Source organism: Danio rerio, chromosome 2, assembly GCF_049306965.1.
Source record: "Danio rerio strain Tuebingen ecotype United States chromosome 2, GRCz12tu, whole genome shotgun sequence".
Classification (NCBI taxonomy): Eukaryota; Metazoa; Chordata; class Actinopteri; order Cypriniformes; family Danionidae; genus Danio; species Danio rerio.
In genome coordinates, this window is record NC_133177.1 from 19,149,012 (window position 1) to 19,212,500 (window position 63,489).

Sequence of the window (63,489 nt, forward strand, 5' to 3'; positions counted from 1 at the left end):
TTTACAAACGTTGGTAGCAAATTTTACAATAGATTTGTTAAGCTAACAAAAGATACAGTAAAACAGACCAAATTCTTTGTTGGAGTAGCGCTAAATTTTTAAATGTGCATATCCTGCATACCCTCTTAATCGTCGCTTTGGACAAAAAAGTGTCTGCTAAATGAGTAAATGTAAATGCATTGACAGCTTTGAATAGATGGCTGGTTGAGAGTTCCTTAAAGTTTATCAAGGCCAAAATGCTAAGCAACTAAAATGCTAAGCAACATTGCCTAACAACATGGACAGATGACGCCATTGGTCAATTCTGCTTAGCAAAGTATAGACAACAATGTGACGATATGGTGCAGCTGGCTTTAGTCTCTCTGCCTCATGGGTTTGCAAAACATTTAACCATGAAAATCTAAGAAATTTTTTTTTTTTGTTGTTTATTCAATTTTATTTCCTATTTCTTTTTCTTTTATAGTCATTTAATTCGACTTGAACTGACAACTGGTTACTTTACAAACATTGTATGAGACCAACAGGTTCATTTTAAATAACAGCACAAGTTTCAAGACCAACATTCAAAGACTTGAATTCTGACAGATGTAGAAATGTCTAGTACAAAAGATGTGCTAAATAATCTATTTAATCAGTTTAAAGACTTTTGCCATAACTGTTCAGATGCTGTGTTTGTTTTATTTTCACCCTCTATTTTTCTGGACATCCCAGAGTTGCACAAGGCACACACTGGTGTGAATCTTTGTGTGTGTGTGTGTGTGTGTGTGTGTGTGTGTGTGTGTGTGTGTGTGTGTGTGTGTGTGTGTGTGTGTGTGTGTGTGTGTGATTTAGTAGCAGATATTGTTATCTGCAATGTTTAATCTAGATGTCATCACACTTCTGATATACTCCAAACAAGGATTTCGGTTACTTTGCTGAAGCTTCATCAGTTTGTACTTTACGCTCTTGTATTGAGTAATATTTACAGTGTGCACAAGTCAAATACAGACAAATCCCCTGTTAAAGTGCACACACACAGAGAAACTTCAAAAACCATTGTAAAGAAATCCACTGCAAATTAAATTAATCAACAGCTCTTGTTTCATGTGTATTCAGGTGGGGTTTGGATTGACTGGTGATAAACTGATATGAAATAATGGTGAAGATATAGCAGTAGAGATATTTCTCTAAGCTTCTCTAAGCTTTTCAGTTGATTGACCAGCTGCTTAAATATGGTTTATGCAATAAAATAAATAAATCAAACTAATCAAATCAAATATTAAACTAATTAAATCACATTGGCATTTAGACAAGTGCTGGCTAAATATTTAGATTTCAGTTGCTGAAAGGTTGAAATGTATTTTTAAAAGTATACGAATCAATTTGGGGCAAGTTGTGACATGTTCTAAAGAATTGTTTGGTAAAATTCTTTTTACTAAATCATTATTTAAATCAAATTTAACAGACCCGAGTTAAAATGCATAAACTATTAACAGCTGTTTTTGTTAACTATTTACAATATATAACAAATACAAGCAGATCCCCCCTGAAAAACAAATTATAAGACTGTTCTTTCTCAACTTATGTCATCTCTACTTACATCAAACTAAAAAATAACTGAAACCTGATTACCTTATTAAAAAAAGTTAAATAAATAAAAGAAAAACATTTGTTGCCTTATAACTTTTTCTGTGCATACAATTGTATCCTGCAAAAAACAAGACAAAATGCAGGATTCCACACAATTCCTTTAATGTTTTTACCAATTTAAGTGGATTCAATGTAAAACACTACTGATTTTCCCAAAAACAACTTAAGAATTGTGTTGTTTCATCTCATTTTAAATATAAAATTTGAACAAGCAGCAAACATTTTTGAATGTATTGACAAAGATTTTGAAGTAAATAAAAAATTGTTAAACAGTTTGACATTCTGGAATTTCCACGGCAGAGATTTCTACAGAAACTCTGCAGATTGTCAGCTAGCGTCCTCCCACAAGCAAAGATTGAGAAATCCTGAGCAAACGATGAAGATGATCATGTGTTGTGTTTGCCTGATTCAGCCCACCAGTGCCTCCTATAAAAGGCCCCCTCTCTCTTTTCTCCTCCTGCCAGAAATCGCTGGTGAAGCCCAGTATGAAGGTCCTGCTCATCTCTTTGCTGGGATGTCTGGGTAATTGCTTTCTTCAACATTGCTGTGACTTGCTCTTCTTTGGTTCTTATTTAATTATTGTGTCTAATGTTGTAATTTTGCTTTGCTCAGTTGTGGCACTGCCATCAGCCAGCGCTCAAAAGAAAGTCAAATGGTGTGTGACAACACAAAATGAGCAGAGCAAATGCAGGCATCTCGCCACCAAAGCAGCAGACATTGAGTGTCATCTCCAACCCACTGTCATTGACTGCATGAGGAGCATAGCGGTAAGAAGACATGCTTGTTATTTGACCTCACTCCGCCTCAAATGAGCTGTTTAGTCTAAACTATGATGATTTTAATAAATTGTCTATCACTCACTCACAGGCTGGTGGAACGGATATTGTTACAGTAGATGGAGCAAATGTTTTCACTGGTGGACTAAATAATTATCTGCTCCGTCCAATCATTGCAGAGAAAAAAAAAGGTGAATACTGAATAAGTAGAACACACGCACATCTACAGTTACATATCTACAGTTGAAGTAAGAATTATTAACCCCCTGTATTATTAGCTCCTCTGTTCATTTTTTAACCTAATTTCTGTTTAACAAAGAGAAGATTTTTCACATTTCTTATCATAATAGTTTTAATACGTCATTTCTAATAACTGATTTATTTTATCTTTGCTATGATGACAGTAAATAATATTTGACTATATATTTTTCAAGACACTTCTAAACAGCTTAAAGTGACATTTAAAGGCTTAACTGGGTTAATTAGGTTAGCTCAGCAGGTTAGAGTAATTTAGGTAAGTTAATGAATAATGATGGTTTGTTCTGTAGACTATCAAAAATACCTTAAAAAGGCTAATAGTTTTGACCTTAAAATGGTTTTAAAATTTTTTAACTACTTTTATTCTATAGCCAAAATAAAACAAATAAGACTTTCTTCAAAAGAATAAATATTATCAGACATACTGTGAAAATTTCCTTGTTCCAATAAACATCATTTGGCAAATATTTAAAAAAGAATTTTAAAGAGGGGCTAATAATTTTGACTTCAACCTTATATAGGAACAATTTTAAATCCATTTCAAAATCAAATTTTTTCTAAATTTCATATAATATTACATGATATATTCTATAATAATGCTATAGTTTTTATTATCATGAATTGCTGATGATATTTATTCTAAAATAAAAAATGGCATTAGATATTTTTTTTGGCATTATTTATAAAAAGTTATGTTTTTAGACATTTAATTGAAGACAAAACTATTGTCCCCAAAAGTGCTGTTTAACAGCGAGATTAATTAGACAATAAAATGAATAACTTTTTATAATATTGATCCGATTTATTCATTTAACCTTGGATCGCCACAGCGGAATGAACCGCCAACTTATCCAGCATATGTTTTACATAGCGGATGCCCTTCCAGCTGCAACCCATAACTGGGAAACATTTATACACCCATTCACACACATACACTACAGACAATTTAGCCTATACCCAATTCTACTAATCACCCAATTCAGAGGCGAACGTGCTACCCACTGCATCACCGTGAAGCCAATCTGATGAAACCAGACCAGATGAAACCCATGCGAATGCGAGGAGCACATGCAAACTATACACAGAATCGCCAACTGACCTTCTTGCTGTGAGGCGACAGCACTAGCTCCTACGCCACTGCGTCGCCCCAATCTGATTCAGTTCCCTAAATTTACTCGTATAAATCTTTGTTTACACCAGAAGAATTCTAGTTTGGGTTTATTTTTATATAGTTATTGTCCTAATTAAGCTAGCAAATGTCTCTTTATTTATTTTTTATTTTAAAATGCAACTTTATCCTGCACTTAAAAAAAAAAATTAGTTATGTTTCAGTTTAGCATGAACTGTTCCTGACTTTTCCTTTTCTCCTCCAGAATGCTGTTATGCTGTGGCTGCAGTAAAGGCTGGCTCTGGCTTCAATATCAATGAGCTTAAAGGAAAGAGTTCCTGTCACAGCTGTTATCAGAGGTCTGGAGGCTGGAATACTCCTATTGGAAAACTGATTGCAACCAATAAGATTACATGGGAGGGTCCTAATGAGATGCCTGTCGAGAGGGGTTAGTGTGGCTCCATTAGATTGTTATTACACAGCACTTTGTAATATTAGAATTCAGTGATCTGTTGTTTATAATATTGACCATCATCTAGTGCAAAAAAATATTTATAACAAGAGAAGCCATGGGTTGAAGTAGTCGGTCTAACATTTTATAATATGGAACACATTATTATAAATAACAGATTTTTATTAAAAAAAGAAGTTACTGTTTATTGTTGCACTCTCAGAAATAAAAGTATAAGAGTTGTCACCAGGGCAGTCCCTTTTCAAATGATTATTTTTAGGTAATGTATAACTTTAAGATACCAATATGGAACATTCTGTTAAAAAAGAAGCACCTCAGTGGCAGTTCCCATACTTTTTTTTTTTTTTTTAAGAGAGTGGAAACTAAGGTAGTTGTAGTATTTTAAATATAGGGGTATAGGTTTGAGGTCTGCTTTGTAACTATTATTAAATAGGCAATTTGCTACCCATGCTAATGTACTATTGCTACACTGCTAAAAATATTCTTACTTTAATTACTTTAAAGTAATTTTTTACTTTAAGTTTTGTCTTGTGTCTAGTCCAAATTGAACTGTACTATATTTAGTAAATCTTGATTTTATTTATTACTCCCAAAATCTTTATGTTCATTTGTTGATTGATTGACGGATTGTTGAGCAACTATATAATACATTTTGGATATGCTAAAATGTTTATTATGCTTTTTTGTGTTCTCCAGCTGTGTCAGAATTCTTCTCGAGCAGTTGTGTCCCTGGTGTATCTAAACCCAAATACCCAAACCTGTGCAAAGCCTGTCAGGGTGACTGCAGCTGCTCACACAACGAGAAGTACTTCGGTGATGACGGAGCCTTCCAGTATGAGCCACACTAATACAATCCCTTATATAAGTATACACCAAGTTCAATTTCAAGTAAAAACAAAGAAAAAAACTGTTATAATTTAAAATAGTAAACACACTATAATCAATCTATGAGTACTATACTTGAATTCAGTATTGTGATTAGATTAGACCACTTTTTAATTGATTACACTCAAACTGTAAATGAGTTCACGACTAGTTAATCACTACATTTTTCATTTGGACTGCCACTTTACACTAAAAGTAAACTTATAGTTACTAGTTTAATACTTTTATATGACACTGAACCACAAAACAAGTCTAATGTTGCATGAGTATATTGTATGAGTCAAAATGATCCTTCTTTTATGCCGAAGCAAATCATTAGAATATGAAGTAATTATCATGTTCTATGTCACAGATGTCAAACTCAGTTCCAAAAGGGCCGCAGCTCTGCACAGTTTAGTTCCAACCCTAATTAAACACACCTGATCAAACTAATTGAGACCTTCAGGCTTGTTTGAAACCTACAGGTAAGTGTGTTGGAGCAGGGTTGGAACTAAACTGTGCAGGGCTTCGGCCCTCCAGGAATTGAGTTTGACACCCCTGTTCTATGTGGACAGTTTGTAAATTTCCTGTAAATATATAATATTTTAATTAGTAATGTGCACTGCGAAGCACTTTAAAGCAACTTTAAAGGCAATTTTTTAAATATTTAGATTTCAGTATTTTTGGTTTCTCATAACCGGTTTTGTTTATTCAAGCTAAGTATAATACTCAGGGTACAATGTTGACGATTTTTTCAACATCGGACCAGTGTTTACAATTTTTACTTGCCCTGTCAACATTTTCACTGGCCCTACCAAAAAAAAAAAAAAAAAAAAAATTAATAGCTATTTCTAAGCCAGAAAAAAGTAAAAAAAAATGTGTCAAAATGTTTGTAAATCTAGAATTTATATATTTAAAAAATGTTAATAAATGTATAATGAGCAAAATTCTAAGTGTTTTGAAACAAAAGATGGCTGACCTGCCAAACTGACGGAAAACTGTTCAAAACATTTTTTTTAGTCATGGTGTGTCCTCGTAAATGTCTGTTTCCAAGACGGTAGAAACAAATGTTTTCCTTTAGCGTCATCATTTAATGTTGTCACCATGTTGTTGTCTCTTCGCTGTACTAGTTGAAAAAAATAACGTGCTCACAACACCCAATCAGATAAGAGGAACCGAGAAGGTAGCATTTTAAGGCTTGAAAACACAAACTGTTTCTCGATTTAAAGACTGTATTTGCAAGCAAATGACAAATAGTCACAGATAAATTGAACTTTAGTGACACGGCAGCAATGGCCCGATCTGGCCAAAAATTATCCTGTCTACTGTCCCGAGCATCTCACACACTGGCCCCGGGCCATCAGCCAGTTCAAGTATAATACTTCATTATACTTTTATAGAATTTATACAAAAGACTGAGTATTACTATAGGTCAAGCCAACTTTTGTCAGTGTCTGTCAGCATAAATCAAGGACACTTTATAGTGTGATTTATTAAGAACTACATGTAAAATATGCTGAAACTATAGTTAAAAAAAAAACTACAATGACATTAACTTATTTTCCCCATGTCTTCTATATGGACATTAATATGTCTTACAAATATGAAATATTTTTTCAGGTGCCTGAAAAATGATAATGGACAGGTTGCATTTGTTTGCCACCATGCAATCCCAGGTCGGTCAATATCTTTACCCAAAATCTTAAATGTTTTCTCTGTCTATGTCACAAAGCTGCTGGTTATAATACCAAGGTTTCTGGTTACAAGCTTCTTGTCTGTTGTGAATTTTTAAGAGAGTGAGAGGCAGAACTACGAGCTGTTGTGCATGGACGGCAGCAGGAAAAGTGTGGAGGATTATAAGACATGCAACTTCGCCAGAGAGCCTGCCCGCACTGTCATTGCTCGCACCGATACTGATTTACAATATGTTTATGATGTCCTGAAGCAGATTCCGGTATGCCCTTACAGTGTCACATAAGTAACCTAACTACATTTCTGTTTAAGAACGCCTGTCCCCTTTAGAGATAAACAATGTCAATGTTAGAAACAAAAGGGAGTAAGATTGTTCTAGATCAGTGAAATCCAACTGAATGTTTAAACGTTTTGCTCAACAGGCCTCAGATCTTTTCTCTTCTCAAGCTTTTGGTGGTAAAGACCTGATTTTCTCAGACTCTGCGACTGAGCTGATGCTGCTTCCTAAAAGAACAGACTCCCTCCTCTACCTGAAGGAAGAATATTATGAGGCCATGCAAGCCTTTAAAGGTGACTAGAATTTTATTTATTTTTGTGCCAAATATTCAGATGAACATTGACACCATTGCATTCAAGAGTAACATTTCTTGTAGTTTTCTTATACATTTCTTATACATTTCATTTTAGACTTCTTTGACAAAAAGAAAGTTGACTGATTATTCTGCTTAGCCAATCAAAATAAACAATAAATAATAAACATTGAAAGAAATGACTGCAGGTTGAAGAAAAATACTGCAGAAAAAGTTCTGAGACAGAACTAAAAATGTGTTCAAGTAAAAGTACACATTGTAAAAACTACAGCGTAAAGTACAATTCCTGAGGGAAAAACTACTCAGTTATAGAAATTTGAGTATTTATAATTTGTTATTTACAGCACTGATAACTGCTGCATGTTTATCTTCTCAGATGGGAACCCGTCAGCACCTACAAGTCAAACTAAATTGGCCATGTGTACCATTGGCCATGCAGAGAAAAATAAGTGTGACAGTTTGGATCATGTTAAGAAGTCGTGCATTTTGGAAGCATCTGTGGATGATTGCATCGAGAAAATCAAGGTATTGTTGGGTCACACGCATGAATGCTGAGGCTGTATGTGCTTTGACCCTGTGGTTTAGTACATTCAGAAAATATTCAGGCCTTACGAATAAGATGTATGTATTCTGATTGCATGCATAAAAAAATTTCCATCCCATTGGATTGCATACTTTTACCATGATTGAACTAATAAACTGTACATATGTGATTGATACTTGTTAGTTGAACGTAAATGAAACAAATAACAAAATTTATGTAATAATATATATAAACCCAAAGTGTTTTAAATGCTTTTTATTAATTTGTTTATTGTGTGGAGTATGGAGCTCCGTCAATACAAAGAAACCCAATCTCACAGAATTTAACTAACTGGATCTGGCTTTTTTTCTACAGATGGATATATGTACATCTATCCACATTTTTTAACTGATTAAATCTAATAGTACTCGTAGTCGTAATCTAATAGTAAATCTAATAGTATTTTAACAGATTTAGATAACAACATACATTTAAAAAACTGGCAATTTGAATCAAATCAAAAGGTTAGAATAGTAAATGAAAAACTTAATGGTTTATTTTTTGAGTGCCTTCTATTTGATTTCTACTCTTACTTTAACAGCGCAAAGAAGCAGATTTCTTAGCAGTTGATGGTGGCCAGGTGTATATTGCTGGAAAGTGTGGTCTAGTTCCAGTCATGGCTGAACAATCCAATTCACGTAAGATTGAACATGACCTCATCAGTTCATAAGACATTTATTGCAATATGTTACATGGGTAGAAAATACATTATACAAGTCAAAATTATTTTTGTTTATGCCCAATATCATCAGAATATCAAGTAAATATCATCTTTTATTAAGAATGTTTGTACATTTCCTTCTGTAAATCTGTCAAAACTTAATTATTGATTAGCAATGAGTATTGTTAATTATTTAATTAGGAAAACTGTGATGTCAGTTTTCTCAATTCTTAGATTTTTTTTAACCTTTATATTTCAGATATACAAATAGTTTTATCTCGATCAAATATGATCCCAATCTCAACACACCGAATATCAATGAGAATCTTATTCATTCAGCTTTCATGTGTATAGATATAAATCAGGTGTATGAATCTCAATTTTCAAAAGCTGACTCTTATGGTTTTGTGGTTTACTGTCACCTTTAGAATTGACATTTTTGATGAAACCTAACATTTTATTCACTACTCTTTTGCAGAAAGCTGCTCTAGTGGTTCAGGAGGTAAATATTACTATAATTATTTGGTACTGATCTGCATTCATTCATCCTGTCAGCCATTTTCTGTGATCTAATTTGGTCTTAAGTGTTGTTTACACCGATGACAATGAGAAGAATTCTATAGTTTACAAAAAAAAAAAAAAAAAACAGTTTTAAACATAAAGGAATAGCAGTGTCTACCTTACAGCCATAATAATGATGACTTTTTAGGCTGATGAATGAATTAACATTTTTTGTATTTTGTGATTCATGTTTTTTCCTCCCTGTATATTTCTGCTTTTAAATTGCATAATGGCACATGGATCTTTCTTCCAACAACTTTTAACCTTCAAAAATTGGAAAAAGTTTTTTTTTTTAAATTTAGGTCTCATTAAGTGCTTTGAAATATGATTTTTTTTTTTATTTGATGTTTGAAATAATCTCAACTAAAAAACGAAAACAGGGTGGGACATTGAGTAGCTCCCATTTTAAAAAAGCAGCCAATAGCGTTTTGTTTTTGTCACAGCTCTGCTAGTGAGAGTGGCTGAGCTCAAGCGCATGAAATCAAAAGCAAATGAGAAGTATCTTGAACGTTATGTACTAGATACTAGAGAGCATTTGATTGGTCAAGATTCAAGAAGAAACTGGCTATGCAAAATTATAAGCATCAGGCTATGCGAAAAAAAAAACATTGATCCATTTAGACGGAAGTGACCAACTACAAGCTTTAGCCTTGTCACTGTTTTGAACCACACAAGCTTATAGATATCATTAAAGATTAACATACTGATATTCATTCATTCATTCATTCATTATCTTTTTGGCTTAGTCCCTTTATTAATCAGGGGTCGCCACAGCGGAACGAAATGCCACATACTAATACTAACATCTAAAAAACATTATTTTTACATTACTGGACCTATACAATTTTTAATACTTTATTTATAGTGATATGTTGTCTGGGTTGTTGTATATTATGTTTCAAAAACCTACATTTTCTTTTACTTTACAGACTTATTTCTATTTATATTATTTCTAGTACAATTTATTATTTCAAACTACTTAAATGTCAATAAAAGTCACTTTGTTAAGCTGTAGAACTATAGAGATCAAAGTCCTATAATCCAATTCATTACAGTAAATAAATGGAATCACAAAATATGGAAACTGTGAATTAACATAATTGTTTTACAGTGCAGGGAAATTCTTTTGTTGTAATCTCTTTTTTGAAATCTTTAACTGATGGACAATTATAAAAACTTATATAAATTAGCATTGCTGTTGATGCAATATAATTATAAAATAGCTAATATAATACTGCTAATAAGATAGTTACAATAACATAATTAACAGTTTTAGTTGTTGTGAGCAGTCAATTAAATTTCATTTCTTTGAGTACAGGGACCGCAAGTTACTACGCTGTGGCTGTTGTGCGTAAGGGCTCAGGTTTAACGTGGAATAACCTAGAAGGAAAGAAGTCCTGCCACACTGGCCTGGGTCGCAGTGCTGGTTGGAAAATCCCAGAGTCAGCCATATGTGGCGAAAAAGATAAATGTACCCTTGGTGAGTATTATTAAAGACAGTCAAAGCTAATCTGCCAATTTGGGCCACTTGGAGTTGTCAGATTTCACAGAAAATCATGAGTAGCCTACTACAGATTTTTTTTTTCTCGCTAGACTTCTAACTGTTGAAATATCAAGTATCCTTGATTATCTGATGTTTTTCTTGTACAAGTTTATAGATTATGTTGTACAGATATCATCTTTGGGAACCACAAAAACGTATTTCAACATATGTTTGAGTGCAGTTTCTAGGTAAAATTGATGCTGTTGGGCTATGGGGTCAACATACGGTATTTTATTCCTCATCACACTAATGATATTTACAGGGACATGTTTTTAGCAATTAAAAGATCATTTTCACGCAAACTTTCCCTCCCAGAAATTACTTTGACCAACTTGTGATGTTTGTAATTACTACATAAAAGCTTAATTGTGTCTGTGATTTGTAATCCAATAAGTTTGCCTCACCTGTCTGTCTCCATATGGACAACTTTTCTGGTGTGGTTACATTGCTTGGTAGCGCACTTTGTAGGCCTATGGTAAATTATGGCTCTAGAAAAGAGGTAAAACTATAAGCAAATGCACCTTTCTCTTCAGTTTGAATTTGAACACAATATTGGTTGGGTTTAGGTCAGTGGTTCGCTATACAACAAGGCTTGCATTGTCGTGGAAGTGTTCATGAATCTAGAACATACATACAAATAAATAAATAAATAAAACACTCTTAGAAACATATTTCAGATTCACAAAAAAATGTAGACAACGCCCTCTAGTGGAATTGTAATCTAAAACATGCAACAAAACATACACATGAGCTACATATTTTGTACTCAAAAATGTAAGCTGAGGCAGGTATTTATAATCGGGCTGGAGTTATGATAGTAGTTTTTCTACTAATTAGAATATATATATATATATATATATATATATATATATATATATATATATATATATATATATATATATATTTTTTTTTTTTTTTTTTTTTTTTTTTTCTCTTGTAATCATTATCAATGCTGTCATTGTTTTACTAGCAGAACACTTTGCTCTTTACTTTTTATATGAATTCTTTAGTGCTGGGCAAAGAATCATAATTAATTGCATTAAAAGTTTGTTTTGGCATTATATGTGTGTATATTATAAATGTATTATATACGTAATACAGACACATACATAGAAACAAAACTATGCAAAACAATTTTGTTGCATCAATATTTAAATTTATATATCATTTGTATCATATATATATATATATATATATATATATATATATATATATATACATATATATATATATATATATATATATATATATATATATATATATATATATATATATATATATATATATATATAAATGTAAATAAATATTTTCTCAAATATATGTATGCATGTGTATATAATAAACACAGTACACACATATATTATGTCGAAATAAACTTTTATTTTGGATGCAAATAATCGCTATGAATTTTTACCAAGCATTATTTTTTTATAATCTAGACAATGAAAAAATCCTTAGAAATTACTGAGAATGTTTCATTTATATAGTATGATGTAATATTTTGTGATCAAAGTAATATTTTGAGAGAATTGATTTCTTTAGTGACAGGGAAATAGATCAAACCTAATCATGTTTAGGAGAATCAAGTTTTAGGAGAAATCAAGTTAGACAACTTAGTTGTCTAATTACATTAAAGAGCACATTTCCTGTTCATTTCTCAGACAAGTTCTTTAGCGAAGGCTGCGCTCCTGGTGCTGATCCTACATCAAACATGTGTAAACTGTGTAAAGGCAGTGGGAAGCCTGTTGGAGATGAAAGCAAATGCAAACCCTCTGCTGAGGAGCAGTATTATGGCTATGATGGGGCTTTCAGGTATACTGGACTGTATTCAAGGGAATGTGCTTTTTAGATGTGAACATAATGTAAAGCAGAAAACAATCTTGCTTTTCTTATAGGTGTCTTGCAGAAAAAGCTGGTGATGTTGCTTTTATTAAGCACACTGTGGTCGGGGACTACACAGATGGTTAGTGTGTTTTACTTCAATTAATATTTGACACTTTTTTAAACTGTAAGGTGTTTCAATGGTCTTATCTTTTTCTTTAAAATTCTGTCTGCTTAGGTAAAGGAAAGGACTGGGCAAAGGATTTAAAGTCAGAGGATTTTGAACTTATTTGTCCAAACACACCAGACACAACAATGAAATACACTGACTTTGAAAAGTGTAACCTTGCCCAAGTGCCAGTTCATGCTGTGATTACCCGGGAAGATGCGCGCAGTGCTGTGGTGTCCTTTTTGTCTGACATTCAAGTGAGTTTTTACAGTTCTAAGTATGTTCCTGCTGTTTCAATATTTTGTCAATATTTTGTCAGTATTTGTTTTTAAAGTTGGGTCTTATTTTACCAGTCGTCTGTTTCTACATATTTTTCCCTGTTATATGTCTTACAAATAAAGTTTTAAATCCCATCTCTTATCATATGTTTCAGAGCAAAAATAATGACCTTTTCACCTCCAAAGATGGGAAAAATCTCCTTTTCACTGATGGCACTAAATGCCTTCAAGAGATAAAAGGATCTGTGGATGATTTCCTGACGAAAAAGTACATCGATATGATTGAGAGGACCTACAAGACTAGCCAGAATGTACCAGGTATAAAATGTACCTATAATATCCTACAATGTCTGGTTCAAAATTCTAGGTCAAAACAAGTTTTAGCCATATCTTGTTGTTTTTGACTTACAAAACTGCATCCACTTACAATGCTTTATTGTAATGATTCATTCTTTTAATGTTTTTTTTTTACAGATCTGGTGAAGGCATGCACTTTTGGCAACTGTATTAGCTCCTAGTACCTATCTTACGGTCAACAAACACATCAAACAGTCAGATGTGATCAGGTTTCTGTTTTATCACAAAAGGGGATGAAATGAAATTAAAAAAATATTTCTCAAAATGATGTTTCTGAGATTGTTTTTTAAATGCAAACTATAAAGTAATAAAAGAATAAAAACATGCATGTCTGCATTCTTTTGGGGAGTAGATTGTGGAGTTGCTCAGTTGATTTGTTTTTTTTTTTCAATTCAGGGAATTCAATTGCATTACAAGCTACTGTGAAATCTACAACAATACACAGATTGCATAATACATTCATTCATTTTCATGTCGGCTTAGTCCCTTAATTAATCCGGGGTCGCCACAGCGGAATGAACCGGCAACTTATCCAGCAAGTTTTCACGCAGCGGATGCCCTTCCAGCTGCAACCCATCTCTGGGAAACATCCCCACACACAATCACACACACTCTTATACACTACGGACAATTTAGCCTACCCAATTCACCTGTACCACATGTCTTTGGACTGTGGGGGAAACCGGAGCACCTGGAGGAAACCCACGCGAAAGCAGGGAGAACATGCGAACTCCACACAGAAACGCAAACTGAGCTGAGGTTCATACCAGTGACTTTTTTGCTGTGAATCGAATGTGCTACCCACTGCGCCACTGCCTCGCCCTTGCATAATACAATATAAGAAATAAAAGGGGTGCATGATATTGGAAAAAACTGAAATCGGAATATTTCTTTTTTCTGCGGTATATATATATATAAATAATGTGATATTACTTTAATTTCACAAGATGACTCAAATTTGGATAGAAATCAGAATTTTTACATTGTAATCTAGACACTTCATTTATCAACCTTATCAAATAAGAATAACGTTTCATAATTCTTTAAAAAAAAAAAAAAAAAAACAGGAACCCTTTATTCTTGAGTTCCACTGATGGTTTAATTTGTAGTTTTAGACATAAAACTTCTTAAGAAAATCTCAATTTTTAAGTTTTTTTGCAGGCAGTGTTTTCCGGTGTTACCCAGCTGCCTGTAGGCTACCAGTGGTTATCCAATGTTTATATTCAGTGTGTGTTGCATCTCCATATTGGGCCATTATATATATAAAAGAATAACCCACATATGAATATAAGGAGTAAGTAGACGCGGTGGTGCAGTAGGTAGTCAGTTAGCATTTCTGTGTGGAGTATGCATGTTCTCCTCTTGTTCGTGTGGGTTTCCTCTGGGTGCTCCGGTTTCCCAAAAGACATGCGGTACAGGTGAATTAGGTAGGCTAAATTGTCGGTGGTGTATGAGTGTGAATGGGTGTTTCACAGTGATGGGTTGCTGCTGGAAGGGCATCCGCAGCGTAAAAAAAATAATGTGCTGAATAAGTTGGCAGTTCATTCTGCTGTGGCGACCCCAGAATTATAAAGGGAGTAAGCCGACAAGAAAATGAATGAATGAATATAAGGAATTTTTAAATTTCAGTTTTGATTAGTAAATAGTTAAGACCTGTGTAGTGCTTGATAAAACTATCAGAATATTGACTTACATAAATATTGCATGCACTGTACTGATTCTAATGACACTGATATGGAATGGAAAAAATAGTATCTGCAATGTTTAGGCCATGGTTTTTGAAGAATATTTATTTAATGTTGGATTAATATAAAATTTTCTAGTGTACATAAATACATACTTTAACTTAATGTCATATTTCATGTTTTTTTATTTATTTATTTAAAGCCCTGTTGTAAGCAATATATAAATAGTATAACTATATAATATCGATATCTACACTAGATATGTTCAGCCGTGCTAGTCAAGACCAAAGCCAATGTGAAGATGCTGGACGTTAGCTCTGTGTGTACGGGTGTCGTAACGTGTAAACAAAGAAAACAAACATAAAGGCAGAACATTCCATAGGTAAGATTTAGTTTTTTTTACATTTTGTATGTTGTGAAATTTTGTGCTTTACAAGTAAAATTACTGATGATAATACAGTCACTTACTACACTGATCATAAGGAAACGTAGCAATAACTTAGGCAGTGCTAGTTTTGTTGATTAAAATCAGAAAACAATGTAAATTAAATATGACAAGATGCTGTGGTGCCAGAAGGTTGTATTATTGTCGGCTAAATAAACGAGTCATTCCTACACGAATCACTCCCTCCGTTAGCATTTAGAAGTAAAGGCAGGAGAAGGGGGTGTGTTTTAGGACATGGATTGATCAATATTAACAGGGAGGAAGGATAATAAATTTTCAAGTACACAAACACATGCTCTTTGCACCTGCAATCCCCGAGTGGTCACATATCCATAAATGTTGAAAAGTGATGTCAAATTAGAATTTTAGTAATTAAAAATTTATATTTGCATACTGACCACTGGGAAAACTCCTGATCATAGATATATAAGTATATTTTTCGTGCTCTGGGTGGCCAGTCCTCCACTGCACCTTGGTCCCACGTTCATTTCAAAGGAGCGCTACCCTGTACTAAAATGGTGGCTCAGTTAACGCATTCCTTTCAGTTGACAACAACAGGGTGGCGACATTTAATGTATGTGTAATATCTATGTATGTCTGTTTTTGTATTTTTCTTCTTTATGGTTTAAAGTGGATCACAAATAAATAATGCATTACCGCCACCTACTGCACCAATGGACAATTGACGTCTGAAGCTTCATCTGTTACTGTTCAGCTATTCAACTCTGAAAAATTAAATAAACTCTGAAAATATTAATAGGCTTACAGTTTTGTTCGTATCTTACTGAAATTAAAGAGAGATAGTTCACCCAAAACTGAAAATTTTGTAATCATTTACTCAAACTTCACGTTCTTAATGAGTTTTTTTTATTTATTTCTGTTAAATATAACATAATATAAAGTTAAACAATATAAAGTTAATATTTTGAAGAATGTAGGAAATCCATGGTCGGAAAAACAAATAGTCTTAGTTTCAACATTCTTCCAGATCTTATAAGCTTTTCTCTCCAAATCAATGACATACTGGAACTCTGACGGGCCTTTCGTTTATTTTGACTGTGTATTTGGAAAATGTATACTGCTCTTCCTTCTTCATTAATTCATCCTTTAACTCCTTTCCTTCTTTGACAGTATACTGTTTTGCTGGATTTTCATTTGTTCACTGCAATGTACTGTTCAATCTTCAATCTTATTTAACATATTATCCTCTGCTTTACTCTCACCTGATTCCCGTTCTAACCACTAATTGTGTGAGAAATCTCTAATCTCTAACCCAAAATTTTAACCAGAATGATTATAAATTTTATATGCTGTTTTTACTCATCATCATCATCGTCATCATCATTATTATTATTATTATTATTATTATTATTACTACAACTACTACTACTATTATTATTATTATTATTGTTATTATTATTATTATTATTATTATACTAGGATATATAGTTTTGAAATCTTTTGAATTGAAATCTTTTGAATCAAAAATTTACAAATAATCTCCATACCATAGCCTCATACGCCAGATCATAAACATCACCTTCACATGGATCCATCATCAAACCCAAGAAATACTCACATCTGTACACCATGTAATTGCTGGTTATATATCAGTTTAATAGAGTATTTTTATTTTCTTTTTGTTTGTTTATTTGTTTTTTTCTCTGACAGACTTAAAGTCCCCATGAAATTAAATTAACCATATTGATTTTGTTAGCTCACATAGCTAATTTTGTGGTGAACAACTCATCTGTTCAGGTCATTAAGAAAATAATAATTGTTTGCTCTTCTAATTTAAAATTAAAATCTAAAAATGCACTTTTTCCAGTTATATTGTAAGATTTGGAGGAATTGGACATGGCTAAAAGACTTAATCACGTCCCACCAACTGTCAGTTTGGACAACAAACAGAAACGGTGAGGAGGAGGTGTCAGTTCTCTCCTGAAACCCTTTTCCCAACTTTACTACATTCATTCAGCTCGCAGCAACAAAAACAAGCTATGCCCATGCACGGTTTTCTCATTTAGTATTCTGTTTCTCTAAAAGTGTCAGAATACGAAAAAAAAAATGCTCGCAGCTTCTGATTTATGCAGACTTTAAGTAACTATGAAATGGAAGTAAAGACTGTTCTTTGCTTTCTCTATTGCAATGTACATCAACTTAAAATGGTCCTGAAATTAGAAAAATGTAGAAAGGTGCACATGGTACCTTCCTTTGGAAACCCTATTGGATTATCGGAAGATAGGTGTTGCTAACAAAAAGTAAAAAAGATAGACGAATGTATAAAGGGAGAGCAAAAACGAGACACAAAGGAATTCTATGTGACCAGATGTGAAGAAAAGTAATTTTGGTGGGAGGGAAGGTGGTTTGATTAAAGATTATGCAAATTAATTTTTACTAAATAATGAAAGGCACAGATGCATCGTTTATACCAAGCCCTATTGATAGATAAAATACAAATCAGATTATGTATACATTTTGATTTCATTGCGATTTTAAATCCATTCGCATTAACTTAAACTAAACTACTTCACTTAAAAAGATAGTTCACCCCAATAATTGGAAAAGTCTGTCATAATGACTTGCACTCCAATTTTTTCAAATCTGTTTGCATTTCTCCTGTTGAATAAAAGGTTTTCGCTATTTTAGTTTCACGCATTCGAACAGTATCTCTCGTGTTTCTGGGTGTTAATTCACTGACTTTTCGGGAATATAAAGACCCAGGACGGTTTTACCCTGTGCCGTTTGGGTTAAAATGACATATGGACTGTTGATGGGTTGGTTGTTCTCTTGTATTCAAACCCATTTGTTACCATTAAACATCTCATCATCTCATGTGAATTGTGGGAATGGCAGAACGAGTTAGCAAGAAGCAGTGGTGTAAAGTAACAAATTACAAATTCTCAAATTACTGTAATTGAGTAGTTTTTTCCCTTGAGTACATTTTTGCGGTATCTGTACTTTTACTCCACTACTTTCCTTACACCTACAGTCACTAGCCTACTTTATTATTTCCTCTCAATATGGATTAAAATCAGTCCTGTGATTCCTGTCCAATCAAATTGCACATAGAAAGTAAATCGCCTTACATTAAACTGCCTTAAGAAATGCAGCAAACTGTTTGGAAGCATTAAAAGTGTCCAAAAAGATACTTTACATGCAATGGCCCAGAGACTGTTTGGTCTGAATGTCACTGATAAGAAGATGACGGATGTTTATTTATGATGACCGAAATGGCTTGAAACAATAACTGAATGCACTACAGAATGTTACGTTTACACACACACACATACACACACACACACACGCACAAATTACATTTCAACGCATCAATTTTTTCCAGCATAATACTCACTACTCTTGAGTACTTTTATAAAGGTTACTTTTTACTTATACTTTGAGTAATATTTACAACAGATAACTTTACTCTACTTGCACTATATTTTTGGGCAAGTAATGGTACTTTTACTTGAGTATGATTTTTCAGCATTCTTTTTATCACTGGCAATTAATTTGTCCGGTGCCTGATTTGACAATTTTTTTTCTCATCATAAAGCCAAACTTAATAATTTATGTAAATATAACGATACAGTCAAAAGAAATGACAGGCCTGTCAAATTTTAGTATGTCATTAAAGAATCTCAAAAAACTAAAGAATCTCAAAATGTTTGGAACAACTTATTTATTGAAAAATAAAGGAAAACTAAACACACAATCCTGAGGTGTTCCGATATTTACAACCTTACATTTTATACGTGAATACAGGCCCATAGGGGAGGTTTAAGTGGATCGGAAGACCCACCCCTCACTGACAAAGGTCCAGAATTTGTCCCATACCAAAGCTCATTTATCCCATTTTGACTGCTAAGCCATAATGAATTGTGAAAATAACACATCGAAAAAGTGTTTGAGCCCAAGCCGAATCCTGTTGGCTGTCGGTACAGAATTTGGGATACCGAATTTGGCAATTTTGATGCCAGAATCAGTGTATCAAATTCTGAATGAGAAAGTTGAATGTGCTGGCCAGTTTGTTATTTGTCTCATAAATGATAATGGGCTACACTTTTTTTTTAAAAACAGATTCTTATTTTTTCCAATGATATTTGATGTTATAAATTTCATTCATTTTCTTGTCAGCTTAGTCCCTTTATTAATCCGGGTGTGCCACCATGGAATGAACCGCCAACTTATCCAGAACATGCAAACTCCACACAGAAATGCCAACTGACCCAGCTGAGGCTTGAACAAGCGACCCTCTCGCTGTGAGGCGACAGCACTACCTACGGCACCACCTTTATTAAATTTGTATTTTTAAAATAAGCATATATTTTTGTATATATTATTGTATTATTTCTTTATTCCAAATCTCTTTTTTTGTTACATCAATGTTTTGGAACATCAAAAAGTGTGACCATGCGAAAAGCTGATCCAGAAAAAAAGTGTTTAAAATCCTATTTCGATAGGCTGGCTGCAGGCCTGGAATATGTATTTATTTTCCGTATGCGAGGCTATAATAAATACATTTAGATTATTCGATAGAGACTTTTATTATCGCGCCGTATGATTTCTACCCTTGGCGAATGACCCCGCAGCGCTCAGGTTGATTAACCCGGAAGTACCCACGCATCTCACTGAGCACTCCGTCCGGTTCTGCGGGCTCAAGGGGAGAAGCGCTGAAGCACCATGGCTCTGCTCTAATCGCGTTTATTAAGACAAGTGTGATCAACTTACCGGCAATCCGTCACCATCCGCGCCTTAAACATGGACCTCCAGTCAAGAGGCTCGTCCTGGGGCCATCAGCTCTGTCGGCAGTAACATCTGAAAACTGTATTTATTCTCTTTTTCCCCCATACTGTCACTTTTTCTCGCCTTTGCACGCTACATGGGATTTAAACCTAAAGTGTCAGCCGCTAGCCAACACTTCTCCCTCTGTTTACCCAGATATTCCCGAGGAAACCAAGACGCCCTCCGTTAACAACGAAGAATAGCAAAAAGAAACTTTCCAGAAACACGTTGACGACGTCTCGCCCTCAAGTTTCCCCGTTTGTCTGCGGAGCCGGTGAGTAATCCTACTGCCTATGCTAACTTTGATAGCCGCGTTTAAACCGATAATCGCAGGGGCCAAGCGGGCCTAGATTGACACTGGCGACGGGTTTAATGCTGAGTTGTGTTCGCCTATCAAACTATTTTTTCCGTTAAACGCTCTCCCTTAAGTTGCCACTAATATCTGTGTAGTATTTTCTCCATGTTGGGTGTTATTTCCTCGGTTTTTCGCTATTCCAGTTTCACGCTTTCGTATTGCTCGTGTTTCGGGGTGTCAATCTGCTGACATATCGGGAATATAAATACACGAGACTATTTGACCCCGTAAGGTTTGTGTTAAAATGACATATGAACTGTTGATGAGTCGGTTGTTCTGTTGTATTTAAACGCATTTGTTTCCGTTAAACGTCTTATCATCTCGTGATGAATTGTGGGAATGCCAGCACGAGGACGGTGGAATAAGTTTGTCCGGTGCGTAATTTAACGTTTTTTCCTCATCAAAAAGCCAAACTTTACATTAAGTTGTGTATATATAACGATACAGTCAAAATAAACGACATGCCAGTCAGATTCCAGTGTGTCATTGATTTGGAGAGGGAAGCTAATAAGCTAGTGCGGGCGACTGCACACTTCCCCACACGTTTATTGAGGGCCCAGTTTGTTTTTGCTAAATCTACACATAGTTTCCGACGTGGGTTTATGTGTATAGCGTGTTGTTGATGTGGTTAACTTTTTTGTTCTAAAACGAAAAGCTTGTTTTGGTGGAGACCGCTGAGAGTATGTTAACGTGTCAGTGCCATATGGAGGAGGCTAGCGCTGTTAGCCGCGCCGGCAGAGCATCATGGCTGCGGTGTGACACGTCTGTAGGAGAAGCGCGCTGCTTCATCGCACTTTCGGGAACAGAGCTTGCAGGAAACTTAACATTTTGGAAATTACCCCATAATTTTTTTTTCTTTTTAACTGCATGCACTTTAGTGTTTATGTGGATAACCTGATTAAACATTTTCTGTTTTATGTTATTAACATTATTTTACTACGTTTTTATGTTGGAGTTTCGCTTTCTGCGTTAAATTGAGTATCTGGTCTCTTGTAATATTGTATTTGGTCCTCATATAAATCAGTCTACTGTACTGAATAGTTAAAAGGTTGATAACCACAGATAAGAAGTTTAATGCACACCCAAATCTGTGGAATGACGACCTCAGTTAACATTTACTTTAATGGTGTGGGGGATGGAAGTGAATGAGCGTGCAATGCATCATCGTTAGAGTAATGCTTAAGAAAATCTTTATTCTGTGAACATGAATAACTGACAACCCATTTTAAACAAAGCTTTTGGCTATTTTTAAGCTTGCACGTTTTGTGGATAACACAAAATGCTGGTGTAAATGGGCTTTGAATGGTTTGGTATTGTCTACCTTTGACCACCTCCAGAGGTTGTCAGATGCATTTGATTACAGATTTGTAGTGTCGCTTTTGTAGTGTAAATGCTCATGTGGTCAAAGCATTCAGAAATCCACAAAGCACAGCCTACTTTTCGCCTATTGACTTTTTTGTTACAGGATAGGGTGTAATGTGCTTTAAACTGCTGTCTTCTGAAATTGTAAGTCAATTGACTGAATAAAATGTAAAAGGCAGGACATACTTTGCAGCCTTGATTCTAACACAAATTTAAATAGTGTAGTTTTGCGCTTATTAGAGTAGCAGAAACAGTTGTTTATTTTCATTTTGCATTCATGCAGATGTATTATAGAAACATGGCTTCCTCTACTTTCATCCTTCCATGGCAAGGCGCCACACCAAAATTCACCCCGCCACTACTACGTTACTTCTCATTCAAAACATGTAGTTGTTGTTGGTTTTTGATAGCGGCATATAACCTCATCAAAACGTGTTAAAAGGTGAGTGAATTATAACAGCTCAAACTTTTCTGTAATCATAGGCCCAGTTTACACTAATGCGTTTTAGTTTGAAAACATAAGTTTTGCTATGGATATGCCATCCACACTACGCCAAAGTTTTTGAGTGCCGAAAACGGAGCGTTTTGGAAAAGCTTAAGAGGCCGTTTTCATCCTAAAATGCTGCTGCTTTGTCTCAGTGTTGATGGGGGAAAACAGAAACATCTGAAAACAGAGGCGGGGCTGCAGACATTCGCCTCTCTGATTGAGGCTTTTCCTTAATATTAAGTAGCCTACACACACCGTTCAGTTTTGCATCATCCCCCTGTAAGTTCAGACTACGCAAGTTTGATATAGAAAACAGACCCTTGACAACATGTTGAGAACATGTTGTTTCACTTTCTTAACAATAAAATAAAAACATGAAGGAACTGCTATCCGCTTGTTAAGTGTGACATCACGCGAAGCAGCTTCCGGGTCCAAGCACTCTATTCAGCTGAATGGGGAGACTTGTGAAATGGTAATAATAAAACGTTTACAAAGCGATTTAATACTTTCGAAAATCATGGTCGCAATATATATGTCCATGCCTAATATCCAATGACCAGAAAGTAATAAATTTTTTTTATAAATTGTTAAATTTTGGTATTTGTGATGCAGCAAGCCCAGAGATTGTTGTGTACACTGACTTTTTATAAAATTAACTTTAATGTGTGATGTGGATAAAAAGTGATCATAAACTAATGATTACTCAACTCAAATGAGTGGCGGCTTGGACCCGGAAACAGCATTACATATGTCACCAACACGTCACCACTTAACAAGTGGATTATCATTTTGATATTAACAACTTAACAGACAGCAGAAATGTCGTGGGATTGTGCTGCATATAAGAGCGTCATTTTCACTGTATTCATAACAAAACGGAGCCTAACATTACTGCCTCCTTTGATTTTCATTGAAATTACGAAACATACCCCCTCTTTTGCTGAATATCAGTTTTCATAATCAATAATGGCCATTATAAAAGTATAATGTACAATAAATTTATACATTATAGGAAATAAAGGCAAGCAATCAATCAATTTACAGAATGTACATGGTTACATTAATTATTAACTTATCTTTGCGCTCAGCCAAAACACATTACCCGAGAACAAGTAATAGATTTAAAAGACCAGAGTCGGGGAATATGTTGTTAGATAAAGACAACAAGATAAGTTAAATATCACGTTTAGCAAATATAGTGAGATGAGATCCAGCGGGAGACCCTTGATGAACACTCCGATGAGCACAGCTCTTATCTGGGTAGATAAACTGCAGCGCATGCCTGTGTGTGTGTGTGTGTGTGTGTGTGTGTGTGTGTGTGTGTGTGTGTGTGTGTGTGTGTGTGTGTGTGTGTGTGTGTGTGTGTGTGTGTGTGTGTGTGTGGTCACGTGATGTGCGTTTCAGTCGTTTTGGTGTGGACGGAGAGCTGTTCAGAAACGCTGGGTGAAAAGCTAGTGTTTACGCGGATCGTTGTCATTCTAAAACACCGTTATATAACTAAAACGCACCAGTGTAAACGAGGCCATAGTAGTGCTGTGCATGATTTGTTTACCCCTTAAGGTGACATGCTGACTGACAGGTGCGTGATGCGTGAGGCTAGCAAACATGGCGTTGCTTTCAGTTAACATATCTGCAGTTTGCATAATTATACTTTATAGATAATAGATAATGCTTTATAATTCTTTCAGATTTATAGATGACTTTATCTTGCTGAAGTTTATAGTCGTTTCACTTTACTTCAGGGAGCATTAATGCCGCTGTAGGTCTGTTGGAGACATTCATAAATATATCTAGCAAACCTAATACTTGTTGGAGAAATACTCACTACATACACACTCTAAATCGCACTTCAGCAACGTTTATTTGAGAGCGCACAAGGGCGTGCAAGAAGTTTTGTACAAAAAGAGAGAAAATCAGCATGCAAGCAAAGAGACTCGCAATACATATGTGATCTCGACTTGTAATACTGCACTCACGACATTTGTCATTGAAATAACGCCACAGGTAGTTTGGTGGATCTGTGTAAAAGGCCCAACAGTCTGCCACCACAGCTGAAAAAAATCCTAGAGGAAACACTGAGAAATGTAAATACTTCTCTAAGTTTAAGTCTTTACCCACTCTCACAGCATTTTAATAAAAAATGCTTTTATTTCTTGTTTTACTTAAAGTGTATTTTTGGGATTTTTGCCTTTTTAAAACAGTTTATTATTTAGGCAGGAAGTGAAGGTAAAGAAAGGTGCAGATAAGATTAGGAAAGGTCCTCAAGCTGGGACTCAAACTTGAAATGGATGCAGCTCAGAAGCGCTTGATGTCGGAGCACTGCCTACTAAGCTATCACCGCCTAGGCCTTGCTTTAAAATACTTATGAATTTATGCTGTGCAAAGTTTACAAATTTGAAAATGCAATTTTTGTATTGTAGTGTGACTTCTGGAAATTGAAGCTTTCAAAAACAATCACTTATTTTTTAGCTATGATCCATTCAATCCAGAGTAAGATGACGAATGACATTGTACCACTGCCATTTTTCTTCTCACCAGCTTGATAATGTTAGACTTATTAGCTTGTACATGCTTAAGATTGTGTGTTTACACTGATGACTAGGGCTGGGATGATACAGTAATTAATGAAAATTGCAATTGGCGCATCTCTATTCTTAATTGTCATTGATTGGCCACTGATTACACACAACAGATATGATTGTGATTGGCTCATCACTTTGCTTTTTACAGACAACTTACATGGACAGTGAAACCAAAACATCTGAAAGTTGTTAAGCAGAGGATGCTTCTATGAGCAGATATAAGAGCTACCTGCTTAAGCATCAGCTGATAGAAAATGTTGCTGTTGCTTCTGTCTGTCACCTGGAATGGAGTATGAAGCTGTGGTTTTAAGGATGTGTGTGTTTGTTCTGAAGTCAGCACTTTTCCAAAACTAATGGAATTTTGAAGCTAGAATAATTAGCATTTTTAATGGACAGTACTTTTTTTTGTTTGATATTTAACAATACCCATTAGGTACAACCAGGTGAAAAAAAATGTTTAGGGATGTGCCGGACAAGTTGACTACAAGTAGACAACACAAGATATTATTCAAATCCCTATCAAATTGAGGTTAAATTTAACAGATAAATTAAAATGCTTAAAGTAATCCATAATCCACAGTATCTGAATGTAAAACTACTTTTTACCTCTGATCTTGAATGCATCTTCATGCAGGGTCCCCGCGGGTCCTTAAAAAGTCTTAATGTCTTAAATAAAATTTTCGATTTTTAAGGTCTGAAAATGTCTTAAATTCTGTAATTTTCCATAAGGAGGTCTTAAATTTCATGTGGGATCTTAAATATCATGTCCGACTCGTCTTATGGCGGCAAATCAATGGCAATATAAATCGAGCGCAGCTGTGATGTTTGCGCGCGAGGAGAAGTGAACCGTGAGCAGATTACAGGTCTACAAGCGAGAAAACTACAGCTTGTGAGCGCACAGGGGATCTTCGAGCGCGCTCAACTGATTTAGCGCGAGAAAACAAGTCCCGCGCGTGCACATCATCATCTGTGCGCACGATGTGGTCATGCCTACAGCGCGCGCGCGACCAGTTCTCTCCGCTCGCTCGCTGGTTCTTCTCTCTGCTCGCGCGAAACATTTTGGATTTTTGTGAGTCCTAGGGCGGGACTTGGTTTACTTGTTATCTCTAACGCTATTGGCTACTCTACCTTTCCAGAAGTTAGCCGGGATTGGACGCAGGTAAGCTAGTTTCCCCGTTAAATAAAAATATACAGGATATCTTATCATAATGTCACAGTGTGAAACTAATAGACTTACTTTCTTAGTAATAATAGGTGACGACTTACTTTCAATAATGAGATATTTTTTGTAATAATTAATCTCATAATAATGCCTATTCTTACCATCATGACCAAGTCATATAATAACATATCAAAATAATGAGATATATTCTTGTAACAAACTTTATTACTTGGGAGAGAAAGAGAGAGTTATACCATGTGTCAAAAGATCTCTCCATTAAACGGAAATTGGGGAAAATATACATGGGCTAATAATTCAGGACGAATAATTCAGACTTTAAATGTGTGTTTTGAACCATTTGATGAAGTTTAGCACCTACATTTAAACTGAACTCAAACCAAACGTGTTTTTTTTCTTTTTTTTTTCTAAGACTCATTGTCCTTGACTCATTTTCTATGAAGAACAAGTCAGAATAAATTGGATGGACAATAGTATACAAAATAGGCTATACATGCATGCAGTGCATAAAGTACAAAGGTTTATAGTAAATATATAGTAAATAAATAATTAAAAATAAATAGCTTAAAGAGAGTAATAATATGGACCTTAAAATGGGTTTTAAAAAATTAAAACAGCTTTTATTCTTGCCGAAATAAAACAAGAAAAAAGTGGGCTACTAATTTTGACTTCAACTGCATATGTGACCTTTAAGATGTGGGCCTGTCGTATAGAAAGTGGTATTTGTATGCCTCTGAAGTGGAATGATGTAATGGATAGTGAGTAAAGCCAAACTAATATTGTAGAAATTAAATTGTTGCTCAATAGGTGGCGATAAACACCCATCTGAATGTCTGTCACTGTATTTTTTATGTTTAATTGGGCTAATCATTTTTGATTGAAGTCTTTATATGCAGGTTATTCAATCATTAACTAAAAATAAGATAGAAATATATATATATATATAATATATATAGATATATATATTTTACACTGACCTATATTACAAACAATGTTAACAATTATAATAATATACAAAGCTGCACTGCACATATACTATGCATTGTATGGAAAGATCTAAAACGCAAATAAACTCTTCTGAAGACAATATTTCCTAGAAAGATCATGCCCAAGTGTAATAATGAGCACTGCTGTTGTGGTTAATAATGAAGTAAAATACAACAAACCAGACAAGTGCTGCACGGACAAATCAAATGGGTTCAGAAAGTCATGTTACAAGAATGCAAGTCATTATTTTTGAAGATTAATTTTTATTATTTGACTGTTTCTCGAGATTGAATCCTCATAAAGTTCTCAGAAAGTTTCTTATGATTATGACTTGCAAATTGTATATATATATTTAACGGCGTGATCTTTTAACCTGCGTCCAATCCCGGCTAACTTCCGGAAAGGCAGAGTAGCCAATAGTGTTAGAGATAACAAGTAAACCAAGTCAATCAAGTAATCTGTTCACGGTTCACTTCTCCTCGCGCGCAAACATCACCGCTGCGCTCTATTTATATTGGCATTGATTTGCCACCATACTTCACCACATCATTCTGTGTTGACACACTGAACATTTTCCTGTTTTTTTTTTTTTTTTGATTAGGTAAAGTCTTAAATTTTCATTTTAGAGGACTTAAAAAGGTCTTAAAATGTCTTAAATTTCCTGTTAAAAAATGTGCAGATACCCTGTCATGTCAGTTGCATATATTCTGAATTAGACGGAAACAGAAATATTAAGTCTCGAAGCTTTCTTAAGAGATGACTGTGGAGGGTCCATAAATGATGATGAGGTTATCTCTGCTGGAAAGAGCCGTCTATTCTGCAGGATTATTAGTGGCACAAGCCCTGGATGGCAGTGTTGCGGTGCCCTCACCGGTTCAGACCATAGAATGTAAAAGATATGGACGTAGTTTCCATGATGTCACCCATAGGTTTATGAAGAACTCAAAAGAAGCTCTTAACATAAGTACATAATTAACATAAGTACGTAATTAACATACGTAATTAACAAGAAGCTCCATAACATTATAAATGATCTTAAATAAAACAAATACATTTAAAGAGATAGTGAAGTATGTAATCACACTTACCTGGGAAACGGAGGCCTCTTGAATGGTTTGCAAGCACAATTACTTAATTAATACATAGCATGCCATGTCATCTGATATTTGTAAGAAATAATTTCAAAAGGCAATTGACTTTGTAAAGCCCCATAAAACAACACAAAAATGTGATGAATATGCCAGCGTTCAGCGGCTTATCAGCCGGAATAAGCTTAGGTGACTTGATGGCAAACAGCGAGACCTAGCTGTCACTCAAGTGATCACGCCCTTAGTTATGCAAACTTAAAATAACCTAATATAAAGGAAACTCATGAGTTATAAAGAAAATTCACCTCCTCACAGTTGGCCATTTTAACAGTGGGCTCATATAAATATGCTCCATATGGAGCCATGACTAGCGGAATTTTGTTAAATTGCAGTTTCAGTTACTTTCCTATTGGCTTCTCGATAGAGAGCAGGAGGTTGCCGCTTGGTTCACACTCTGCATTAATGTGTGTCATCCAGGTTGAATGGGACCTGCTCTTTACTCTTGTTACGCCTATCCAGGTGCTGTCAGAAATCGGCTTGCTTTTTTGCATGCCAGTGGATATCCTGCTGACTGAGTGCATTTAAAGTGTAGAAATCACCTCGGGTTATGTCTTTACCGGGCCACGTTGGCATGTTAATTTCACCGAACAAAAACATCTGCGCAAGTTAAATTTGAATTTTTAAGGCTCTTTTAATTATATTTCTGAACAGATGTTTCTATTGTTTTTGGATTGTTTATTGTTGGCTTAAAGATTAAGACTTGCATGTCAGGTTCCATTTAAATGAACCAAATTAGTCATAGCGCACATCACTAGTCATTGTTTGTTAAACATATGCTTGTGATTGAAGCTAGATTTTTGCTTTTGTGAGTAAAGTAATGTTTTCTTCATTCTTTCAAAATGTACTCCATTTGATAGCCGGTACAACTATGTGTTTTTTTATATCAACTCAGGTTTATACCAATTATTTTAAACAATTGTTTATACATTTGTTAAAGTTTGTGACTGGCATCTTGCCAGTTTTCCCAATTACATTGATCATAACTCTATGAGCCTGGCAAACCCTCCCCCCACAAAACACTTCATCTGGATGTTACCAATGGCTGGGCTATATTGAACATGCGTGTGGTGTACCCTCCCCCCATATGCCATAAACATCCCATCTTTAGCTGGTTCATCTCTAGCTGCTCTGCATCCCTTTTTGGCTTTATCCATGTCACCATCGGCTCTTTGCCTCTGACTGATTTCCGTTTGTTTTTAGTAGGTATTTAACAAATGCAGTTGATCATTGGTGGCCTGTCAGAGGCTCTTACGTCCTCTCTATAGGAAGTACATTCCCCACGTGCTTCAGTTCCCCAGCATCACTTGTCCTCCCCCGTCTGCCCTCTCTCAGAAAGTCAGGTCTTTTTGAGAACCTCTAAGGGTGTTTATTGGTTGCCATCTGTCGGGATCAAAAAACACAGAGCTGGATGGTAAGTCCTGCTCTATTAAGCGAGGGTCACAGGGGGCAGACAGACACTCCCAGAATAAAGAGCCTACATCTCTATAACCCCTGGCCTGAGCTCCCCAGCTGTTCTCCTTCACCCCCCCCCCCCCCCTCCTTTTTTAAGTTGAGCATTGAAATTGTATTAAATGCCCAGTCTGCCTCTGTTTTTGAGATCATGTGGGTGTGGTGTGGTCTTATCTGAATTTACACTAGTAGACCCCCACCCGTTCTTTACTTGCTCACAGAGAACATTCATTCAGGCTACCAGTGTATAATTAGGTACACATAGGATTCTATGATTTCAGTAAAATTTTCCCCTAAATTCTCCTTTAAATGTTTCTCTTATTGGTCTGCTTTCCAGTTTTTCAGTCTTGAATAAAACTGGACAGTTTAAAACATCAGTAGTCAAATCTACTAAATTACTGTTAAAAAATTACTACTTAAATTATTGTTGTGCAATGAAATATAGTGTTATTAACCGACGAGGAAACAAGCATGGACAGTGCTTCTGCATCATTCATTCATAGAAAGAACTGCCAGAAAGTGGAAATTGATGGTTTTGTGCCGAATATTAGCATCATTTACCCGTAACAATGTACACCTATTACTGTCTGTACATATGTTTGTGTGCTCTTTATACTGTTTCTATTCTAATTTGCTGTTAAGTGGAAGAATACATTTTTTATTATTGTTATTTAATAACAGCTGTGGATGAAGTATAGTGATCGCAAGTGCTCAGATTGGGATCATATCTCTGTTTTGTTCTGTTGATATGTCATTTCAGATATTCGTAGCTTGAAACTGATGAAAATATGATTGATATTAGTACGTCTAATATGATGAAGGCTTGAATCATCAAATCAAGCGGGGAAAAAAAAGAAAAAGATAGCTGGGAAACATAACCTGCTTTGTATTTTTGTAGGTAACAGTTTAGGGGCTCTATTTTGACGGTCCATGCGCAGAGCGCAAAACGCAGGGTGCAAGCGCTTTCAGGGCGTGTTAGAATTTAGTTAGTATTTTTTCTAATTTAAGGACGGAAAATCTGCTTTGCGCCGCGGCGCATGGTCTAAAAGGGTTGAGTTTATTTTCTTAATGAGTTATAGGTGTGTTTTGAGAATAAACCAATTAAGAGTCTCATCTCCCATTAACTTTAAGAGCCAGCTGCGTCGCGCCATAAGTGCATTGCTATTAACATGACGTAAAGTAGGTTCACTTTTGCTTTTGCTCTCGTGGATAGGGAAACCTTACCGCACAGACATCAATTAGCCTATAAATGATTAATTTAGTTTAAGCGCAAATTTTTGTTTCAAAACTATTTTTTAAGTCAGTTCTAATTTCCAGCAAACAAATAAATGAACAATATTAACAAAGTGTGGTCAAAATACTGAGTTATTTCCAAATACACCTGCTATGCCCCATATAATCTAAAACCTGACAGGTGGACAAATCTGAGCTTGTTTTTAATAAAACAAATATACATATGGATTTAATAAATAATAATGCTAATAATAATAATAATAACATTAAACAAAAGCAAATTGAATAAACTGAAAAAGCCTCCCGAGATGAAGAAAGTAAGGCAGTGGTTTTTAAATTTATGTAGGCTAGAAATTAATTTGTTTTGTAATATTTTAATCATTTATATTTATATCCTATATATATATATATATCCTTATTATATGTATCCTTAATATATTATATTTTTTTTATATTTAAAGATATTTGCGTATTGCTTTGTATATTGTTTGGAGTGTGTAAGCCAGGCGCACTGCGCCAGACAATAGACCGATAGACACTCATGTTCTTACCAATATATCAAACAAAACAATTATATGGCATAACATGTTTGTGTATTTCACTTATTTTTTTTCCTAATCTTTACTGTGCCTGCATGGGAATTAGCCATGCTACCGGATAAGCATTAGGGCCTGGGGGAGGCTGTTCGCTGGCAGTTAGTTTGGAATATTGTACATCAAGTTTTTCTGAACTCATATTCTCTGTTTCAAGTTAGAAGTCTAAAACAATTAATCTTAATCTCTCTTAGTGGTTCACCTCAGATTGCTCAACTGATGCTTCAAGGCTGATTTATACTTCTGCGTCAAACGCCGGCGTATGCTACGGCGCTGACGCATAGCCCTTCGCCGTCGCCGTCACTGACGTGCACCTCTCAAAAAATGTAACTACACGTCGCAACGACGCGTAGCGTAAGCTCTGTGATTGGTCGGCTTGGTAGCCCTGACGAGACAGGACCGAGAGCCGCGTGAATGGCGCGAGCGATTGTTTACAAGTGTGGAGTACCGTGAAGGAGCTCCGGATGGAAAGTTTTGTTTTGTGTTTACCTCAAAGTTGTTGCACGTCCGCCGGTTCCTACCTCAAAATGAGCGAGTTTGAGCCACTTGTACATCCCGGAAGTGTTCAGGAAAAGCAAAAAAGCCGCGAAAAAAATCGACACAGAGGAACATTTACTCCTCACTGCCAACTAGCGTTTCGGAAGTGTTAATGCAGACCGACAGAGACGGCGCGCAGAAGTGTAAATGCACAGCCACGCGCGTTGCATGCGCCGTGGGTTACGCCGGTCACCTGACGCAGAAGTATAAATCAGGCTTCAGTCAGCGCTTCCCTCAGTCTCATGAATACTGCACTTAAGTTAGCCTCGTACGTTTATTTATATGTTGGGCTAAACATAGAATAAAAAGATTAAATATGGTTGACAATTTAATCTGCAGTAATTATATCCAGTAGTCAACATTTGTGCAACACCTTTTCATCAGTTGTCCTAAAGCATTTGAACAACACTCATTGTCGCAGGCCAATTTTGATTTTTTTTTTTTTTGGACCCACTTCAGATGTTGACTACGCAATACCATCAAACAGTCCAGCCCTAGATAACTTACCATTATTATTATCTTAATTTTTTTTGTTTAGACAGTTATAAGTTTTAAAAAAGTTTTATGACCAGGCACTAGTCAAAATTATTGAAGTGTAAAATACGGTTTGTGTTCCGTATGCTCTGTGTAAAACTTGTATAGACTAATCTATAACAATAATCTAACAATAGACTAATCACCTGTTGTTTTTGTCCAGGTGTAAATTGCTGAAGAACACTACACAAGTACCTAAGGTTCAACAACCCCTGAGATCAAGTATACTAATTTATAGGTAAAATTTGTATTTATTGCACTATTCATTGTCTGTATTTATTTTACGTACATGGACATGCAATGTTTTTTTTTGTAAGTGGCCAACAGCAGTCTAATTTTCTTTTTAAAAAATGTGATCGTATTGTGTTATTCCTAATTCCCATTATTCATTGTGTTTTGTTTACTTGCTAGTTTGGCAGATAAGTGTGAGGCCTCCTCATGCAGAACCACAGGAAATGAATAAACCACCTCAGCCTATAACAGGACCCCCTGCTGTTCCCCACCCTGCCCAATCTCCAGGACTGACACAGGTAAAACCCATAATGGTGAAGCTTATAGTTGTGATCAGGATGATTTGCATTGCTATTAACATTGCCCGTGCTTCTATTTGCTCTACAGGCTGCCTATCCCCCAGGCCAGCCTTCCTCGGTTGTCTTTCCTGGGCCATCTCCACAAATGAACACTGCACCACAACCCAGACAGGTACACTCTTTAAATACCCTGATACTCTTCAACACATGCAGACACAGTGCTTGGTGCTTTTTTGTGGCCTAGCTGGCTCTTCTAATTCCTGCTTGTGTTTGAGGAAAAATGATGCATGTTTGGCTGACTCTGTCATCTTTTTGCATCTCAACTTTGACCTTTTTGACTCTACTTTCCTCGCAGTTTGCGCCAGGGCCTCGCGCTTTACACCAACAGGTACTTCCAATTTTCATAAACTGATGCCTGCTTGAGATTACAATTCTGTTTCTGTACTAAAACAAAGTTTGTTTGATTGGCTTTGTGTTTTCTTGCATCTAGATGCTCCTCTTGTCAACCTTTGTGTATTTGTGTCCATTGTCAATGGGGTTGGGTATAATATAGGTTTTTTGTTTCCAATTGAGGTGGTTTTTCAATAATTTGTAGGAAGCACCCAAACCTGCCTCAAAGATAAAGCAAATTTATAAGTTCTATTACATTAATTTGCTTATTACATGTAACTAAACTATAAACCTGCCACAAAACCACTCACCTTAGTCCCCTGTGAGTTTTTTTTTATTATAGTTTGTTAAACTAGCTCATATAAAGAAAATAACTGAACTACTTTTAATCATTAGAAGTTACAGTGCAGTGGTTCAATTATGATTATGGCACTTGGTGTGAGTCTATTTGAAGTTTTGTTCCCAGTATATGCAATCTGAGTCTCATTTGTATACACATACAAGACGTTTTGATACATTGTTCTTATAAATCAGATTTTAGTTTAAATAATTTTCACTAACCAGTTGTGTAAATGTGCAGAATGTAAATGTGGTTTCAAAAAATCTTTAGCACTGTTAATGCCATCTTGCTTCTGCTTAGGAACGCAGACTTTAGAGCTGTTAGAGGAACTGCGTTTGTAAACTAGTTAGCAAAATGTCTCAAATTCTGAAGATTTTTCAATCTCAGCCCAAATTGTTGGAGACTGCATGTGTTTTATTAGCTGTTTGAAATCTCAACCTTTCCCCATTGACATCTTGTTCTCTGTGCTATTGACCTCTTTTGCACTATTTCTGAGACTCTTATAACTGTGCATGTGGAAAGCTTGTTTTTACTGCTAATGGCTAATGTTTACTGCTGCTGCTTGTCTGTTTTCTCTCTCTCACGCCTTCTCTACACTCTATTTCTTCTGCTATTTTGTGTGGCTGAAGGGTGGATTCAGGTCACTGCAGGTAACTGGCCCTTACTCCTATCCCTTTGTCCACAGCCCGTGTAATTGCACTCTGCAGAGTATTTGTTGTATATGAACGGCTACATAAAATGTTCAAAGCAGAGCAACTTATACTGATGCATTGCAAATGTTAAGTGTTTGGTTGCATGTCTAATGTACTAAATCTGGCAAAATTCTTCTTAAATGCATAGTTGATTCTTGTTTACATCAATTCACATTTTTTATTTTTTATTTTTTTGCATGTCTGGTCAATAGTTGGCAGTCACTTTGGCCTTATTTTTTATTCATCAAGTGTAAATGAAATCCAAGAACAAAAAAAGCATTCTGGAAGCTTAGTTAAACCTCTACTACTAATTTAAGTAAATTGAGCAATATAACATTAGTTCATGTCAGCAATTGAATTTACTATGCACAGCTAGTGTTTTTCAGCCAATGGAAGTTTTATGTAACAATATTTTCAATTTCAATAGGTTTCTTTTACAGCATTGATGTTGTAATGTAATTCAAATATTATAATTTAAATAGACTTAAGTATCCATTTGGTTGTTAAAGCGTAAAAGAGACGATAAACAGTTTAAATGCAGGCACTGCCATTAGCAGTAGGCAACGCTAGGGTAAAATTAGTTTCCATAATTTAAAGACATGGCGCAGAAAAATATAGAATTTAATGCAGTGCTTCTGGTTTGGTCCGATACCCACTTTATATCGTATATCGGCCAGGCAATGAAGATCACTGATTCTTGAAGAAATCAGATCTTTACCATGCTGATTTTTGTATAGAATGACAATTAACCTGAAACCCTGGGGCTGGCTGACTGAAATTAGAAGTGTCTGTGCATATACACCCCATTCTGTGTTAAGAAAAGGTCCATGGTTGCTAGGCTTTTAGCATTTAAGATGCTGCATTTAAATGCTTAAAAATAACTACATTTGGCCGGGTATTTGCCTACTTATAAATCTAGTGTGAGAACGCAGACACAGACAAAGAGGAACTGAGCTTTATAAACCGTTTCCAAAATGTCTCTATCAAATTCTGAAGATTTTTAGCCCTAATTGCCAGAGGCTGCTTGTGTTTTAAAAGCTGTTTAAAATCTAAATTTGCATTTTCTTAAGAGAGGTTTAATTGCTAGGTTTAAAGCATCCCAGATGCTACATTTCAATGTACAAGCATAACTACATTCGGCCCTGTTTGTATGTAGTGTATAAAACAACTTCAAATGTAGTGTAAAAGTCAGTAATGTTTGAAGTAACAGAAACCGTTTGCCCATGTACAGCTTGTTTTCTGACTTTGCCTTTTTCTTTTCTCTTCTCAAAAGCCATACTACACCAACCGACCCAACATGCAAGGCAGTGCCCCTCGGGTCCCAACCAGCAACACCACCCGGCCTGTTGCACCTACTCATGTCTACCAACCTACCTCACAGGTTATGATGATTCCCCAGCAACAGTTGCAGTTCGCCGCTAACTCTCAGGGCCATCCCATATATTTACATGGACAGGTAACTCCCAATCCGTCTCTGTGCTGTTTTTATAAAGCGGTTCATGCGTCTAATACCGATTTGTTTTCTATCGCAGTTCCGCTCCCCCTACATGCCCCCAACCCAACAGTTCCCTGTGTCCAGTGGAACTGCAGGCTTTTATGGTGGAAGCAGTCCAGCTGAATACGGTACATATGGTAAGAGGCTCTTCTCTGGGCCTCCCCTGCTTGTTTGACCACCCAACCCTCTTTTGTTTTTACTGTGCCATGTGTTTTGTCTTGCTTATCTTGCTCCTTTTGGTCAAATGCCACTTTTTTCCAGTCTGTAGAACATGTGCATTAGTTTAGCCTTTTGGAGGTTTTCTGAAACATTTGTTGCATAAACCTCAAAAACTGACCTGTTATATATACTAATGTAAACACCATGCATTCAAAATAAGGAAATGCATTTATATACCATGTAATTATATGTGTTAAACTACATTAATTTCAATTAGATAGTTGGATAGTCCACCTAAAATTGTCTGTCATCTAAAAACTTTGACTTTCTTCAACTACATAAAACATGTTAAAGACAATAAGATTCTGGTGTTTTTATCCATACAGTGGAAGTTCATAACTTTTTTTTTGTTTGTTTTTTTTAACCACACTTTGACTCATTGACCAGTTTTAATGTGTATTTTCCCCATATATTAACTATTATTCTATATTAGGAATGAAAATTTTGTGCTTAAAGGTTTGGTTACAAAATCAAAATACTTTTGACAAAATTCTGCAGAAATCAACACATTTATCAATAGTGTAACTAAATATAAAGCATCACTCACAAGTCCCTTTCAAACCAAGATGTTTTCATTCAGTCAAGCCTATTTGGATGACTAATATGTAGATTCACAATAAGCAATGAACACCAAACACAATTGACTTTATGCGACTAAAGACATTAAAACCAATTATAATCACTGGTTCCTATACAGCACAATGTAAGTGACTTCTCACAATAAACTCAATGTCTTGTTAAATTGACATGCTTCAAATAGGACCAATACTTTGAGGCGTCTGGTATGACCAGTCTATTGCTGTTGCCATGTAAGCTACATGGGTTGTGTTCAGATAAATGTGTTCAGTAGGGCTGTGCAATTAATCAAATCCGATTTCGATTTTGGCCTCTAACTATTATGAAAAACCATTAATCAAGATAAACGATTATTGCATCATATACCGCCCCCTTTCCAGTTGTACACATTTGTTGCTCTTAAAAGCGTGAAAGACCGCATGCTTGTGTGTGCGGCGTGCACACACAGTCAGAAGCATGCCGTCAGCATCTGGTCTCATTCGTACACCGAGACGAGCGTAGCGCACAAATCTAAAGTCATTAACGTGGGTGCTTTGATGGTCAAATAGGTGTCAAAACGCGGTGTTTGGTGATTATTCATATTAACCCTCATTTGTGTAATAAACAAACGAGTTGAAAATCAAAAGACGCGTGAAAGAGAAACCATTAAAGTGAACGCGCAAAATATTCCCGCTGCCGCCTGTTTTTATTATTAATCAAACAAAAGCAGAAAATCCCTCACTGCTCTTGACTGAAGGACTTTTGTAGCTAAAGGGTTTTTCTTACAGTGAAGATGCTTAAAGCACAGTTTGTTTCATGTTTTTATTCTATTGTATTTATTTCTCTTTCCCTATGCAAGGTGGAAAATAACTTAATATACAGTTGAAGTCATTATTAGCCCTTCTGAATATTATCAACCTGTTTCCTCAATTTCTGTTTAATGGAAAAGTTTTTTTTTTCTTGTTTCTAAACATAATAGTTTTGATATCTTATTTGTAATTACTGATTTATTTTATCTTTGCTATGATGACAGTAAATAATATTTTACTAGATATTTTTCAAAATACAAGCATTCAGAATAAAGTGCAATTCAAAGGCTTAATTAGGGTAATTGGGCAAGTCATTGTATAACAGTAGTTTCTTCTGCAGACATCAAAAAATACATTGCTTAAGGGGGCTAATGATATTGACCTTAAAATGGGTTTTAAAATATTTAAACCTGCTTTTATTCTAGCTAAAATAAAACAAAAGTCTTTCTCCAGAAGAAAAAATATTATAGGAAATACTGTTAACTTTCCTTGCTCTGTTAAACATCATTTGAGAAATATTTATTTAAAAAATATTTTCAGGACAACATTTTTTATAATTTTGACTTCAACTGATAATAATTTTGAATAATCGTGATTACAATTGACTAAAAAAATCGTGATTAGGGTTTTTACCAAAATGGAGCAGCCCTGGTGTTCAGTACTATTAATGATTTAAAAAACTGACAATTCTTATTGCTTTTTGTTTGATTTGATTTTTGGAATAACATTTTACCTGTATATGTTCAGGAAAGTACTTTGAACATCCACCTAGTTCGACCAAGAAATGGAGATATTTATTTTTTGGGGGGAATTAAAGTTTCTTAGTCATTAGCATTGTATAAAATTACTGTTATTACTCGCCACCCAATGCTTAGTTCTGCCCTTTGTCTGCTTAGAATTTTGGCTCACTAACCCCATTCGGTGCTGCTTGTTGTTTCCTCTACTCACTCTCAATCTTTGTCTCTCTCTTTTTCACTCTCTCTCACTCTTTCATTCTCTCTTCCCTTCTCCTTTGGCTGAGTTCAGACCCCTCTCTGGCTGGGAGGGAGAGGCGGGGGGGTGGGGGGAGAGGTACGAGCAGGGAGAACGGACGTCTCTCACTGCACGGAGCTCCTCTCACCTCCCAGCGCTATCCTGGTGAGTCGGAAGCTCAGGGCTGTTTGTGTTGCACCTCTTGTCTGTATCTCAGCTTTGGCTGGTTATGTTTTAACACCACCAGACGCATGTAACCTGTGACGTAATGCTACTTCATCCTTTGGGTGCAAACTTTTCGGGTTATCTTTTTATGATGGTTATTGAAGAGTTAGTTCACCCAAAATGTCAAATCTGTCTTTACTTGCCCTCATGTTGTTCCATATACATTTGAAGATCTGCTAGATTTCTTCCTCTCCATTGACACAGCCTATGACACTGCCACTTCAGTGTTCCTGAAACGAAGTGAAAGCATCCTCTAAGCAGTTCTTGTGACTTCAGATACCTCAGCTTTAAAGGAGCACTCCACTTTTCATCATATTAATAATATTAATAATTACCAGACCCAGAGATTGACTGACTGGAAGCAAAAATGGTAAAAATCACCTATTTAACTGTAGAGGATTACAAAATGAGCCTATTTGCCCAAACAGTGGAGGGTTCAAATAATTTTCTGAAGCAATGAGGTGAAAAAAGAAACTATTTTTTGACGTTTACAACTTCTACTTTGTGCACAACAGTGCCACAAATTGTGTTATTACACAATACATCACTTCCTGTATGTAGAGATGCCGTGCTTTAATTTGACATGGTTAATAATCATAAAGGCTTCTCAACATCACGTTTCATGGAACAAACTGCTGTAACTAAACTAGCTCTGAGTTAGGACACCCCTGCATTAGACTATTTTTATTATTTATTCTTATTTTTATTCATTTATTCATTGTTCTGTCATTTATTTTCAGTGTAAATTTATTACTTAATTTATTACTTTATTACTTAATTTATTACTTTATGCCAAAAATTAGTTTTCACATATTTCTAAGTCAAAAGGGAAATAGTTTTAGGGACTATTGTTTTTTTATTATTATTATTTTGTGCTGTATTTAGTTACTGAGCAGCAATAAATAACTCTTTCAAATATGAGGAGTTTTTATGTTAAGTTTTTTTTTTTTACTTTGAAATGAATGAATGCATAATAATCATGATAACCATGATTATTTCTCAGACTAATCGTACAACCAAAATCTATATCGTTGCATCCCTACCTGTACCTCAGCTCCAGTGTGAACAAAGCACGAATGCGTGGTGGTGCTGTCTTGTATCGAGGAAGTAGTACAAGAAATGCTCTTGTGAGCCTGCATTTTTTAACGCAATTTTTACTACCTTTCTGGACCCTTCAATGGAGTGGCATTAAGGATGAATTAGAGTTTTGAGTGTATAAAACAACCTGAGGATGATTATTACAGTTTTTGGGTGAATTAGCCTTTTATTATGAATAGAAAGAAGCTATGTTAATGAAATATTGATTTTTCTTTGTTTTCCTCAGGGAGTCTGGAAGTGATTTTACAGGGTAGGGGGGTACTTTGCATGTGGGTCCCCCTCCCATTACAGCAAAAAGTCTTATCTTGGTGTCTGATCTTGTCTTTTTTTTGCCTTATTTGTGGTCTAGCAGCTGCCTACTACCCTGCAACACAGCAGTACCAAACGCCAGTGCCTCCTACACCTGTGATGATGAACCCTGCTCAGCAGCAACAGGCTCCACTTCCACAGCAAGCTGCTCCACAGCCGACAGGGCCAGTCAAACCCAGAGAACGCAAACAGGTGGGTGGAAACGACTTTTGCTGTGTTTTTCGATTTAGTACTTTTTTTTTTTTGTCACTTACCTGATGCCGCTTAACAGATAAGGATACGTGACCCCAACCAGGGTGGACGTGATATCACAGAGGAGATAATGTCTGGTGGAAGAACGACTTCCACACCAACTCCTCCACAGGTTTGACACTTTCATGCTTTTGTTCATTATGCCATGCTCATTTATATTACAATGAGTTCATTGTTTTGTTTTGTTTTTCCAGACTGCTGGTACAGAAGTGGGAAGTCCAGTTCAGACCAATGGTGAAAGCGTTCCAACTTTTCCTGCTGAGATCAGCACTGGTGAGTATACATTCTTAATAATAATAATAATAATAATAACAAGCAAAAAAAGTACATTATTGCCAAAACTGTTTTTCCATCCTGAAAAAAGTGGCAAGTTTCAAATGTGATTTCCATGTCTGATAGATTGGATTTATCCACTTGCGTATGCATCAATAACCTCAAAATAAGGAATGTTTCAATAAGGAGGTTGAACCAACTGGAAGTTTAAATCTATAAACTGAGTTGACTTACTAAGAGATTAAAAACTTAAGAGTTCTGTTTCAGAAAAGCGGATAGGAGTTGGGTCAATCAAGTCTGAGTAGACTGATTCAGAGTTAAGCGTGCACACTGCAATTATAAAAAGGTATTATCAATGGAGCGTAGATAATGAGTCACCATGGCAACATCTGAAAAAAAAGAGATCAGCATTTTTCTCCAGCTGAACCTGATGTGCTCATGCAACAAATACAACCATATATTTAAAAAAAAAAAAAAAAAAAGCAACACCACTGTATCAGCGAAACAGAGACTGAGTGTGGAAAACATAGCTATTTAAGTTATTGTGCAAGTTTACGTTTAAAGTATTTAAATATTGAAGAATAATAAAAAATTAATAATGTAATGTGACGTTTATTGACTTTTCACTTAAAGTGGGGAGTTGGCCGTAATTTGAAAGTAATTTCAGACGTAATTGCATTAAATCGTATAAAATAGGCTACTGCATATTTTCTACTGCAAATTTGACAAAACAAGAATGCATATAACCTAAACTTGATGTTCAGAAATGTTTAATTTAAGATTCCCACTTTTACTCGCATTGATCAGTTTAGGATAAAATTTCTAAAATTGAGTTTTTAAATGGATTTAAATGTGCACTCATGTGTCTGAGTAAAAGTTCTCTTTCAGAAACAGGCTTGGCTTACCCTGCTTTCTTGAGTTTGCCAAACCTGCCATTTAAAAACGGAAAACCAAGAGTCTCATTTCAGAGTTAACATACTTTTGAGTTGATGGAGTTTTCACTGTGTTCCAGACCAATTTAAAAAAGTTAAACCTGTAAAAGTGTCATTGTTTTCTATTAAACACTTATTTTAAATGTATTTATTTTAAAAATGTTGCTAAAAGTACAATTAATGGCAAAGATTTACTTCAGTGGTGTATTGTCACTACTGTGGGGCTTAGATGTTACCATCAATCTGCAGTTTTACTAACAGGCTTAGCAGCAGCCTGATACAGTAGATAAGACTGATTGTAGAAGACTGAAGAGCTTAATTTGACAAAAACAACAGTCTGACATACTTTATTTCGCTTATTGCCCCAAAACAAAAACATTTGATACAAAACATTGTTCTGAGTCATAACAGTCTATTAATTTAACTAAAGCAAAGCTGACAGAAACTAAAACAGCTGACTAGAGCTGATGGAACTAACTTGCACATTGTTCAGTCACAAGATGGTACCAAACACCAAGCAGAAATGAAACTGGTTAAATGGAGCATAGATCAACCTATGTATTATTCATTCTTAAGATGGGGCCAAACAGTCAAAAACAGCGGTGTTACATAATGTAACACTTTAATTTGGATATTAATATATGGATGTGAACACAGGTCATGGTGATTTTGAAGTTTACCAAATGAGCATCTGCTATTCAGCGGTTGTTAACTGGGAATAATATACCTTCGAATGTCACAACTGACCAATCAGAATTGAGTATTCCAGACATCAGTGTAATAATTTAAGAAATTTCTGCAGCTTGTCATTTTTATCATTTTCATTTTTGTCAACCATCCATTTTGGTTAGAGAATTTATTTTTATTTTTAATAATGTTTACTCTGCTTGATCTTCAGATGATGAAGTGAAGGCCATGGTAAGTCCTGCATCTGCGTCCACCCCTCCTCCATGTAAGACACCAGAGCCCCCAGCACCTTCATCCATCGACTCTAAACCCGAGTCAGAAGTCAGACCTGCTTCACCAGAGAGCAAGATTCCCAGTCCTCCAGAAGAGGATCTTGTGGTACCCTCTCCTTCTCCTCCTCCTGCAAACAATCCCCAAACTTCAGAGCCTCAAATTGCAGACAGTGTGGATGCTCCAGTGCTCCCTGAAGCCTCTGCTCAGAAGGAGCCCAAGGAGCCCTGTGCTCCTGTGGAGCCAGAGGAAGCCGAGGAGAAAGAGTATGAACCTGTGGCTGAAACAGAAGTTACAGCAGCCTCAAGTCCAGCTGTTGTCGCCTCCAGTGCGGTGGAGTCTTCTCCTAATGTAGCTGAAGATCGTGATGGTGCCCCTGTAATCACAGAGATGCCCGTTCCAGAACTGGCTGCCGATGAGCCAAAGGAACAGCCTTTGTTAAACGGTTTGCCCCAGGACTCTGCAGAGGTTCCAGATGTAAAGCCAGAGAGCTCCGCTAATCCAGTTGCTGAACAAGTGGTTCCACAGGACCAGCAGAGCTGCCTTACAGCTGTTAAAGCATCTGTGGAGGAAACCGAAAAGGAGAAAGCGGAAGAGGCCCCCACCCCTGCACCAGTCTGCCTTGTTGAAGAAACAACTATGCAAGGTTGGTAAATTATTAAATTAGGATTGTAAAGAATATTATTTGTTTATCTCCTTTCCAAGTTTGACTCTAGTTACTGTCTCCCTAGCTGCCTCCCCAATAGTGCTAAAGAAGAAAAAGAAGATCAAGGATCTGAATAAGAAGGATGTTGGAGATGTTCTAGATGCCTTCAAGGAGGTTTGTGCTGTCATTATACATTTGTTTTTACAGTAGCACCTTTTGTGATTTTTTTTTTTATTTATTTTTTTATTACGTTTTTATTTTCTTTCTTTTTTTTTTCTTTTTTTTTTTGTGTGTGTGCATCTTGATTTAAGAATCTTGTGTACCCGTTTCAGCCAGAGGAGGAGAAGCCAGCTCCTGAGCCAGAGGTGGTTCAGAAAGAGCCCCCAGCCCCACCAGTGGAAGAGACAGATGAAACATGGGAGGAAAAAGAGGACAAGCTCGACACAGAAAATATTGAGCCAGAGGCATCTAAACCTGTGGAACAGAAATATCAATATAAAGAAGGTTAGAAGCAAAGTTAAATAAGCTTCATTAAAGATCACTCATCCTCTTATAGGAGCGCTTTAATTCAGGGGGGAATTTTAAAGCATTGTTTTGCGTTGATAAAGTCTTTATCCGATCAGTAAAACTGGTCAAGTTTTATATTATTTATTAATTTCTTTCAATGTTTTAAACTAAAGGAAAAATTTCAGCTTCCTTTTTCTATTCTCCACAATCATATGATCCTTTAGAATTGATAATAACATGTAAATTAGGAGCTGACAAAACCTTTATTATTTGAATCAAGCAAATTTTAATTACAAAGTTTGGTATAATTTGGTGAGAATAGGGGTGAAAAATGACCATTAACCTACCTTAACTTAGAACTTGATATTTTATGTATCAAGACTTGACTTTAAAATACATTTACATGCTTACTCATTTCGTTTTTGATTAATTACATTTACAATCAACTGCTGTCAAAAAGATTCCCGTTAAAACTAATTTAATAATTTACAAATTATGCATTGTGTGCTTGCCAGTGATATGTTTTGTAAAGAGATACACTACGTCTACGCACATTCATTGTTTTGCATGTCATGTTGTGCGCCAATACTTAACCTGTTAAATGCATATGTGAAACATCACAGTATTCACAAAAAAAAAATCACATTTTAAGTAAAATGTTATTGTTCAAAGCAAACACTTTGCCACCATTTCCCCCCCTCAAAGTTGTAGTTTAAGGGTGGTTTCACATCTAGACTTTTATTTCGGAACCTGTCTCCATTGCCTAGTTAGCATGGTTCGTTTGGCATATGTAAATCCAGCAATTGCGCTCGGATCCGCGCCAAAACAATCGCTCCGAGATCACCTGAATGAGGTGGTCTCGGCTTGATTGAAACGAACTCTGGAGCGGATCGATTGTAGTAAGAAAGCGATATGATCCAAGCACGGCAATTTCATAGTGTTTTATGGATATGTAATAGGCATATGGCAATACGAAGAGAGAATTAAGAGTAGGGTGGAAGGTCATTCCAGACATCCCAAGTCTCCCGGAAGTTCTGGGAGTTTTCCGCAAATGCACAGAGACTACCGAATGCCTGCAAACGAATGATAATCTCCCGGAAATTGTGTCTCCCTGCCGGTCCTCAAATACGTTGTGCAAATACGTACGGCATGATTTGACTCATCGGCGATTCTCTCAGATCGCATCTTTGATGGTTCATACTGTGTGATTGGCACTCACATGCACGAGCACCGATTTGCCTGTGATTTCAGGCATTTGTCGGCGATTTCTCAAAACCTGGGGCGAGCCGAAATCGCGGCTAAAATCACACAGTCTGAACTAGGCATAAGTGAATAGCCGAAATGTGCAGAAGGTTTTTTCTTTTTAGCTGAAGATGGTGTTTTGTTGACGATGGTGTGTAGCTTGTCTTGTGCAAGGCAGTCGCATTGTCTAAATGTCTCATTTTGGTCTATCCTGCAACTTTTTTCCCTAACAGAACAATGGAAACCAATCAACCCAGAGGAGAAGAAACGATATGATCGAGAGTTCCTGCTTGGCTTTCAGTTCATTAGTGCAAGCATGCACAAGCCAGAGGGTTTGCCACACATCAGTGATGTTGTCTTGGACAAGGTGAACCTTGCATCTGGACCCCTCAAATTTATCCTGTGCCGTTTAGTTTTTAAAGTTACATTCACTCACTTGTTGTTTGTATAACAGGCAAATAAAACCCCCTTGCGGCCCTTGGACCCCAGGAGTCTGATGAACTGTGGGCCTGATTTCACACCTTCATATGCTAACTTGGGTCGGCAGTCATCCGGAGGAGGAGGGCGAGGACCGGTCAGTTCAGTTTCTTTAGTCATAGGATTTTAATAGTTAAAATATTTACTCTGTGTTGAGGTCAGTCATTTATTTTTAAATGTTGAACTCCTTTCAGTCTGCACGGCGCCCTCAGCCGGGTCGAGGCAAAGACCAGATCAGTCGCAACCCCAAGATCATCACCAGCGTTTCTCTCAAAGACAACATTGAGCTCAACCAGGCTGAGAACGCTTGGACACCCTCGGTCAAGAAGCAAGTACGAAGTCGTGGAGAAGAGGAGGAGGATGATGCGGAAGCCGCTAAAACACAGGAGCTGTTCCGCCGTGTGCGCAGTGTCCTGAACAAGCTCACACCACAGATGTTCCAGCAGCTGATGAAGCAGGTGACCGAGCTCGCCATAGACACTGAAGAGAGGCTCAAGGGTGTCATTGACCTCATCTTCGAGAAAGCCATCTCTGAACCCAACTTCTCTGTAGCTTATGCCAACATGTGCCGGTGCCTTATGGGGGTAAGTAACTTTTTTCTGCAGGGTTGCTCGTGTCTGTTGCTTCATTGATGACCTGTTTTGTGCCACTGATGTATTGTAATGGTAATGAGGATCTGAAGAGCTTTCTTTTGGTTGGCACTCAAAAAAAACATGAAGCCATATTGTTGTTGTTCATTTTAAAATCACACAAATTGCAATTCTATTAATAATTACTGGGAGTGTTTCGGTTTCTCCAAATCACCAAACCGTACACTTCAAGAAGTTTTTAAAAGAAACGTAAATAGATCAAGCATTTTTTTCAGGAAACTTTGTTTATTGAATAAATAAAACATCTTATTTCTGTAAGAATCGATGCACCTACACAGCTCAAAGTTAATCAATTGAAGTGTAGTCGTACTTCAGAAATGAGAGTAAACCTCACTGGTTCACCTTTTAGCTTCTGTTTGCAGTTTTAGCCTGTTAAATACCAGGGGTGTAACGGAACACGGTTGATCCGTACAGATCACAACTTGCGGTTCGGAACACACTTGACCTGCAGATTAAATAAATTTTTTTACTTGTAGATTGATTCTAAATTTGTAACGATCACAGAGAGGTCATTTCTCGCATCATTCAAATCACATGTATGAAAGCATTTCGGCTTTCTTGTAAAATATAATGATGATGGAAGAAGTTGTGGTAGGTTATTCGACATGTGGTGGGTTTCATAAAAGGTGTTTTCTGTCACTATTTGTTTAGCCTGCATTAATGCATTCAATGTAAGCTGCACGATTAATTATTAAAAGATTGTGAAGTCAACTACCACGCAACAAATTATAAATGATGATGTATTGCAGATGTTTATCAATCCTTCAAATCACTGCATCCAAATCTGAAACCGCAAAAATTAAGAGATTTATCTTTTAGTCTTTTGAGTTTATGAAGTTGTAGGCAGCAATTGCATTATTTAAACAAGAGGTGGCGACCAACCAAACATGAAAAATATACCACTGAATAATTTTTCACAAATTATACATCAGCCATGATACCTGAAGTTTTATAAGTGAAAAAGTAAATCATTTATTGAAAATGAGATTAAAAATAATTAAATGTTGTTCAAATTATAATGTTAGATTTCTACATTTAGCATTAGCTGCAACAGTAGTAGTAACAGTGAATTTTTCAATATTTTACAATATATATTATACAGCTGATTATTTCTTAATTTTTATTTTTTTAAATGACAGGCTCTAAATTCTGTTTGTTAAAACCAAAAGTGTCTTGCAGGGCTGTTTTTTGTAAAAAAAAAAATAGAAAGCAGATTATACATTTGTCTTTTTTTGGCTGATCCGAAAAATGGTTCAATCTGCGACTAAAAACCATTCACTGATCCGAATCGTGAGATTTGTTATCCGTTACATCACTTAAAAACGATTACTGTTTTAAAATGTGACCTTGCTTCTTGTTAATAATAGTTGAATAAATGTTTTGTTTCAGCTTAAAGTCCCCACTTCAGACAAACCGGGAGTCACTGTGAATTTCCGCAAACTGCTACTGAACCGCTGTCAGAAGGAGTTTGAAAAGGACAAGGATGATGATGAGATCTTTGAGCAGAAACAGAAGGAGCTGGATGCTGCTACTGAGGTGAAGCATCAACACATTTTCATTCTGTAGTGACTGAAATGGTTCTGCTGAAATTCGAACAATTTTTATTTTTTGCCATAGGAAGAGGAGCGTCAGCGCCTGAATGACGAGCTTCAAGATGCCAAGGACAAAGCACGCAAACGGTCGCTGGGAAACATCAAGTTCATCGGCGAGCTGTTCAAGCTGAAAATGCTGACAGAGCCCATCATGCACGACTGCATTGTCAAGCTCTTGAAGAACCATGATGAGGACAGCTTAGAGTGCCTTTGCCGGCTGCTGTCCACCATTGGCAAAGACTTAGACTTTGAGAAGGCCAAGGTACAAATTAGTTTTACCTCCTGACAAACTTTCACAAGTTATGAGCTTCATTCTGTTATAATCCAATTTCCTGTTTGCTCTGTGTATAACATTTTTGACCATCATTTAGATTAGCGCCTTCTGTTTTTGCTTTGTTTTGCTCCGATTTAACATTGGCTTCTTGTTTGCAGCCTCGTATGGATCAGTACTTCCACCAGATGGAGAAGATCATTAAAGAGAAGAAGACATCATCTAGAATCCGTTTCATGCTTCAGGATGTTTTGGACTTGCGAAAGGTAACAATCTGCTTAGTATAAACTAACTAATTTAGTCGTGTGTGCAGTAAGTCATGCGTTACATCTTCTCTTTTAACTGTATTCAAATGTTCTCTGTCTCACAGAACAACTGGGTGCCCAGGAGAGGAGATCAGGGCCCTAAGACCATTGACCAGATCCATAAAGAGGCAGAGTTGGAGGAACACAGAGAGCAAATCAAAGTCCAACAGCAGCTGCTGTCTAAGAAAGACTCAAGTCAGGGTCGTGGGGGTCGTGGTGGGCCACACTCTTCTGGGGGCCGCGGGAGCCAGACCCAGGATGAGGGATGGAACATAGTGCCTATTACCACTAAGAGCAGACCGATTGACACCAGTCGCCTCAGCAAAATTACTAAGGTAAACATTAGCGTCTGACTGTAATATGTGATATTTCTTAAGTCTGATTTACACCTGTGCATCGAGTGATTGGTGTAATCCACTGAGCATACCTTGCATGTAGCCGATGTCATTGTGGACATTTATACTTCTGCGTTCTGTCTGTGCTATTCTGGGAATGACACTTTCAAAACACTTGTAGGCTGTCGGGATTCCACATTTCATTGTCAAGTTTCTTTGGTGTTTTGGGTTTTATGCTGGAAATGTGTGCGACGCTTAAGAAGCAGCAGCTTAAACTCGTTCATTCAAGAAAGAAAGAGGAGCAAACTGGCAAACATTCAACAGCTGTAACTCTTTATAAGGGCACTCATTGAAATACTCATCAGGAAAAACTTGGTGTTACTGGAGATTATTATTCTTAATTTTTTTTCTTTTACATTTATAAATTAATGAACATTGTGAACAAATGTCAGTACCGTTGCCATATATTGTTTTTCGCTATAAAGTAAACTGAAAACTAAACATGGGGCGATAACTGTTTTCAAGGTATACCATGTTTTTTTTTTAAAAGACAAAGAAAAAGAATATATTTTAGAGCAGTGAGCACAATACCATGATACTGTGAAACTGACATTTTTATTCAAGGTTATAATACCATCAGAATTTTATACCGGCCCCTGCCTACGAAACTAAAATCTGTCATCTCTGTGAGTTGACGATTGTTAAACACTTGCACCACTCCTCTCATGACTTACTGCTAAGTTGCATTTCTTACATTAGTGCTGCTCGTCAGGTTATACAACATGGGTATGCGAAAGGAGATGCCATGCCTACTGTGCATACTTGATGCAGAAGTATATATTTGTCTTTAGACTTGGCTTTCAGTTATAATTAGATGCCCCTATTCTCACTTGCGCCGTCTTGTCTGCAGCCTGGTGATTTCAACAACCAGTTGCTGGCCCCAGGAGGCAAGGGCTCATGGGGCAGCTGGGGTAAAGGGAGCAGTGGAGGCACAGGAGCAAAGTCTACTGGAGAACAAGGTAAGCTTTTGCCCAAGCCTTATTTAACCTAGACCCACACAACTGGGAGAAGCTCAGATCTTTATTCATGTTGTTGTTGTTTTTTTGGCTGCTCTCCAAAACATTTTGAACATGTCTTTGGACAAAAAGAAAGCTACATTATTGTTATGTTAGAAATGACCTCGCATTCCCCTCTCACTTAACTTGATTTTAAATTTGTGCGATTGGCATTTTTTGCATCATATTAAATAAAGTAAAACTAATCAGTAAATAAGTAAAAAAAAAATCACAAAGTTTTTTTTTTTTCATTTGAATCAAATATAGATAATATATATATATATATATATATATATATATATATATATATATATATATATATATAGATAGATAGATAGATAGATAGATGGATAGATATATATATATATATATATATATATATATATATATATATATATATATATATATATATATATATATATATATATATATAATAAATGAGAATATACAGTGCCTGTGGGCCATTAATCTCATCTAGAAACCAGGATTTTTAAAATGATCTTGACCTATCCATCACACAACACAACAACATTATAGAAACGACCTTAAGCAACCTTGACAGCAGTTTAGCAACCAACCACCCACCCACAATGCTATAGTACAAGTTTCCCCATGGGCAAGCGTTATATCAGGAAATGTAAACATCTAGTCCTTCGTGTATTTTATAGTAAATGCAAGTCTAAAGCTGTGCTCTTATCTGATGCAGACCAGGGACGACCAACCACGAGCACACTCAACCGCTTCTCTGCACTGCAGCAGTCTGGACCACCTTCGTCGTCCTCATCCTCAATGGACTCTGATCGTAGAGTGCCTCAAAGGTATATCAAGTGTTTTTGGTTTAGTCTTTCAAATGTGCACTCCCAAATCAACATAGTCACAATAATATGAATGTAATCTAGTCATGGTCGTCCTCTGTGCAGAAACAGCTCTAGCAGGGACCGTAGTGATAGAGATCGTGGTGACCGTGATCGCTTTGACCGTTTTGATCGACGAGATGACCGGGATAGAGGCCTGGACAGACCACTTCAGGCCATCACCAAACGCAGCTTCAGCCGAGAAAGTGAAGAGCGCAGAGGCGGTGATAACCGCGGACCACCAGATTCTGTACGCCGCGTGTCCAGCATGACAGACAACCGTGACCGAGGAAGTCGAGACCGCGATAGAAGCAAAGAAACTGGTGAGACTCGAATGCATGTTCAAATCTGCTTGAGCAGCACAGATCATTAAGCTGATGCTTCACTAATTGATCACTTCACTTTGCTTTGCTTCTTCAGTGAAGCCAATGGCGGCTCCTGCTCTTCCTCCGCCTGCTCCAGTCAAACCAGCCATGAGCGAAGAAGACCTGGACAAGAAGTCCAAATCTATCATTGAAGAGTATCTCCACATCAATGACCTGAAGGTTTGTATGTCCACTTGTTTCGCCCTATTGTGAATTTCCGCTCCACTGATGACCTTCATTAAGAGCCACGTGTCTGGGCCACTGATCTACACTGATGGGATTGAGGAACTGAGGAGCCGTTGCATACAAATATCCGATCTTGCTCCCATTCTTAATCCTGTGCAGATCTCTTCCACTAACCCGCTTCTCATTGCTGTGTTTGCAGGAGGCCGTGCAGTGTGTGCAGGAGTTAAACAGTGTTTCTCTGCTGTTCGTGTTTGTACGGAACGGTGTAGAGGCCACGCTGGAGCGCAGCACCATTGCTAGAGAGCACATTGGCCTGCTGTTTCAGAAGCTCGTTAGCGCTAAAATACTGCATCCAGAGCAGTACTACAAGGGGTGAGTTTACAGCTGGTCATTGCTTGTTATTCTGAGTAGGGCTGCACAATATTGGGGGAAAATGGATATTGAGAATATTTTTTTTCTTTGTTTATATAGATCGTGATAAACGGATCGCCAAAAAGAAATTGAATTCTCAAATGCAAAATAACATCATATAGTCTTATGAATAATTTGATAACATTAATCTTTAAAGCTCTGCATGTTATAATTTTCTTATGTATGATTACTTTAAATTTGTTTGAAACGTTTACGGTCACAAAATGGATGCAAATGATGACTAACTTTCACGCTATTATGGTTAACTATGCAATGACCCAAACCGCATGTCTTCTTAATTGTTGAGCCTGGTAAACTTATAATTCTGACTTGAAATATGACATTTGCAGATGCTCATCTTGCAACGCTGAAAGATATATTGTGCAGCAGGCCCGTGCAGAGACTGTCCAAAGGGCATGTACAGGATACGTTTTTTGTTGTCGGTGTTGTCGCGCACGTTCTGATCAGCTGTGTTGTCACGTGCGTACTGTTAAGCGGGGGGAGGGAGGTGGGTTGAGCGCACGTACTCAAGAGCGGTGTTGCCGTGCGCCTACTGAAGGGCGGGACGGAGGGTGTGTCGCGTCGCAGGGGCACTTTTGATCATTTTGGAAGGGCACTTTATATCCAAGACTAAAAAGGGCATGTGCACTGCACAGGTTGAGCCCTATGTGTGCACGTGCCTGTTGTGCAGCGCTAATTCTCTGCAATAATAAATGACCAGGATGCGCATACAGAACACCTGTTCCACTGATGATCTCTGTTTTGTGCCCTGTCTTTAATATTATGTCTGGGCCACTGACCTATCCTGAGTTTTTCATGCAGGCTTTAGTCTCAGTCAGGGTAGAAAATGTTTAAAATATCCTTTTTTTTTTTTTTTTTTTTTTTTTTGCGCAAACATGATTTTTTTATTGTTCCTGTTAAAAGGGCTGCTCGATTTTGGGAAAAATTATTCAAATCGATTACTGTTGAAGCCAAAATTAGAAGCGTTTCTGAGAATAAATAAATTCCCAAATGATGTTTAACAGAGCAAGGAATTTTAACAGTATTTCCTATAATATTTTTTCTTCTGGAGAAAGTCTTTTTTTTTTTTTTACATTCGGCTACAATAAAAGCAGGTTTAAATATTTTGAAACCCATTTTAAGGTTAATATTGAGAGTTAATATGAATAATCACTAACTGCGTTTTGACACCTATTTGACCATTAAAGTGCTCACATTAAGATGACTTCAGATGCTCTGCTCGTCACAGTGTGCGAATGAGCACAACCGTCTGCAGCCCGCATGCTTCTGTGTGCGCGCACAGTCAGAAGCAAAACCACATGCTCCACACACAGGAGCATGCAGTTTAGTTTGTGCTTCTAAGAGCAACACACTTACAACTAGAAAGGGGGCGGTGAATAATGGAATAATCGTTTATCTCGATTATTGTTTTTTCATAATCGTTAGATGCCGAAATTGAAATCGGATTTTCGATTAATTCCACAGCCCTACCTGGTACGATCTTTAAGTTACAACTTGGGCTGTTATAAACATCTTAATTTTACCTTCCTGTCAAATCTGTATGTTTTTGGTTGAAAACTATGGGAATTTCTTTCTTTTCAGTTCTTTTGCTTTTATCCTTTTTCCTTTTTTTTCTTAAGGCAAGGATAAGAAATTATTTTAACAGCATAATGTGACCACTTTACTCTTTTTCTAGAGTTTTGTACAATTAAATGCAAATGGAAAAATGCATGATGGAATAAAACACAGGTGCTTGGCTGAAACTAGCTGTTAAAGTTACAGCAATGACTGATTTCTATTGGAAATTTGCTGCAGTTATACATGCTGTTATACATAAATGATCCAGCATTTGTTTTTATCAACTACGTTTGCGGTTGCTGTGCTTAACTGATTTTTCTCATTCTTTATGCATCCATCATTTTAATATTTTTATTCAAATTTTTGCCTCAACATAACTCAAGCCAACAAATAATGTTCATGATTTTAACAATTTAAATGTTGCGTGTGACGCTATACTCACGTTTGGATGTTGAATTTCCCTCACCCCAGACTGCAGGAGATTCTTGAGATCGCAGATGACATGGCTATTGACATTCCCCACATTTGGCTTTATTTGGCTGAAATCATCACCCCCATGCTACAGGACGGTGGCATCCCCATGGGCCAGCTCTTTAGGTTAGACATTTATTCTTTGTAAACTCCAGATTTAGATATTAAATCATCAGGGCAAATAGACTAGGCACACCTAAACCCTTTTGACCTTTCCAAATGTTTTGTTTGACAGGGAAGTGTCCAAACCTCTACTGCCTATGGGCAAAGCTGCCATCCTGCTTGTTGACGTTCTTAACATTTTCTGCAAAGGACTGGTGAGAATCACACTGTGGCAAATGTTGAGTTACCCAAAATCACTGCAGTTAAGGAATTATGTGCATGTCTTTTATTATATTCCAGAGTCACAAAAAAGCTGGAGCCATGTGGCTGGAGGCTGGACTCAGCTGGAAAGACTTTCTGCCTGAAGATGAGGATGTCAATAAGTTTGTTACAGAACAGGTGCTTGAAGCTGAACATTATCAAAATAATATAGTAGTAAATTATATAACCTGAATGAGTGATTTGATCATTTGCACAGACAACGTTTTATTTACCGTATGAATCAGCATATTTTAAGTTTGATCCAATTATTCAGTGACCAAATACATTTTTAATGGTTGCTAGTCACTATTTGTGCAACTATGTAATGCTACAACCTTCTTTTGAAGTTTCAAATAATGATTTCAATTGTAAATTGAGTACTTTGACTATTTGAATATTTCTAACAAAGAAGCAAGAGTTTAGATTGAAATGACTTAAGCTGTTTCATAATACTTAACTTGCACAATAACTGCTCTCTGTGGTCATTGGCAGATTTAAATGTACTACTGTCATCCTCAGAAGTATAATTCTAATTGTGACCATTTAGGATTAAAATGATGTAGGCATTTATATTGAGATTGCAATCAAAAATGAAAATGTGTTGAAAAAGTGCTTCCAAACCTTTTTTTTTTTTTTTTTTTTTTGAACACAAAAGATAATTTAAAGAAATCTGAAAACCTGTAACCATTTACTTCCAAAGAAGGAAAAACAAATATTAGCTGCATGTTCTCAGTTTTTTTTTTTCATTGAAACAATTCTTGTTTAACCGAAAAAAAAGATTTGAAATGAGTGAAGGGTGACAGATTTTTTTTATTTTTTGGTGAACTGTGCCTTTAATTTTGTCTTCAAAGTAATAATATTGAACAATAATATGCTTAAACCTGTTGATTTTTATTGTTTTGCAAACATGTCCCTGCAATAATCATCTGTTAATCTTTTGTACTTGCTAGAAATATATTTATAATTGATTAATTGCACTTAATTATGCTTTGCAAAAACATTTTTGTGCATATGTATGCAGATAGAGTATATATGTTCAAGCATAATACAAACATAGCAATGTATAAATATCTGAGCCTGAAGGTCATAAAGATGATGTATTTTCAGAAAATGGAGTTCACACTGGGCGAGGAGTCTGAGAAGCCCAGCAAGAAAGAGCTGACTGCTGAGGAGCTGAGTAAACATTTGGACAGGTTGTTACAAGAAAAAGCCAACAACCAGAGGATCTATGACTGGGTAGAGGTGAGCGCTTGTGCTTTGGCTGAGATTCAAGGCTCTGCAAACAGACATTAAGGCATCGCAGCGATCTGCATTATGGGTATAGTAGTATGCGCATGGGACTTGCACTGACTGCCGTTTTTTTTCTTTTAAAGGCCAATCTGGATGAGCAAAAGATGAGCTCTAGTCAGTTTGTGCGAGCACTGATGATGTCAGTGTGCCAGTCTGCCATTATATGTGAGTGAATCCATTACATGCTGTTGACGGTAGTTTGACTTCAGACCTGATCTCTCTCTGGTCTGTGCTCGATGTTAATTGTGTGCATTAATGAACCATTATAGGTGAGAACCCTTACCGTGTGGACGTGGAGCAGATTAACCAGAGGGCAAAGCTGCTGCAGAAGTACCTTTCTGATGAACAGAAGGAGCTGCAGGCACTCTACGCTCTCCAGGCTCTCATGGTGCAGATGGAGCAGCCGGCCAGTGAGTGGCGCTTTTGTTTTTATAATCTTCCTTTAAACTCACATGAATTGATATTGCACTAGACTGATTGAAAATTGGAGTCATATAAAAGTCATATAAAAATTGGAATATACCCGGTTGTTAATTTACAAGATTTTTAATGATGAAATAAAGGAAGTATGGAGTATGGAGAGAAGTATTTTTTTTAATGTATATTAGAATGTTGCTCAGTTTATTTTCACCTCTTACCAAGCATTTCTACCGTGATTAAAGAAGACATTGATGATATTTAAAAGAAATAGGCTTTTTAAGGAACACAATGCAGCACTAGGCCTTATATATTTGCCAGCTATTTGAGTTATTTAAAATAATGAAATTTAATACGATCACATTTTGTTTTTATAAATATAGGTCAGTATGTTTCAGGTTTGTTTTGTTATTTTATTGATTTTTTTAAATTTTATTTTTAAAAAGATTGTTACACTGAATTGTAACTTTTTTTTGTCTGTAGTTATTTTATTAAACTGATATTTAACTTTTAGATATTTTAGTTTGATGCAAACTCTAAAATACTCTAAAATAAAACATTTTATTTTTAGTTAAGCTGTGTATAAATGCTATATATTTTTAGATTCTTTAAAAAAATATATATATTTTAGCATGTCAGCATTGTGCTCCAGTCCAGTCTAATATGCTGATATTATCCTTTATAACACATTTCAGTGTAGGATTTTCAAGAAACATTTGCATTAGTTTGACAGCTTTTGTAACATTCTAAATTAGAAATGTGAAAAGTACGGACTTTGGGCCGACTATTACTGTAATTTCAAAACCTTTATTTCCACATAATATTTGAGTACTTTAGATTGGCTATTGTGTTCACATGCTCAACAGTAATGACTGATTGGCTTCAGTGATCACCGCTTCACAACCTTCAGAGTGCTTGCACAGATACACAGACACTGGAGCATTTGAATGCTGTGTCTATGGCCCCGTTTACACTGTCATGTCTTAATGCCCAATTCCGATTTGTTGCCTATATCTGATTTGTTTGCCTGTCTGTTTACACGTTGTTTGAATTGTGAACCATATCCAATTCATGCGTTTACACTTGCCATACAATTTACGATGTCGCGCATGCATAAAGGCGGATTCTAGCATCTGTGCCATGATGAAATGTATAATGCATTTATAAATAATGTTTTGTTTGTGTCTACCCATCCACACAATGTTCTTATTTTGTTGCTGTTGTACCATGGATATTTTCTCAATTTGTCATTAAACATGGAGCTAACAAATTACTAGATAAAATAAGAATTTAATCTGTTGTCATCAGTTAAACAAGCTGACTCCTTGCCAGAAGCGGCCCAGACTCTATACACAGACTCGGGCCAGAAATGGTTAACAGTAATCATCACAGTGGATGTGCGCGAGCGAGCTGCGGGCCATACTCGGCCCGGATAACACTCGCCGATGCTCAAGCTCAGGCTGATTACTACCTGCTATCTGGGACTAGCCACGATGGAAGAAATTGTCTTGTTTTTAGCTCTGCGAAGTGTAGTAAAAGCAATGAATGGTTCAGTCCAGATTTACCCTACACAGTTTATGTAATGATATGGCGTGCGTGCGTGCGTGTGTGTGTGTGTAGTTGAAGATGTAGCTTTTGCCTGTGCGCGCAGTGCTGCGCACTGATGTTGGAGAGAATAAAGTTGTTCTATATGAAGCCGCAGTGTGTGTATTAATAGTGACAAAAAGCAAAAGTTACAACACAAAGTTCACCCAACTTTAAAATGATTTTGAGGCGGAGGTGGGAAAGGGCCGTCATCGGAGGTTGCACTTATGGTTTGTGCTGTATGATGTCCTCCACCATTCAGAGGAATGTATGGGTACGAGAGAGGTATCAGGTCTGGTGGGAGCAAATTGTGTTTTGTAAGCAAATCCTCAGTTTCCTCTGATGTTGTTTACCACGTTGGCATCTCCACAGACCCTCCTCGGTCTGTTATTTAACCGCAGAGAAGCACTACATTGTCGCAAGTTTAATGATGTACAGAACGAAATGCCTCAAATCCGATCTGCCTGTTTACATGACAGTCGCATTGTCACACATCCGATCTATATCTGATTTATTTCCAGATATGAAGGAGGCCTGAAACCGATCTCTGAATATCTGAATGCATGCGTTTTTTTTGTTGTTTTTTTTTGTTTACACTGTCATAGAACAGATTTGATCTGTGTCACAAATGAGCAAAAAATTGGAATTGGGTCACATTTAACTGGCTGTGTAAACGGGGCCTAACAGAGGATCTGTCTGACAGGGATGGGCATGGGTTGCCGGTGTCCTGCAGGGTTTTGCTCCAACACCAATCAAACACACCTGAAGATGCTAATCATTGTCTTCAAAATCACTAGAAAGCTATAGGCAGGTGTGTTTGATTATGCTTTGAGCTAAACTCTGCTGGGACACTGACCCTTCAAGACAGAGTTTGTCTATCTCTGGTCTATGAGCAGATATACAAGCAATCTACTGATAAATCAGCTTATAGGGCATACTCTCACTTGGCATGGTTGCCTCAATCTGTTTGAAGCGTGCTTGTCCCCTCCTAAAAGCCCCAACTCGCATTGCATCTTTACCTTCTGAACATAAGCGTGCTAAAGTCATTGATGCGGCTGTTCAGTTTAAGAGGCAAAAAAAGGACTCTCGCTCAGCACAGTGGACATTGCTTTAGTTGTATCATTTTAGTCGTTTGGGATGTAATGACATGTAGTCAAATATTTTATAACAGATCCACCACTTGTACTACTGGTATTAGGAGGTTTGCTAAAGGTGCAGCTGTTGTGCAGTGAGGGGTTTGTGTGTCTTAATAAACTATGCCAGTTTGCGATTTGTTGAAAAGCAAGAATGATTAATAAATCCATATTAAGCAGTCCCTTAAAAGTGACGTTGCATCTTCAGTTTTGGCCTCACACATGCTTTACACTCACAAAACAAGCATATCATGCCAAGGCCCAACCGATCTGGCACACCCCATTCAACCGGGCCAGGGCCGGTCAGCTTAACAGTGCCTGGCCCGATTCAGAACACTCACACTTCTCAAACAAACTGGAAAACACACCTGGGCATGGTTCAGATAGCATAGTTTGAGTGCACCCATAGATGTGGCTTTCAAACACTCCTGTTTTTGTGTATTTGAGTAATCACTGTGTGAAGCCATCATCATTGGAGCCGATCACGGTAATTTGAGGAGCACTTAAACACAATGGCCAATCAGAGGTATTATATTTCACTCAACACTGCTGAAATTGTTCATGGAAATGCTTGTTTAGTACAGAAGTTGGTGTTTATTACGTCCCTATTATAAATGTAAAAAATAAAATAATGAGCTATTCTGAATGAAACATGTACACCAGTAGCAGGACTGAATTTGTTTTTGTTTTAAATGACTATTGCTGAAAGTGTCGCTGAACAGCCTCATTTCTGTTTCCCCTCAGATTTACTGCGCATGTTTTTCGATGCGCTGTACGACGAGGACGTGATCAAGGAGGAAGCCTTTTACAAATGGGAATCCAGCAAAGACCCAGCGGAGCAGCAGGGCAAAGGCGTTGCTCTAAAGTCCGTCACTGCCTTCTTTACATGGTTACGAGAGGCCGAGTCTGAATCCGACAACAGCTAATCCTGAACTTTGCTCGCCCAGGCAGCAGCGCAGTGAGAGAGGGCAGAAAAAAAAAAAAGAAAAAGTAAAAGCGCTGCCGGGAACTAAAGGCGAGGATTTCTGACAACCAAGTTGAACTGGATCCTCACCAAGCCAATCTTATCTGTTCAGGATGGCTCTTGACAGATATAAACTACAATCATTTCTCAGTCATTTCTTTTGCTCTCTATATCTCTTGTGGCAAATGTCCACCTAAAACAATAAATAATAATAATAATTAAAAAAAAAAAGATCTTCAGGACTGCTTAAACGTGTTAACAGTTCATCCTCATTTTTATTTTTATGAGAGAGAAAAACCTTGGGGGAAAAGTACAAACCAACGCTGCTCTTACATGTTAATATAGATTTATATGCAACGTGGGATCTAACAGGACGTCCTGTATCATGTGGAGAAGGCATGATGGGAATCATGTCCTGTAGGTTTGTAACGTCCGATCAAACGCAGAGCTCCTACAGACGTTTCTCTTTAATGTGTGCGTGCGAGAGGACTGATGTTTTTAAAGCCGCAATGATAAAGGTGTACGAGCGTAGCATCTGATGAATTCTCAAAGTGAGGGATGAGATTTGAGTAGCGTTTGTATTTTGCGCTTTTAATGCTTCCTGTATCCTTTAGTTACGGGGGTGAACTTGTCGAACTTCAGGATGACGGTCTCGGATGGACTTTGACTTTTTTGACCTTAGTGCTGCTGGATGACGAGGGTCCAACATGCTTCCTAATAAGCCATCCATGTCCCGCTTCCTACCCCACACTTTTGCGTCTTACCTCTCTCTTGACGAACTGATGGGCCACTTCAGCCCCACTTGAGCTAGCCTGCGGTGGAATTTTAAAGAGAAATCATTAAAACTTGAAGCATATAGAAAAATCAACTTGATGAAATGACAGTAATGATCCTAAAGCCTTTTCTACTTGTAGAGTGGAAACACATTTCAGGAGCGTTCTGTACATACATATGGAGATGTTTTTTTTTTTTCTTTTTTTTGTGTGCTTATTTTCAGTTATTAAAAGTTAAGAATCTGATGTAATGCCATTTATTTTTCCCCCCAACAGAAATGGCAGTTTCCCTGTATTTAAGATTTGTTTTCTTCCAGATGGTAAGAGGTGCTTACAGTGATCCGTTGATTTAGTTTTATTGAAAGAACTTGTGTAAATATGTTTTTCCTTTTTTTTTTTGCTCTCTTTATTATTTAAGGAAATGAATGCTTTCACATCAAACTGGAAAGATTGGAGAGATGAAACATTGCAAATAAAAGATTAAGTTGCAAAGTAGAGTGTGTTTTGGGAATGTAGGTTTTGGATGTGTTTTGTTGAAATGCAGCTGGTGCTTTCATGCTGCAGTCAGCAGTATTTCCAGGAGAGGGAGTCATTTTTGTTTAAATACCACAGGATTATTCTCCATGCTTGATTTCTAATGCGTTTATCTTTTTTTCTTTTTTCATATTCTTTTAAATTGTTTATGTTTGACTGAAGAGTAGCTCACTTGTCCGGGTCTAATGTACAATATGTAGTTTATTAAACATAGCAGGGTATATGCAGCAGTCCTCAATGTAATTTCAACACCTTTATAAGACTTTTTAAAAACCTTCTCTGCAAATTTTAAGACCTCATTGCCACTTCAAGTTCTAATTAGTATCAAAGCTTTAACTTAAACAGTTGTAGTTCAACAAGCTTGGAAGAAACAAAGCTTGAAATAATTATGCGTTTTTTTCAGTGACACTGTTTAAACCTTGAAACTCAAATTTATCCAACCAGAAGTTTGCAAACTTACATTTTCCTAGTAAGCCGCCTGGAAAATTGAGGTGTGCAGTTTTGACCTGGACTGTAAACGTAAAACATTTTCAATTAATTTGACGTGTAAAGAAATGAAAAAGTAACCTGCATGAAGTGTTTTGGTAACCCTGCTAAAATTAGCTTAAAGTTAAACCTTTAAATCACAAAAAGAAATGTATAAACAGTCAAGCGTGAAATGATTCATACTCCTGGTGAATTCTGACTTAAAGTTTTTCACAGTTCCCACGCTTCTTGAAAGTACTTAAATTCCACACATATGGATTCAAGGCCTGGAAAGTACTTAAAAACAAACAAAGGCCCTTGAAAGTGCTTGAATGAAAATTGTTTAGGATGTTATTTCAACAATTGTACTGTGCAGCTGACAAAAACAGCAACAAACCTAAATTTAAATCTTGTACAAGAACCATGCTAATGCACGTTTTGTCAATATTTTAGAAACCACATTGAAATGTTACCAGTATTGGATTAAATAAATTTTAGTTAAAATATTTTTATAAATATAATTTTTTTTTTTTTTTTTTTTTTTTTGTGTCATTTCCAGTAAAACAAAACAAAACATAAAGAATTGCTGGTTGAAAAAATTAACCAAGTCAGAATTTGCCAGTGGTATGAACTTTGTGGCTTGGCTATGTATGTTGTGTGCATATATATTGAATCTTTTATTTTGTAATGTTTTAAAAAAAAATTCTGTAGCCAGCCAATTGAAAAAGGTTCTGTTTTCTCAAAGTGGATCTTTAATGCAGTTTCTCTCCCAACTTTCTATTAAATGATGAGCTTCAAATAGGGCATTTAGTGACATTTTAAGCACCGATATTTGCTGCACTAGCTGGTCGGATGGTCGTCATAACCACACTTTGATGCAACAAAAATATTTCCTACTATTTTGTGAAAGAGCTTAACACACTAATTTAACACACTGTTTATTTAGAAATGTGCATTTAAACTGAGTTATTACAGTTGTATAAATGTTTTGAGATAGGACTTTCGAACCACCCAAACCCTCTCTATGGGCCTGAACATGTTTGCCAATTTTATTTCTCCACCCACCAGATTTATACTGGAAAAACGTAGGAGTCATTCTATTCAAGTGTCTTTTGAAAAAGTGCTGCTTTTGACGATTTGAAGAATTCTGTCAGACAATGAAAGTGTTAATTGTGTTGAGACCTTGAGACCAAATTTAAATTTTTCAAGATAAATATGCTTAGCGGAGCTGGCACTTATTTCATTCCAAGACTTTTTCCTCTCAAGGTCATGACGCTGAGGTTTATTGGAGAAATTATTACTGCCATTTCAGTTTTTATTAGCTCCTGACTGTACATAGTATTATCAGAGCTTTTCATTAAAGAACAGAATTGTCTCCTTCAGATGAAACAAGTTCTTCTGATGAAAATCTGTAGTTTAAATCTCCTAAAATATTTTGATGTGTTTGTGTATACAGCCAATACTATATTAAGGATGTTTTGGTATTGAAGTCCAATGTACAAAAGTCACAACAATAGACAGGCATACTCGTTCCTGTATCCATATGTAATGTTCTGTCCCCCTAAACCAAAATCTCGGAGGAAGCAATCTGCATTTTTACCTTTTCAAAATCATTCAATATATGGTATTTTAATGTTTACCAGGGTGGACACAATTTCCCAATTAACCAATTTGCATTTACAGTAAGTGTAAGTCCCCACTGGGATATAGAAATAAGTATGCACACACTGCCTGTCTATGAAGTGTCACATTAATTTTATTGTACTGCATTTATTATTATTTTTAAATAACATGGTCGAAATAATTTGCTAAAATAAAATGCTGATTTCTTAACTCCTCTGAAGTAAATAATAATGTTGGCCTAACTTATTACTCGAATGTTCAAGCGTAATTGTTCTTAAAGATAGATTGCCAGCAGATACATAAAGTCTCTGAAGGTAGACCGAGATCCTAGTTATTTTAAACCCCGGCCAACCCTTGAGACCAGATTAGTTTATTACGCTTTTTCCATGTACTGCAAACACAGCTGCACTTCTGGCGGCAGACTGCTGCTGAAATGAAGATCATTTCATTTTCTCTGAATGTGTTTTGGATAAAGAAGCAACACTGGCTGTAGCTTTTCGACCTTGAGATGCTGAGGTTTAAATGGCCTTACATCACACAGGGGAAATTGACAGATCATTGTCTGAGACAGCAGATACAGGCACAGTAATGGGCATATGAAGGTAACCGTAAGGTTTAAGAAGCCT

At 36.5% G+C, this 63,489-nt stretch overlaps 2 protein-coding genes and 2 non-coding genes across 27 annotated transcripts; all 4 read left to right on the plus strand.

The window, feature by feature from the left end:
* The first annotated feature begins 2,077 nt into the window (after positions 1-2,077).
* On the plus strand, positions 2,078-13,688 carry tfa (transferrin-a). The gene is made up of 17 exons (NM_001291499.1): positions 2,078-2,151; positions 2,242-2,396; positions 2,497-2,596; positions 4,037-4,219; positions 4,940-5,075; positions 6,728-6,783; positions 6,901-7,061; positions 7,222-7,369; positions 7,766-7,914; positions 8,514-8,610; positions 9,112-9,135; positions 10,513-10,674; positions 12,399-12,549; positions 12,633-12,700; positions 12,797-12,984; positions 13,161-13,323; positions 13,480-13,688. The coding sequence occupies exons 1-17, from the start codon at positions 2,115-2,117 to the stop codon at positions 13,521-13,523; spliced, it is 2,022 nt and encodes a 673-aa protein (NP_001278428.1). The 5' UTR covers positions 2,078-2,114; the 3' UTR covers positions 13,524-13,688.
* A 6,437-nt stretch (positions 13,689-20,125) lies between these two features.
* On the plus strand, positions 20,126-60,733 carry eif4g1a (eukaryotic translation initiation factor 4 gamma, 1a). Of its 24 annotated transcripts, none has more exons than XM_009298328.5 (35): positions 20,126-20,319; positions 20,434-20,551; positions 32,888-32,962; positions 33,136-33,254; positions 33,343-33,426; positions 33,610-33,642; positions 34,614-34,634; positions 35,950-36,132; positions 36,209-36,308; positions 38,781-38,891; positions 40,399-40,550; positions 40,630-40,722; positions 40,805-40,883; positions 42,714-43,418; positions 43,504-43,592; positions 43,751-43,922; positions 45,401-45,534; positions 45,622-45,741; positions 45,839-46,228; positions 47,684-47,830; positions 47,912-48,148; positions 48,319-48,423; positions 48,528-48,797; positions 49,708-49,816; positions 50,559-50,670; positions 50,773-51,029; positions 51,127-51,251; positions 51,457-51,629; positions 53,718-53,843; positions 53,953-54,034; positions 54,120-54,218; positions 55,188-55,322; positions 55,454-55,535; positions 55,640-55,780; positions 59,249-60,733. In XM_009298328.5, exons 4-35 carry the CDS (start codon positions 33,180-33,182, stop codon positions 59,428-59,430), a joined length of 4,923 nt encoding a protein of 1,640 aa, XP_009296603.1. In that variant the 5' UTR covers positions 20,126-20,319; positions 20,434-20,551; positions 32,888-32,962; positions 33,136-33,179; the 3' UTR covers positions 59,431-60,733.
* On the plus strand, positions 46,268-46,328 carry LOC137488415 (small nucleolar RNA SNORD66). The gene has a single exon (XR_011007441.1). It is a non-coding gene; the product is annotated as a small nucleolar RNA SNORD66 (small nucleolar RNA).
* Positions 51,292-51,367, plus strand: LOC137488414 (small nucleolar RNA SNORD66). The gene has a single exon (XR_011007440.1). It is a non-coding gene; the product is annotated as a small nucleolar RNA SNORD66 (small nucleolar RNA).
* Positions 60,734-63,489: the final 2,756 nt, after the last annotated feature.

Excerpts from the sequence above, each read along its gene's own strand:
- eif4g1a (XM_009298328.5), top strand. The coding sequence starts at position 33,180 with ATGAATAAACCACCTCAGCCTATAACAGGACCCCCTGCTGTTCCCCAC. Across the intron at positions 48,149-48,318 it reads TAGACTTTGAGAAGGCCAAG|CCTCGTATGGATCAGTACTT; the intron begins GTACAAATTAGT and ends TCTTGTTTGCAG. Across the intron at positions 51,630-53,717 it reads CCAGAGCAGTACTACAAGGG|ACTGCAGGAGATTCTTGAGA; the intron begins GTGAGTTTACAG and ends CCCTCACCCCAG.
- tfa (NM_001291499.1), top strand. The coding sequence starts at position 2,115 with ATGAAGGTCCTGCTCATCTCTTTGCTGGGATGTCTGG. Across the intron at positions 7,370-7,765 it reads GGCCATGCAAGCCTTTAAAG|ATGGGAACCCGTCAGCACCT; the intron begins GTGACTAGAATT and ends TTATCTTCTCAG. Across the intron at positions 9,136-10,512 it reads CTGCTCTAGTGGTTCAGGAG|GGACCGCAAGTTACTACGCT; the intron begins GTAAATATTACT and ends CTTTGAGTACAG.